Below are 70,193 nucleotides of genomic sequence, written 5' to 3'. Positions count from 1 at the left end.
CATTCTTGTAAGTTTGCAGGACCATAAAGCTCTCCACTTTTGGTAAGTCATCATTTTGTTGTGTGCCTTCAAGTCACTTCCAACTTGTGGCACCCCTAAGGCCATATCATGGGTCTTCTTGGCAAGATTTGTTCAGAGGAGGTGCGCCATTAACTTCCCCTGGGGCTGAGATAATGTGGCTTGCCCAAGGTCACAGGAGCCTGACTCCCAAAGCCAGGGATGGTGGGACTGCCGGCTCTCCAGACCTTTTGGATTTCAGTTCCCAGAAGCTTCCCATCAGCATGGGCAATGGGTTTGTGGGAGTCCTAGTTGAAAACATCTCAAAGGGCATGCCAGCCAACATCTGGCCAGAGTAGAGCACTTAGAAGTTATTCTATAGAGTGCATGTCCCAGAATCTCCCAGCCACTATGGAAATGCTAGTGGTGGACGCTGGAAGTTAGCAGTCCAGTAAAGTAACTCTTCCAAACTGCAAGAAGTCACTGGAATCAGAATGACTGTACCTTGGATGTTGCTGTTTGGTTTATTCAATAGATTTTGCACCTGTTTTGACACACCAAGACAGGCACACAAGCAACAACTGAAGCAGGCTGAATAAAAAACAGACACAAAAAAACAGGTATTGACCTCAGTGCTATCCGACCCTTTGTTTCCCCATACCATTTCAACTTCTCTCAGCCAGCGTGATCAATAATAAGAGATCACAGGGTCATAAGGGACCTCAAAGACCATCTATTCCAACCCTTTGTCATCCAGGAATACACAGTGAATCACTGCTAAGAGAGGTCCACTCAACCTGGTTGCTGCTGTGTACCTTCAGAACGTTTCCGACTTATGGCAATCCTATCCCATGGTTTTTTCTGTGGCTGAGAGCATATGGTATGCTGTAAATTTGTTGTGTATCTTCAAGTCATTTCTACCGTATGGTGACCCTATATGGTGAAACTATCTTGGAGTTTGTTCAGAGGGGGGTTGCCCAGTGGGTTTCCATGGCCGAGCTGAGAATCGAACCCTGGTCTCCATAGTAGTCCAATGCTCAAACCACGTTTCAGACCATGGTTTCAGATGTGGTATCTGAGGATGCAGTGTGAAATGTGGTTTTCCCCACTTGTTTTGTCCTCACTTTTAATCCCAACCTGGCCAAGTAAGTCTCTACCTGTAGATGGTTGTGGAGGCCATCTTAGAGTGAGATGCCACAAGGGCGCCACAGGGCACAATCACTTTACTTTCTACTTCAACTAGAGCCAGCATGTCCAGTGTCCAGTAAAAGAACAGGCACAGCAACCCAATTTCCAAAGTTGTGGTGTTTCTCAACTTTCCTGCAAAGATCAAGTGTCGTGACGTAATCGATTCCAGCGTAACACTAAAAAGGGCAATTCGTGGCACCTTGAAGATCAAGATTTATTTTAGCATGAGGTTTCATCGATTGTTCTTCATGCAGCTGAAGAAATCGGTCATATTCCACAAAAGTTCATGCTGAAATAATGTTATTAAGCCCTAATGGTACCACAGAATTCCTTCTTTGTTTTAATCGTTGCCACCAAGTTTCCAATGTATAGGCCTAGACAAAAGAAGGAACTAGAGTGGTACCCTGTTCGCTTGGTAAGGTGGCACCAAAAATGGGTGAGCAGCTCTGCGCACCAGAAAGGACAAATGCACACAGGTGTGAAAATTTACCTGTTTCAGGATGCTATCCATTTTGTTGTTGTTGTTTGCCTTCGAGTTGTTTCCAACTTCTAAGGCGAACCTATCAGATTTATTCAGAAAAGGTTTGCCATTGCCTTCCCCTGAGGATGAGAGAATGTGATTTACCCAAGGTCACCCAGCGGGTTTCATGGCCAAGCAGGAATCGAACCCTAGTGAAGAAGAATGTGAAGACTTCAAAGCAAAACCATCATACATGTTGCTTTCTCTTCTTTCTTTTTAATATCATATTCTACTGATACTCAGCCTCAGTTCCCCATCTGCAAAATGAGCACAATAGCAATCACATTAACAGCAGTCTTCCAACTTCCGGAAGCTTCAAGGACAAACTGCTTTTAAAAAGTAGAATAGTACTCTACTGCTTTGCTTTCAAGTCTGGCAGCAGCTGCTAGTTTCATCTTCCCTTGACTTCTTATTAGGCTAGCATTTTACTGTATCTATTATTGCAGTCTAGTATTCAATTCATTGCTGCTTGCCAACTTGAGTATGTTAGCATGGACAAGCACAATATAGACTTTTATAATAAATATAATAAATAAAATGTAAGTGAAAAATAGTTGTCAGGCCAGAGTAGGGCTTGAGATGTAGCGCTGCTTTTGCAGGGCATAGAAATGTTGAGTTTTTTTTTAATAGTCCCTCCCAGAGTCCCCTGCTGCCCAGATTCTTTGAGAGTTTCCTGCCCACTTTTCCCCACTCCAATGGCTTGAGAAGCAGAACAAAATGGCCTACACAGTTATGTTTCTTTGTGTTTGCACAGCCGTCCCACAATCACCTTGCAAAGTAGGTTAGTTATTCCCATTTTACAGATGGGCAAGTTTGACTTGCCCAGAGCTGCAGATTGGTCCACCCTGGACTGCCAAACCCAGTGCCCACTTTTTTTTACCCACTGTGAACGCTGCAGGCTCTGACCCCTATAGTTCTTCTTGGTTAGCAGTATGAGATTTTACCTACATCATTTTGCATAGATATCAAGGCTATCCTGCTAAAACCAAAGATATTCTAAAAGGGACCTTTTTAGACCACAACTCCCAGAATTTGCTAGTGGCCTGCTGGCTGAAAGATTCTGGGAGTTGTAATTCAAAACAAGTTCAAGTGTTTTGTTTTAAAATGAGGATGAGGATGAGATTCCATCTCATCTCGAGTGAGGAAGGTCTCACTTTGAAGAGGCTCCAAGTATAATTTCTATGGAGCAATTTCTATGGAGCAATTTATGTCAACATTTGATTAAAAACTTAAAAACAAAAGCGGTCAACTCTTATCATTCCCACTTCTTCCTTTTTGTCCCTCGGTGCACCAGTTTTGTGTCAAGGGTCCGTGAGGTGGCATCCGAGGTAGACGGTGTGGGGGAATCTGGAGTTGTGTCCTCCCGAGGGCCATTTGTTGGGGATGATGGTTCAGGGATAGGATCACAGATGTCACCAGGGGTGGCCAGAGGTGGCACCGGACATGGTATTACAGGCCCAGCCATGGGCTCTGAAGGCATACCAGGCACATGACTGGGTGGTAGCGAGGCTCTGGATACTGGCAGGCCCCAGTGTGGGTTATTGTGACCCTGATGAGAACCGTGGCTAAGGTTCGGTCCTTGTGAAGGAGCCCTCTGACCAGTAAATACGGCTGCTATGGCTGCCATGGTGGTGGTCTGTCTCCCCAAGAACTCTCCTAGGTCATTGTGGGAGCGTTCAATGGCGTTAACCATCAGCTGGGACATGGCTCGGTCTTGGCGCCTTTCCTGTTTGCGGTGTTGCCTTTCCTCCTGCCTGGCCCGGTCAAAGGCCTTCAGGTCCTGGCGGTGCAACCCTCGCATGGCGTCCAAAAGCATCGAGGGAGCCCTCGAAGCCGACTCAACGAGCTGCATGCTGGTCTCCAGGCGCTGCTTTCGATTCCGCATCCTTCGGTTCCGCATCCGCTCAGCATTCGTGAGGGGTCTCCGGAATTCCTGGATAGGTCCTGAAAAAGGGTGAAAAAGTTAGACTCATTCAACTTCCTACTTATAAAACAAGTTTTGTTGTTATTGGTGCCTTCAAGTCATTTTTTACTTATGGAGACCCTAAGGGGTTTTCTTGGCAAGATTTGTCCAAAGGAGGTTTGTTATTGCCTTCCCCTGAGGCTGAGAGCATGCGACTTGATCAGGCACATTCAGTGAGTGTCATGGCTGAGCAAAAAATTGAACCCTAGTCTCTAATGTCATGGTCCAACATTTAAACCACTATGCCACACTTTTTGTTGTTGCTGCTGTGTACCTTCATGTTTCAGCTTATGGAGACCCTAAGGCAACCCTACCATGGGTTTTTTTGGGCAAGAGTTGTTCAGAAGGGTTTGCCATTGCCTTCACCTGAGGCTGAGAGTGTGTAACTTGCCCAAGGTCACCCACTAGGTTTCATGGCTAAGCAAGAAACCAAATCTTGGACTTCAAAGTTGTAGTCCAACAATCAAACCACTATGTTACACTTTACAGCAACAGTACACCCCCAAAAATGTACCATTGACTGTACAGTACACCCCCAAAAATGTACCATTGACTGTACAGTACACCCCCAAAAATGTACCATTCTCTCACAATGAATACAATATAGGCCTTTCCAGTCCAAAGGCAGTAATGTAGGCTCCAAAGTTTTGGATTTCAGCTCCCAGCAGTCCTTCAGGGGAAGTTTGCCATGGCCTTCCCCTGAGGCTGAGAGTATGTGACTGGTCCAAAGTCACCCAGTGAGTTTCATGGCTGGGCAGAGAAATAAAGTCTGGTCTCCAAAGTCATAGTCCAACATATAAACTACTATGCCATGTTGGCTCTCACTTGGAACTGTAAAGGTCATTAATTGCTTTTTAAAAGTAACTTCCCAAGCTTTCCTAGCTTCCCCAGAATGTCTGAAACTCAAAGATCAGTGAGATACCTTACCATACGGCCTAAGGTTCCTTCCCCCTTCCGGCATGGGCTCCTGGCAGATCAGTGTTCTCCCAGCAAGCAACGGCATTCTCTCTGACATGATGGGGTTAGGCACCTGGTGTCCAATGGTGGGATACTGGGTCTGTTGGGTCATGGGTGGGTACTGCATCGGCAATGCCATGGTGGGGTAATGGACCTGCTGCGCCACACCCGGATACGGCAACGGCTGTGGCAGGGGTGTGTTCCTCACCACATCCTCAAATGTCCACAGCGCCTGGGGAAAAAAATGAAGAAGGGTGTCAGTCCAGGGAGGATAGGTGACAGTATTGTGAGAAATAGTATGTTTTCACTTGACTGTCTCTTCACTTGCTGCACCTTGAAGGCACACGACAACACCAACAAAATTGCAGTCCTCCACAGATGTTGCTAGACTACAGATTCTAGCATTCTTTGCTATTACCTGTATGGCTAGGGATTATGGATACGGCAGTCTGACATTCGAGAGACTGCAGGATTAGTAAAAGCATAAGGAACATTTCTCTGGGCAGAGAAATAAAAAATGTCTAGTCTTCCTCACTGGGTGCTGTAAAAAAAGCAGAAAGCAGGTCCCAGGCAAGGGATTATTCTGCAAAGAGTTGCCACTACTGAAAAGGCCCCGTCTGTTGTAGCCACACCTCACCTGTCGATAGCCATTAACCAGAATAACCCATAGGCTGGAAAAAAGGATCCAAAGGGCATTTTATTACCTGCTGCTCCTTCCTCTGGGCCTCCCGCTGCCGCATAAGGAAATCCTCCGACAAGGCCACCGCTTGTGCACAGCTCTCCGGCCCACGGCCCCTGACCCAGTTCTGGATCTCCTGAGGCAGGACGGTCAGGAACTGCTCCAGGATCAGGACCTCCAGGATCTGCTCTTTGGTGCGTCGCTCCGGCCTCAGCCACAAATGGCAGAGCTCTTGGAGCTGCCGGCAGATCTCTCGGGGCCCCTCAGCCTCTTGGTAGCGGTGGTGCCGGAAGCGCTGCCGCCGGATCTCCAAGCTTATGGCCTCTTCATTGGGAACCTCATCTTTCATGTTCCCATAACTCCTTCGCTCTCTGTGCTCGCTATAGACAGTCGGAGGGTCTTGGCTGAAATCTGTAAGGCTCGGAGTTACCCAGCCTCCTCCAGAAGGCCACTGGGTAGCGTTTGGAGGAGCCTCAAAAGAAGCCGGAAAGGAATTGGTCTCCCACGGCAGGGCTTTGTGCATCGGGGGATTTCTCCATCCAGATTGGGGGTACTGCACAGTCTTGGGAAACTCCTGCCTTTGGGATTCCCAGTGCTGCTGTTGCTGCTGTTGTGCTGGTTGTGGTTGTTGTCGTTGCTGATGTTGCTGTTGAAGCCCCTCGTCGGGTTCCTGCTTCACTTGCTGGGGAGCTTCCCTGGCCAAAAACTCCCGCATGGACCCAACCGGGAGGAAACGTGGCACCCTTCCGCCCCCAAGTTCATGCCCAGAGGGTTCCTGCTCCTCCACCTTAAGAGGTGTCTGCAACCTTCGCTCTGAAGTGCCCGGGAACTGAAGGTGAAGGGAAGCCGGTTCCCCTCGCCCCAGCGCCATCTTGGATCCCACCTGAGTGACCAGGGAGGAAGCTGTATCTAAACCAACCAGGGGGTGAAGGATGGCCCTTCCGGATGGCCAAAGAAGAGTGGGCCAGAGTTGAGCGGAGAGGAAAGGGGTAAGCAGGTTGTTCCCTGAAGGGGTATAGTCTTGGCCCACCCACTCCTACTGACTTCTCAAAATGGCTTTCTAGGAAAAGGAGAGGGCATCTGGAACCCAAAGTCTTGGCCTTCAGCCCTTTGGCAGGAAAATCATCCGCAGTCGGCAGCACTGTCTCCTACCAGTCTAACAGAAGAGATGCCATATTCCAAGCAAGAATCGCTGCATCTTTCATGAAAGAAAGTGGGACCTGGCCATGTTTCAGAGTTCCTTTAAGCCTGGGAACAGAAAAATAAAAATTATTCAGAGCTTGGAAAGAGCTCCTATCCTATCCTGAGGCTAACCTGGCCCCGATGCTCACCCGGGTTAGTCTCTGGGTCATCATAGGGATGGGCAGGTGTGTTCACAAACCCGTCCTTGCACCAATCCAGGGCTAGCGTACCACTCCTTACCGTTCCGGTGGGCGATCCATTTGAGAAGTCTCCCCTCCCCCGGTGTGTTTTAATGGATGTGTTTTTAAGCAATGGTGTGTATTTGTTAAGTGCTGTTTATCCCTGCCTCAGTTCATGGGGAGAAGCAGGCCAGCCCTTCCTCCCAACTTCTGTTTTACCCCTGCTAGGCTTGGCTTTTAACTTGGATCAAAAGTTTGCACCCAGCAATGTTGGCAACGCAGGCACCCCAAGTAATCCTAGGGTTTATTCCATTTCTCACTTCCAATGAGTCTCAAAGGGGTTGCAAGATCCCTTTGTACACTGATGTTATCATTCATTATCATTTATTTATATGATACTTTATATGATAAATGATAATATCAACGTACATGGCGCTTTATAACAGGATAAAATATGTATTTTCCAGACTAGCATGGCTAGGTCTTTTAATAATAATAATAATAATAATGCATATCAATGCTATTGTTTTTGTTTTGTTGTTGTTACTGTTGTTGTTATTAGTATTAGTATTATTAATTTCTTCCCTTCCATCACATCATCACCATCATTATAATTATTATTAATAATAATGTTCTCTCCTTCCAACACATCGTCGTCATCATTGTTAGTAGTATTATTAGTATTTTCTCCCCTTCCACCATATCACTATTATTATTATTGTTTCTCCTTTTCCACCACATCACCATCATCATTACTACTACTACTACTATTAGTAGTAGTAGTAGTATTTCCTCCTCTTCCACCAAACCATTATTATTATTATTATTCTCTCCTTTCCCCACATCATCACCATCATAATTATTATTATTAGTAGTAGTAGTAGTATTTTATCCCACCATATTATCATCATTACTATTTCTCCCTTTCCACCACATCATCACCATCATCATCATTAGTAGTAGTATTTTCTCCCTTTCCAACACACCATCACCATTATTGTTATTATTAATTTTCTTTCCTTCCACATCATCACCTTCACCATCACCACTATTATTATTATTATTATTAGTTTCCTTGCCTCTTGAGGAATGCATGCCTCCCTGTTCCTTCCTTTGCCCCCTTTATTTTCTCTCTTTCCATATCCCTCCCCACTCTCTGCCCCTTTCTTTCCTTCCTTCCCCATCTGCAATGTTCCAACTCACCACTTGCCAATTGCAAGCTCTGCAAAGCTGTAACCTTCCCTAGAGAGCCAACTTTAAGCAATGCAAAATGCAATGCTTAAATGCTTTCCTCTTTGCTGGCTGGGTGCTGTTTCCTCCCAGACAAACCGAGAGGACAGGAAAAGGAAACACACCAAAGGCACCCATATCCGGCCATGTCTAGCCACCAAAAAGCCTAGCAGTGTTTTTAACCCTCTCCAGTGAGAAGGGAAGGGAAGGGAAGAGCAAGGTTTTATTTCTTTTGCAGAGAGCATTAAGTGCATGCATCTGCACTGCAGAATTAATGCAGTTTGACACCATTTTAGCTGCCCTGGGCCCATCTTAGGGTTTGTAGTTAGTTCTCTCTCTGGCAGCCAAAGAAAAAAAGAAAGTTCTCAGAATAAGACGCTCAATGCTATGGAATTATGGGATGCCTATATTTGAGGAGATGTGTAGCCTTCTCTGTCAGAGAGCTCTGGTTCCCCCCAGCAAACTACAGATCCCATTTTTTCCATAGCACCACTTTGTGGGCTGTCTTAGGTTGATGGGAGTTGCACTCCAACATGTAGAAAAGGCCATATGTGGCCCAGGAGAGGAAGCAAAAACAGAGGCTACATGTTGTAATACTGGGAGTTGTAGTGCAAGGACATCTGCTGGGCCACATGATTCCTATCCCTGTTTTATGGGCATTGTTCAGTTTTATTCCGGGAGCATCCACACTGCAGAAATAATCTGGTTTGACACTTGCATTAACTGCTGCAGCTCAATGCTATGGGATTTGTAGTTTGTCTTGGGCACCAGAGCTGTCTTAACAAAGAAGGCTAAATAACTCACAAGACCACAGATCCCAAGACTACAGAATAAAAATGGAAAGTAATCAGTAACATGAAGATTGTGGTATTGTGACAGGGGGGGAAATGTACTACTAAAACTAAAATTAAATTGATAAGGTATTTTATACGTAGTAGATTTTAACCAGATTTGCTGAGTGGTAAAAGCAAAATATCTGCCAAAGAAAACACATCTTACTTTTAAGTTATCAAGTTCTAAGTTTTGCTAACGAGAGAAACAACTTAACAAAATGTTTGGTTAAAACAGGTTTAACTTTGTTAAAACAAACAATTGTAACAATTATTGATTAATTGTTCTTACAGTTGAACTTCTTATTGATGTCTTTGTAGTTTTCAATCTGTATAGTTTGTAATAAATTGTAAGACCCCTTGAGTCCCATTATTGGAAAAAGGCAGCATACAAATAGTAATAGTATATTGAGAGCCGGCATGGCGTAACGGTTTGAGCGCCGGACTTTGGAGACTAGGGTTCAAATCCCGGCTCAGTGGCCTTGGGCAAGTCACACTCTCTCAGCCTCAGAGGAAGGCAATGGCAAACCTCCTCTGAACAAATCTTGCAAGAAAATCCCTTGATAGGTTCGTTTACCTTAGGGTTACTATAAGTTGGAAAAAACTTGAAGGCGCACAATAACAACATATTCAGATGGAGCTTGATTGTTTTCTGCTGCTCCAGAGAATAGGACCTGGAACAATGGGTTCAAACTACGGGAAACACCATTCCACCTCAACATTAGGGGGAACTTTCTGATGATAAGAGCTGTTTGACAGTGGAATAAGCTTTCTCAGAGTGTGGTGAAGCCTCCTACTTTGGGGTTTTCTTTTACTACATATATATATATATATATATATATATATATAATTAAAAATAACGCATGCACTCACAAAACAGCAATGCATTCCCATTTGCTTCCCTTTTTAAAATGACTTCCCTCTTTTCCCAGACTTTGATCTAATTATCCTAATCTTTCCTCCTCTTCTTACCAATATCTATAACTTATTATAATCTAATTTTTATACCATTCATATAAATTTCTTTCCTACACATAAAAAGCCTGTTACATCCTGTATGTCAAACCCTATAATACTGATATCCCCTTCTGTGCTGTTATGTGGTCTGTAAAAGGTTTCCATGTTTTTATGAACGCCTCTATTGAGTTACTGCTTACTAAGTTAGACAGATGGGTTTTCGAGTCCTTGTCAACATCAGGACCAGATGTTAATAGCTGTCCAGTAGCATGAAGGAGTCATTTTGTATTAGTGACTTTGGAGTTTATCACACAAAGGAGATTGGGAGTTTATCCCATGAATATCCTGGAAAAAAATCACGTAATTACGCTAAATGGTTTTACACGACGTTGAACAAGACCTGCCATTAAAGTGGTCACAAAAAAGCATTAACACGCATCTTTTTACTTTTATTTGTGCAATTGTGTGTGATAACCATTCACACAGTTACTTGGCATTTTTTCACTTTATTTGCGGGGTGCTTTAAATGTGCTTTAATCTCTCTTTAATGCCGAAATTAGCCCCAGTTTGATAAACCCCTGTGTCTGGTCCTTTTTTCCATAAGCTTGACTGAGAAAAGATATGAAGGATGAGAATGGAGAGTAAATCTTCATCCATTGCTAACCTGTTTTACAGTTCTCAGAGTCAATGGAGGGGGAGATGTGTCACACTTGCATACAGTCAGACTTCCATATCCACAGATTCAAGTTTCCACGGCTTGAAAATATTTAAAAAGCATAGAAATTCCAGCAAGCCTTGGTTTTGCCATTTTATACAAGGGACAACATTTTACTCTGCCATTGTGTTTAAAGCGACTTGAACATCAACACATTTCATTTTAGAATCCACAGGAGGTCCTGGAACCAAACCCCAGGCCACACTTACAAATAAATCGCTTTGCAATCCAAACTGATGGATTGGTTTGGCAGCGAAGCATGGTTCACATTACATTTGCCCCGATCAATTTTCTTGCTACAAAATAAAATAAAATAGCCTACCTGTGGTTCACACTGACAAATGAATCGATTAAATTTAAATTGTTTCCTGCAGGAGTCTCGATTCTTGAAATCCATTCCAATTCGCATCTGGTTCACACTTGCGTGGAATCGATTTATCCAAAAAGACGTGGAAAAAATCAGCATCAAAAAGATGCAGTTAAATAGGTCTAGCGCATGGCCCCCCTCCAAACCACTTCAGCAATTCGATTCGAGTGTGAACCAGGGTCATTTAAACCACTTCAAACCATGTCTCATGGACATTTCCTGAGCAGGACTGCTCCTCAGCCTAAGGGCTTCCCATATGTCTGTTACCCATGCTGCTCGATATAAATTTTGGAATCAATGATAACCCTTAATGACCCCTGGATGAACTCTAGCAGCCTGTCCTCCATTACTGGCAAAGCGAGAGGACATGTACACCTCCCCTAAGGGAGTTCCCATATTAACATCTCAGAGGGTCCGGGGAAGTCGCATGAAGGGATTATCTCAAGGCTGGGAAGAGTAAAAGGATTGCCTTCCCTGAAGCTATCAACCTCCTCCTCGAACCTATTGTCCGAGAGGCATAAGCCCTTTATACTATCTAAAGCAGACATCCAGGTGAAAAGAAAATCTTTAGAACACCTTTGTTTCGGCCAAGCCAGCCTCTTTGCCTCAGGCCAGATTTGGCCTATAAAAAGTCCCCACTTTGGCTGCTCAGCGCGCCATTTCCAAGGTCTACTTGCTCCACGTCAGTCAGACCTCTGTTTTGGTAGCTGGCATTTCTGCTCAAACCCAGGTTGCAGAGCAGACTTGTCTCACTGTCCATCACTCCATTCGCTTCCCGGAGGGAATCTACATTCTGGTAAGCATCTCCATTAGTAACGCCTGAAATCTGTTCCCATTTTCCAACCCTAATTTTCCTGAGTCCTGAGTGTGTGTATGAGTGTATGCGCAACGCATGTGTTTTTCCCCTATTTCAATAAATTAGACATCTAGTTATTAATATCCGTCTCAGCTTTATTTATGGGGGTCCCCTGGTCTACTCCGTATACATATCGGGAGGGCGATTTCGGTGGGCTCTCGTAGCCAGCCCCTCTTGCAATATTTGAGCTAATAACAACATAATAAAATTCCCCTATGGACCCTTGGCTACATGTCCAGCAATGGAGATATGAAATTGATTGCTGGCCGAGAAGTAACTATGTCTAGAACTTTTCTGGGGACCCAGTTTTCATACTGGCTGCGATGGCATGCTGGACCCTATCAGTGAAAAGGCTGGAATTCTTCACTGCTGTATACCATCTGTTGTATCGTCTATCCTCAGTAAACCCTGTGATATAAAACTGACATGTGTCACCATTTGACACCAAAATAATTCTTGGAAATGCCAGGAACTACACCCAGTTTCAAAGCAAAAGAAAGAGGATGAAGATAGGTATCAATCCTAATTCGGTGAGAAACAGTGTGGTGTATTGGTTTGAGTGTTGGACTACAACTCTGGAGACCAGGGCTCGATTCTCCGCTTGGCAATGAAACCCACTGGTTGGCCTTGAGCACGTCACACTCTCTCAGCCTCAGTGGCAAGCCTCCTCTGAACAAATCTTGCCGAGAAAACCCTGTAATAAGTTCGCTTACGTTGGTAACATCGGAAACCACTTGAAGACACACAACAAACCTAATTCAGTATCATGGCTGGATACTCAAAGGCTGGAAAAGTTACAAGTCCCAGAATACTCACTATCTAAGGGTTAATGAGAGTCATAGATCGAAAAAAGTAATTTCCCCCAGCTCTTGAATAGAGATCAAAAGGCTAGGTTTGTTGCTAGTGAAATATTTGAAAGCCAACACCTGTTTGGGTGAATCTGTCCATTTCACTTTCTTCCATATTCAAAACGTTTCCATTTCTGGTGGTTTCAATCAAACTTTATGGTGAAATTTGAGCATTTTTAAAAGTTTAAACAAAATTCACACCCCAAATTCTCTCACAGAATGGACTGCTTAAGCTTGACATTTTCACATTCCCCTGCAGTACTCCAGTCAAATTGCCCCATGGTTTGGGAACTTAACTTTTTCTTATTTACATGGTGCTTTACAAAGGAAGACAATGTGTTCAAAAAAGGTCCCTCCTCCTAGGGACTAACAATTTAAACTTTGAAAATGAGGGGGGCTGCATTGTAGAGGCATATGATTTTTAAAAAAATTCTATAGACTTGTGACCTGCAGTAAAATGTCGTGGTGTATCCCTCTCTTTTGCTGTAAGTGGAGTGGAACAACCAACCTGGAAGAGGAACATAAGCCTCTCAGAGGGATGGGTGGAGATTGAGACTGCTGCCACACTGCAGAATTAATGCAGTTTCACACTGCTTTAACTGTAATGGCTTCCTCCTATGGAATCCTGGGGTTTGTAGTTTGTGGTGGCACCAGAGCTTTCTGACAGAGGACTTTATCACACAGAGAAAATCAGGTGTTTAAACGGTTACTTTCCTGGGAAAGTCATGCAATCACGGTGAAGATTTTAAGCCACGATGTTGCAAGTAAAGAGGACTTAGCCCATGAATAACCAGGGAATAACCAGCAACAAATCATTCATGGGGAAATCCCGTGAATGAATTGTTGCTGGTTATTCTCTGGTTATTCCCAGGATAAGTCCTCTCTAATCGGGATGTCATGTGAAAAGCTTCACTACGATCTCACGGCTTTCCCAGGAAAATGAGTTTAAACCCCTGATTTTCCTCACATGTGATAAACTCCAGAGAAAGCTCAATAGCTTACAAAATGAAAAATCCCAGAATTCCTTAGCACTGAGCCATGGCAGTTAAAGCACTATCAAACTGCATTAATTCTGTAGTGTAGATGCAGCCCAAGAGACAGATGGAAGCAGTGGGAGTTATGCAGACATATAACACATCATTTCACAGTTTCTTTCCAGTGTCAATTTTCATCGCGCGTGTCACAAAGGGAAGAGAGATACAGAAGAAGGCAAGCAAAACAGTAACATTTCCCACCATGCCAAGATGGTGAGTTTTTATAACTTTTTTCCTCCTGCGTGCGTTCTCTCATGTATCACAAACAAGAGTCTCTGGCTGAAGCTCTGACCACAATGTGCACAATGGTAGGATTTATCTCCCATGTGGACCCGTTCGTGCCGTAAAAGGTTACACCGGATGCTGAAGCTTTTCCCACAGGTGGAGCAGTTGTATGGCTTCTCTCCTGTGTGGGTCCGTTTGTGCCGGACAAGGGTCGACTTCCGACTGAAGCTTTTCCCACAAGTCAAGCAGGTGTAAGGCTTCTCCCCCGTGTGGATTCTCTCATGTACAACAATGTTGGCGCGGATGTTGGACGAGGCCCCACAATAAGAGCACTTGAACTTCTGCATCGGCTTTTTCTCGTTCTTGAGAAGGTCGAAGCTCTGAAGACTTTTCCCAAAATCTGTCCCCCTGGTGCTGTTGTTGGTCGTGGGCCTCTGGGATTTCTCCTTCCTATCTGGAACTGTGTTTTTATAGTCCTTGCTTTCGCAAAGAAAAACCTGCTCTGTGATCTTCCACAGATAGCTCTCTTGGGGAATTTGTGATCCTTGTGGGCTTCCACGGTTCTCTTCCAACTCAAAACCTGGGAAAAATTTCTCCTGGGGTTCTTCCACTTCACTGACTCCCACTTGTTCTGGCTCAGGTCCTTCCAGCTGAAAGGGCTCTGCTTTGCTCTCCAAGACTGGATCGTTGATTCCTAAAAACAAACAGTGAACTGTTATCAGCGTCAAAAAGACAGTGCTTGTGTCAAAAGAATAAAAAATCATAACGCATACTGAAGTATAGGGATCAGACAAAATGAATAAAAGGAGATAAAATGCAAGGAAAAAGTCGCAAAAAGTGGTAAATACAAGGAAGAACAAGATTAAAGATTGTAGACTATTCCTAAGCAATTAGAATACATAGCAGAATACATAGAAATTTAGCACTACATTGTATTAATGGAGAATAGATTTGCACAAAGCAGTAAATGGAGCAGAAGAAGGTATAACTACGGTCCAAAACACACTGTAGAACTAATCCAGTTTGAGACCACTTTAACTGCCCTGATTTAGTGCTAGGGAATCCTGGGGATCTGTAGTTTATTGTGGCACGCAAAGCTTAAAGAGACAAAGCCTTATCTGACAAAGAAAGCTAAATGTCTCACAAAATTATATGTAAAAAGATCTTGTAACACCTTTGTGACTAACTGAAAGAAAGAAGTTGGCAGCATCAGCTTTCCTATACATACTTTAGTCTGCATCCTCAGATGCATCTGTTTCAGATTTTTGTCTGGAGGAGCTATGCAAGGTGCTGCATCTTATTCCCAAAACAGGTAACAGTGCCCTGTTAAAATTTGAACTAAATTCCAGAGAGGCTTCACCACTCCACTGCCAGGGAGTTTGGGGATTTCAGGATCTTGGCTAGTGATAGAATCACAGAGTTGGAAGGGACCCCATTGAATGAGCCAGCAGGTCAGACCCTCTGCTCAATGCAGGATATCCAGCTAGTGTATTCCCAACAGGTAGCTGTCCAGCCTCTTTTTCAAAACATCCAGAGAAGGAGACCCCATCATCTCCCTAGGCAATTGGTTCCATTACTGAACCACTCTTATTGTCAAGACATTCCTCCTAATGTTCATTCAAAATCTACCCTCCTGTAACTTCAAACCATTCGAGCTGGTCCTACCCTCTGGGGCAGCAAAGAATAGGCCTTACCCCTCCTCTCTGTAGCAGCCCTGGAGGTATTTGAAGAGGGCAATCATGGCACCCTTCAGTCTTCTCTTCACCAGGCTGAACAAGTCCAGCTCCTTCAAACTTCCATCACAGATTTTGTTCTCCATATCTCTCATCATCCTTGTTGCCCTTCTCTGAACCTGCTCCAACGCATCTACCTGCTTCTTAAAATGAGGCACCCAGGACTGGACACAGATGATGCCTAACCAGTGCAGAATATTGTGGGATTATTACTTCCCTCAACTTTGGCATTTCTATGAATGCAGGCTAAAATAGCAATTTGCCTTCTTTGCTGCAGCATCACATTGCTGGCTTGTGTGCAACTAAGGATCAATGGTAATCCCCAAAACGTTTTTGCACGTACAGTCAGTCTTTATCCATGGATTCAACTATCCACAGCTTGAAAATATTCTAAAAATATATAAAAGCCAAAAAGCAAACCTTGACTTTTATATATTTTATATAAGGGGAACCATTTTACTATGTCATTCGGTTTAATGAGACTTCAGCATCTATGGATTTTGGTATCCATGGGGGATCCTGGAACCATATCCAGCAGATGCCAAGGGGCCACTGTAGTATGGCTCAGCCATACATATGTCCTATCCTATACCAGTGCCCATTTGGTTTTTGTGGGCTAAATGTAGAATTTTGCATTTGTCCCTACTGAATTTCATTTTATTAATTTTTGACCAATGTTCTAGTTAATCGGGTTAGTTTGGGCACACAAAGGCAGTGGTGGTGGTTGGGATCCCACCAGCACCCCTTGCGTTCCCTGTCCAAAAATAAATAAATGATGAAAATAACAATTAGCATTCCATGACACCCAAAATCCACTGCTTGAGGCATATGTCTTTCTCTAAAGGCAGGGCTGGCCATACTTCCTAGTGATATCAAGGCTGGAAGTAAGTGTTGGGGGTGGTGATGAGAATATCTGACATGTTCTCTAATAACAAAGACAGACAAGCAGCCATTGCAAGAAAAGATCCTGAAGTCTCCTTAATCAAGTAAGATAGATGAAGCCTTACCTAGGAAGGTGGCTTCCAGAGAGAGCTGCCTGTTTGCAGAATCTGACTCATCTTGCTCTGCCTTGGGGATGTTCATAAAAGGCTCTTCCAAGGGCCCTGGATCCTGGGAGGGAAAATAGACAAAAAATGAAAATCGTATTTCCCAGGCTACTGGGAAACTCAAAAGTATTTGTGTTGGTACATATTTTTGTCCTTTTACCCATTCTGAGTACCAAGTCCACTAATTTGGTTTACTCATTCCACATCTAGCTTGTCCTTTCTCCAACGAATACAAGGTGGTGTATATGGCTTCTGTGTTGTTGAAACATATTCAGGTGTAGCTGTGTTGCCAAATACAGTAACATCCAAAATCCACAAAGCAGTGAAATCTTTAACTGGCCAACCAAAATACATGATGCAAGCTTTTGAAGCTCCACAGGCTTTTGCATCAGGTAAAGGTGTTAGGAATCATACAGGAGGAGAAAAAAATAAAATAAAATGAGGTTTGCATTTTATCAGGTGTTTTTTTTGGTGTTCCTTGGATGTATATCTATGCAAGTTGGTACCTCCTCTTTCTGGCCATGTGGCCCTAGAAATGAAGTCTTCCGAAGTCCATGAGAGAAAATTTAAATTCCGTCAGCAATGCAAAATGGTTGTGTGCTTTCAAGTGGTTTCCAACTTATGGCTCCCCTAACGCTGTAAAGTACAAGTCTCAGGATCCCCTAGCACTGAGCCAGGGCAGCTAAAGCAGTCTCAAACTGGATTATTTCTGCAGTGTGGATTGGGCCTATGTATATTTAAAGTGGTGATTTACAATTTATTGGTTATAATTATATAAACTACAGTTTAATCTAATTATAGTTTATTCCTTTTTTCTACTCTGATAACTGCAATAATGAGATTATTAAAAGTAAGACTGTAAAAATGGAACTACAGTTATCCCTCTAGATTTGCAGCTTTGACTTTTGCAGATTTGGTTATTCACGGATCAGATTAATATGTTCTCTCTAGGAATCTCTAGGTCTTCCAGCACAACTGTGGCAAAGTCCATCAGATGTTGCATTGGAGGACCTTGAGATTCCTAGAGAGAACACTTTTCCAGGCATTTCTAGGTCCTCCAGCAGAAGTCTATGCTCAACGTCCAGCAGATGTTGACCAGACTTGTGCTGGAGGACCCAGAGATTCCTAGAGTGATGTTCTCGCTAGTGAAAAAAAGCCAGTATTTTTTTATTGCGATTTTCCCACTTTCACGGGCATCCTTCACACCTAACCCCATCTAATGTGGAGGGCCCACTTTATAGAAATGTGAGCAAAATATGAATAAATATACCCACAAAATTCATGGGGCTGCCCTAAGTCAACATCTGGCTTGAAAGCGTATACATATATACATGCACACACATACAAAAGCAACAGAACTTCTGAAAAACATGGTGTTGATGTGACTCTAGTCTCTTGCTAGCGCAATACCTTTCCTTCCTGCCTCTTAGGTCCTTGAAGCATCAGGAGGAAATCTTCTGCCAGAACCACAGCCTCGGCACAAGTCTCTGGCCCTCGCTCCCTGACCCAGCTCTGCATTTCTCGGGGAAGGATGGTCAGGAACTGCTCCAGGATCAATAATTCCAGCATCTGCTCTTTGGTGTGTCTCTCTGGCACCAACCACTGGTGGCAGAGCTCTTGGAGCCTCTGGCAAATCTCTCGGGGTCCCTCAGCCTCCTGGTAGGAGAGCTGCCGAAAATGCTGGCGCCGGACCTCCAGGCTGACCGTGTTGTTTTCATCCAGGACCTCAACCTTCACAGTCGGACATGAGTCCAGGTCTCTACAGGCCAGCTGAGCCTCTCCAAGGAGATCCGGCAAGGCCTGAGTCAACCATTCACCTCTCTGCCAGTGGCCGATTTCAGTAACTCCCTTTAAGGAAGCCTGCTGAGCCGACTTCAAATTCCCCTCTGAGATGGGGCTTGGAAGCCTGAGGTGCTGCCATTCTGAATGTGGGGACTTGACCGTCTTCAAGAACTCCAGCCACTGGGTATCCCAACGCTGTGCCAGCCCATCGTCTGGTTCTTCTTTGATTTGTTGGGGAGCCGCTCCGGTCAAGAATTCCTGCATTGTCTCTATATGAGGATCATTTCCTCTACTTTCTGATTTCTCCCCAAACTGAGGTTTCTTTGGTGGATTCCACTCCTCCATTTTTATCTCCAGCATTACCTCTGGGATTAGGAAAGAAAGAAAAAGAAAAGTCAAATCAGAACAATTGATTAAAAGTGCTAAAGGGCAGTGGTGGCGAACCTATGGTACGCGTGCCAGAGATGGCACTCAGAGCAGAACCCTTTCTGTGGGCGCATGTGCCGTCGCCCCAGCACAGAGTTTGTCAGAGTTCATTATTAGAAAGCCAGAGGGACATGGCACTTTGTGATAAATAAGTAGGTTTTGGGTTGCAGTTTAGGCACTCAGTCTCTAAAAGGTTCGCCATCACTGTGCTAAGGCAATAAATAATTAGGTGGGCAAGCCTAATAATAATAATAATAATAATAATAATAATAATAATAATTGGTAGAATTATTATTCTTCACTACAAAATAACCCGTTTTGGAAACCAGGTTATTGCCCTGTAGTTCAGACAGTTCTACTTGATGCAGTTTGCAAGGTGGAGGGATGGGATGGGACCAAAAAGCAAATTTAAATGGTGCATTTGACACCAAATCCTGTGCAGTTTTTTTTTTAGAACCTCAATGATCCGCATCTCCAATAGTGTGAATAAGCTATCAGATTGATTCGGACTGCACAGCTATAGTTCAGGAAATGGAGACGCTTCCATTTTGATCCAGAACAGTGGCGAATGGGAACTTCAGACAAGACTTAAATGCCATGGAGAGGTTCGCTGCCTTAAAACGTAGTGAGAACAGTGAATCAATTTTGAATTGATTCCCAGATGTGAATCTCTCAGTGCAAAAAAATGTGACTGGCCCCTAAGTGTGTATTATTAGGCCCTTCCCAAATGCTTGCATCAAAACAAAAACAGCTCACAAAATCATTTTGCTTATTATTGTTGTTGTTACTGTTATTTCTTACCTGCCTCTACCCATGGATTGAGGCAGGGGAAAAAACAATTAACAGATAAACAACATTAGTTAAAACGCAACAGTTAAAATAAGATATACACATATCAAAACAATCATCATCTAAAATTCACAGTTTAAAAATCATCTGGCTAAGCCTGCTGGAAGAGATTTGTCATCAGTGCTATTTTGAATTATGTTTATTTATGAAAGCAAAAGTTTTAATAATATAGGCACAACTCCCCCCCTCCCCAGGCCCAGCAATCTATCAATCCATGCACACAAGACGAAAAGCAATCGATCGATCAGTCAGTGATTTTATTTTTCGTTTCGTTGTGTGCTTTCAAATCGTTTCTGACTTGTGACAACTCTTATCACAAAGTTTTCTTTGGCAAGTTTCTTCAGAGGGGATTTTACTTACATCTCACCTTTCTCCAAAAAGAGGGACTTTACAGACTAAAAAGAACTATAGGCCTGGTACAGACCGCCCCAAAAGGGCAGTCTTCCAGTGCCTAGTTTTCCGCCGGGAGGAAAACGCAGCAGACAAACCGCACGCTTTCCCGCCAGCAGAAAAAGAACCCGCAAAAATCCAGATTTAATTGGAATAAGCAGCAGGAAAACAATTGGTGTTTGATTGAAAGGTGTCAATCATATCTCAAAGCCTAATTCACTTGACCTGAGAGAGCATTAAAAACATGACTGATCAAGCTTTCCAATACATAAAATGATGTTTCACAGCATTACTCTAATTGTATTTTTTCCATGCAAACATTAATGCAAAACAAACAATGGTTTATATAAACAAACCTGGCTGACACATCGGTTTTGGAATTTGTATGTTTTTTCAACATCATCATCATCATTAGTAAGCCCATTCTCTGTTTATCTGTCTTTTATCCCTTTCAGCCAAGACCAAGACCAAATTCCTGGCTAGCAACCCACCAACTCCTGGTCTGTTCTGCATTGCATTTTTAAAGATATTTCAATTGCAGCCCAGATGGAGAAAGTGTGCAAGCAGCAACAGTAACAAAAAGTTTTCTTACCAGGAAGGAAATCTTAGGCAGGACAGGAAGGGTTTTTTTGTTTGTTTGCTTTTTGCATGCAGCTGAGCAGAAAAAGAAGCTGCACATTTTCCAAAAAAAAATCCCTTTCTGTGTCTTAGCTGGTTCTGTCTAGGCAATGGGGACTCTGTGCATTTAACCCCCCAAATGCTGCTCTGGCAAAAAAAGGATGAGCTCTGAAAAGCACCTGATGTGATATATAGGGAAACAAGGCAAGGGCTAGCCTGGCTGGCAACTTCTTAGTTGTAGGAATGATGCAGTTTGTCATCATGGCTTTAAGTGCGGTAGTTCCATCCCACAGGACCCTGGGATTTGTAGTTCTTGCACAACTGCAAATCCCAGGGCTGTCTAGGAGGGGGCTGCAGCAGTGAAAGGATCCTGAGGTGTATAGTTTTTTGGTGAGGCATCAGCAGAGAAGACTCAAGGTCTTGCAAAACTACAAATCCCATGATCTGAGGGAAATGTGGGTGTGAAGTATGGTGAGCCATCACCAGATAAGGGTAAAGGCCTTTCAGAACTACAAATCCCAGGAAGCTATATGAGGGAAATACAGCAGTGTTGGGTGAGGCATCACCAGATAAGGTTAAAGGTCTTGCAGAACTACAAATCCCAGGATGCTACAGAAAGGAGCTGCAGCAGTTAAAGACTCTTGGGGTGTGTAGTTTGGTGAGGCAAACAAAGTCACACTGTCTCAGCCTTAGAGGATGGCAATGGTAAGGCCGCTCCAAAAAAAACTTCCCAAGAAAACTGTGAATCAGAAATGACTTTAAGGCACACGACGACAATTAATGTTTATTGTAAGCCACCTGGAGTCCTATATTGGGAAAAAGGTGGGCTACAAATCCAATCAATAAACAAATGAAATGGCTACAGTACAAAGTCACACTGTCTCAACCTCAGAGGATGGTAATGGCAAAACCCCTCTGAAGAAACTTGCCAAGAAAATTGTAAATCAGAAATAACTTGAAGGCACAAGACGACCATTAATGTTTGCTCTGTCTCCTTTTTTAAATTATTGCAAGCCGCCTGGAGCCCCATATTAGGACAGAAGCTTGAAATGCAGGGCATGCCCTGGTAAAGGAGGTCACCTGGTCACCCTGCAATAACAACAGCAACGACAACCACAGCAACCACAGTCCATGCATGGATGGAAAACAGCCCAGGCTTAGCCCTCTTAGGGTTAAGTCCACAGATCTCCATTTGCTAGAGAGGAAGAAGAGAGAGGGATGGCAAGGGAAAAGAAGGAGGGATCTTGCTCTCTGTTGGAGTGCACCTCCCTTGCCACCTCTTCTGCAGATTGCCCAGCTGGTTTGGGTTGTGTCTCCTTTGAAACACACTTGGCACCCCACAGTGTGCTGCTGCCTCTGCAATAAGTGCCCAGAACAAGCAATCCCTTGCAAGTAAGTGTGCCTCTGGAGACTGGAGCTTTCCTTGCCATTGGGAGAAAGACTAGGGGAGGCCTGGCCTGGGCTTTTGGGGTAAATGTCAAAAGCAGATATTTTTTGGAGAGGGGAATGTTTCTTATTTATTTTTCCCCCTTGTCCCCTTAATCCCTTTCCCTTGCTATCTCAGACCAGAATTCAGATGGGTTTGCTCTTGCTCACCTTGGAGCTGAATGCAATGGCAATAGCTGTGGCATAAAGGAGTAGCAAAATTCAAAGTATAAAGGTAAGGTATGTAAAGGCATACAGCAACAACAAGAAACCTTCGTTACAGTTAACATACCATAAGGCAAAACAATGGCAACACAAAAGGCATACAGTATAAAGAATAAAGGCGAGGAATAAAGGTTTATATATATATCCATATATATGTGTATATAGGGGTGTGTGTGTGTGTGTGTGTGTAGTATATACTCATGTATAAGTCTAGAAATTTAGGTCAAAAAATTGACCCAAAAAAATCTGAGTCAAGCTATCCACGGGTCAATGTAAGTAGTGTATCTTAATTATTATTTAAAAGAAAAAACTATCCCCTTGTAAAAGGCAAGAGTATAATCTGTCCTGAAAACAACAATCCCCTCTACTCTCTCATCCATCCAGCCTTAAGAGTAAGCACAAAGAGATATGTCTGCTGGGATTTTGTAAGTTCTTTGACATTATTTTGCTTTGCTTCATCCTTTAGATCCTTTGCTATATGCCCCTAAATTTTACCCTCAACCTATCCATGGGTCATATCAAAATCCATAATTTCAGCCCCCAAATTTGCCCTCGATTTATACATGAGGTCGACTTATAGTCGAGTATACGGTATATATGTATGTATATATAATACGTTGTATTCTTTGAGTTTTGCTAATTGTTTATGCTACAACTATTGCGGTTGGATTCAGTTCAGTTATATTTTATATTTTATTTATTTATTTAGAGTACTGATACCCATATTCAGCTACAAAGGCTCTCAGATTACAGATTGTTAATGTGTCGATTCCCTACCCTCCGGCTTGCAATTTAAAAAGAAAAGACACAAGGAGAAGAGAATGGCATTCAAGTCATTTCTGACTTATGGTGACTCTTAAGGCAAACCTATCATAGGTTTGTTTGTTTCTTTGTTTGGCAAATTTGTTCAGAAGGGTTTTGCCATTGCTATCCTCTGAAGCTGAGAGAGTGTGACTTGCCCAGGGTCATCTAGTGGATTTCCAGGGTTGAGCTGGGATTTGAACCCTGGCCTCCAGAGCTGAAACCACTACAGAATGCTGGCTCAATACACACACACACACACACACACACTATATATATATATATATATATATATATATATATATATATATAAAAATTCAAAGTACTGTATACAGATTCAAAGACTGCAGTATCATAAGCACAGCCTAAATGTACTGAAACCCACTGGGTGGCCTTGGACAAGTCACACCCTCCCAGCCTCAAGGGAAGGCAATGGCAAACCCTCTCTGAAGAAACTTGCCAAGAAAACCCCATGATGGGGTCGTCTTAGGGTCTCCATAAGTTGGAAGTGACTTGAAGGCAGACAAAAACAAGGACAATGTGGGATGGATGTGGTGGGGAGCTGCATCTGCTCTCCCTGTGATGTTAATCATTATTTATGTATATTTTCTTCAGGGAAACAACCATAAGGCCAGGGCCATCAGTGTCTAAACAAGCTTTGATTTTGCCCAGGTTCCTGGAGGTACATTACATCATGGAGAAAATGCTGTGGCACCCCTCTGTTGTCTTGCCGTGATGGCCAGAACAAAAACCAGGAGCTTTCCTCTATCATATGTAGAGTTACTACGTCTGCACAGAAAAGCGATGGAGGGAAAGAGCTGAGTTAGGCTGAGAAGAGAAAATGGCTACTGAGAAAGGAACCGAATTCTCAACTTTGGGTCTTTGCAGCGTCATCATTGAGCCGGATGGAAGGCCTCAAATCAAAATGGAAGTCCAAGAACTGGAATCAGTGAGAGAACTGGAGAGCACTGGGGAAGACTGCCTGGCCGCCGTCCCTGCAGAGGTGGCTCCTCAAAGACTAACGGCAGCCCCAAAGCAATGCATTAAACAGGAATTATTGGCCCAGGGGCCACTGTCACAGCAGTGGGAGGTGCAATGGCCAGAGCTCCTGCATGCACCGCTGTCCCCAACACCTGAACAGAGTGGTCCATGGTTGCCACAGAATAGGCTGGGGGATGATGCTAAGATTTCTCAACCATGTTTTGAAGGAGTGGTGGCCACCAGCCACTGGGCTAGAAATGAAAACGTATCCAGGCTGAGGCCAAGACTCAGTAATAGAACAACCAGGGAAACCCAAAACCTAAACTATGCAAGTGGAAGGGATGAAGAGGAGCAACCAAGAAGAGATGCCATCGCCGATCCCCTCAGTTCAGAACACCAGCGCCAGCGTTTCCGCCAGTTTGACTACAAAGAAGCTGAGGGTCCATGGGAGGCTTACTGTCAGCTCCGGAAATTTTGCCACCAGTGGCTGATGCCGGAGGCACACACCAAAGAGGAGATCATGGAGCTGGTGATCCTGGAGCAGTTCTTGACCATCCTGCCCCAAGAAATGCTGAACTGGATCAAGGAACGAGATTCGGAGAGCTGTTTTCATGCAGTGGCTCTCGCTGAGCATTTTCTCCGGAGGCAGCGCCAGGAGGAGAGCCAAGATCAGCCACAGCCACAGGTGAGCCTCTATTTTGGGTGGCCACTAGCCCCACATTTGAGAGAGACTTAAGCCAGGGATGGGGAAAAATGTGGTCCACAAGCTTAAATTGTTTCTGATTTTTTTTTGCCCCAGAACAATATTATTATTATTATTATTATTATTATTATTATTATTATTATTATTATAGTTGACTCTCCATATTTGCAGCTTTGACTTTTGTGGATTTGATTATTTGTGGTTTTGATTAATATATTATCTCTAAGGACTTTATCATATGGGGACGGACATCTTTATCCTGTCTAGAAAGTGCAATTTAATGTGATTGTGCAAAAGACTGTCTCACAACATTGCGCTGATCTCATCAATGTCCTGTCAATGAGGTGGAATTGTATTACCAGGATCTTCCGATAATACAAAATTAGGGGAAATGAGGGGACAATTCCACTTCATTCATGGGACATTCACAGGATCAGCATGATTTCAAGCCTTTTATGCAGTCACATTCAATCGCACTTTCTGGACAGGACAATATCCTGATAAGCGCAATTTTTTGTGAAACTCCTTCCTGCTATCACATGATAGGGACGGGACAGGACAGGACAATAACATCCCATCCCCTGTGTAATAATGTCCTAGGAATCTCTTAGTCCTCCAGCACAACTCTGCCAGAAGTTGAGCATAGAATTGCGCTGAAGAACCTAGAAGTTCCTAGAGAAAACACTTCTCTAGGCATTTGTAGATCCTCCGGCATGATTCTGTGATCAACTTCTGGCAGATGTTTAACACAGTGTTGCACTGGAGGATCTAGTGATTCCTAGAGAGATGTTCTCTCAGGTAAAAATAATAGTGTTGTTTTTTATTTGCAGTTTTTCCACATTCATGGGGGTCCTTCACTCTTAATCCCAGTGAATGTGGGGGGACCATTGTATTATTATTTAGAGTGGGCCCTTGGTATCCACTGGGATTTGGTTCCAGGACCTCCGTGGGTACTAAAATCCATAGGTGTTCAAGTCCCATTAAATACAGTGTCGTAGTGAAATGGTGTCTCTTATATCAAATGGCAAAAGTTTGCTTTTTGGAATGTGTACCTTTTAAAATATTTTTCAAGCCGTGGCTGGTTAAATTTGTGGATAAAAAAATCTGTGGATATGAAGGGCTGACAGTACTTCTTCCCTGCCTCTCTCCGAGGCTTAAGGCAGGGTAAAACACCTATAACTATTTAAAAACATTAAGTGAAAAGGTATAAAACACAGAACACATTAAAATCATCCAACATAAAATTTAAAATATACCAATTTAAAATTCATACTTAACAACTAGGCAGGCCTGCCAATAGAAATAGTTCTTTAATGCTGTTTTCAGATAGCATGTTTAGTTGTCGAATCTCTCCCGGCAGGTCATTCCACAGTCTAGGGGTGGCAGATGAAAATGTCCGCTGAGTGACAGTTTCTTTCTTTCTTTTTAAAAATTTTATTTAAGGGATTTATATCCTGCTTTTTCCCCCAAATGGGATTCAGTTGTCAGTCTAGTTCTGGCCACTTGACGTAAATGTCACCCAGAGGACCTCAGTGTCCAGGGCAGATCATAGAGGAGGAGGCAAGCCTGTAGATAACATAGACCCAAACGCTGTGGGACTTTTAATGTAAAAACCAACACTTTGTACTTTGGCCAGAAGCTAACTGGCAGCCAGAGGAGTGATTTAAATATTGGTGTGATATGCTTACTCCTAGATTTACCACCGATCAATCTGGCTGCGCTGTTTTGAACTACAGTCAGCCTTCCATATCTACAGATTTCTTTAATCCACTCATTCAACCATCTATGGCATGAAAATATTTTTCAAAATATATAAATTTCAAAAAGCAAGCCTTGATTTTGCCATTTGACATAAAGGATACCATTAGCATGGCGTAGTGGCTTAAGTGTTGGACTACAACTCTAGAGACTCTATGATTCCCTGCTCAGCCATGAATCCCTCTGGGTGACCTTGGGCAAGTCACACACTCTCAGTTTCAGGGGAAGGCAATGACAAACCTACTCTGAACAAATCTTGCCAAGAAAACCCCGTGATAGCTTCGCCTTAGGGCCTCCGTAAGTCGGAAACAACTTGAAGACAGACAACACACACAAACGCACCATTTTACTATGTAATTTAATGGGATGTGAGTATCCATGGATGTTGGCATCCATTTGGTCCTGGAACCAAACCCCAGCAGATACCAAGGACCTACTATAATTAAAATTTCTAAAATTGGTGCAAACATAACCCACTGTAAAGCACATTGCAGAAGTTCAGCCTTGAGGATCCTAGTGCATATGCAACCATCTTTAGGTCTTCCAATTCTAGGAAGCGGCACTGCTGGCATATCAGCTGGAGCACCCAAAGCCCCTAAACACTCTCTAGCAAGTGTTCCTCCACAAGTTTGCACTCCTGTGGACCATTTTAGGCCATTTTTCCTGCCAGAAAGTGAGTCAGATGTTAAGTTTTCGATAACTTCATTCTGGATAATTTGAAAAAAGCCTCTCTTCACCTTAAAATGGCCCAGCCAGAATGGAAAAAATGGAGAAATGAACTTCCACAACCTCTAGGGCAGTGTTTCTCAAACTTTGATATTCCAAGCATTTTTGGGTTTCAGTTCCCAGAATTCCTGGTCATTGATGAAACTGGCTGGGGCTTCTGGGAGTTGAAGTAAAAAACACTTGGAGACTCATTCTTTGTGAATTGCTGCCCTGGAGGTGTTGAGTAGCATTCGTCTGTAGTTCTTGTTGTTGTGTGCCTTCAAGTCATTTCCAACTTATGGCGACCCTAAGGTGACCCTATAATGGGGCTTTCTTGGCCAGTTTCTTCAGAGAGGGTTTGCCACTGCCATCCTCTGAGGCTGAGAGAGTGTGACTTACCCATGTTCACCCAGTCGGTTTGCATGGCCAAGCTGGGATTTGAACCCTAATGAATTACCTAGTCCAGTGCACCAACCACTATACCATACTGTCTGTTAATGATATGAAAAAATGGAGAGAGAAAAATCAGTGTGTAATTAGTTGCATTTTATAACCTGCCTTTCCTTCAATGAGCTCAAGGTGTTGTACATGGGTCACCATCCCATCCTATCCCCACAACAGCCCTGGGAGGTAGGTCAGATTGAATCAGATCTACAGGCCCCATAGCCTAGAAACTGGATCTCCCTGGTCTATTAGAGGGAAGGCTGAATGTAAATCAAAGTTTGGTCATTAACTCCTTATATTGTTGTTGTTGTTGTTGTTGTTGTTGTTATGCTTTATTTATAGAGCACTGTAAATTTAACCAGTGCTGTACATACATTCAGTTAAAAATAGAATAGAATAAAATAAAATAAGCCTGCCCATGGTGTACATTCTATAAAATAATGTAACATAATACACATTAATACATATTAACATTCAATAATAAAAAATAGCAGGTCACAAATTAATTTTAAAAAAACCTTGGGCAAGTCACATGTTCTCAGCCTCCAGGGAAGGCACTATAAGCTATCTTGGCTGGGGCTGCTAGGAGATGCAATCTGACAATATCCGGAGGGTCACATGATTCTCACTTATAGTTTAAAAAGTAGTTTGTTCTATCGTTGGTTTGTTGTTTGTGTTGTTAAAGTACTGCCATGAATTTAAATTCATGTTATTATTTGGGGGGGGGGCTAAAAATTGATAAGAACATGGCATCAAAACTGATAATAACCTGACATCAAACCTGAAAAATTATTGTCAGAAGGTCTCTTGAAACAGCCTAAAATGCCCTTTAAAATACATTACAGTCAGCCATCTATATCAATGGAATTTTTATCCACGGGTTCAAGAATCCACAGCCTGACGATACTTATAAATATACATAAATTCCAAAAATCTAGCCCTAATTTTGCCATTTTATATAAGGGACACCATTTTACTATGCCACTGTATTTAATGGAACTTGAGCATCCGTGGATTATAGTATCCATGGGGGGTCCTGGAACCAAGCGGCAGTGGATACCGAGGACTCACTGTACTTACTGGTCCTTACAATTGTGATAGAAACGTAACAAAGAAACAGACAAATAAATAAAATGTTCTCCCTTGTTACAGATGCCAGGGATGATGCAGGAGGAGACTTTGGATTTTTCAGCCGAAGAAGATGCTTCACTGAATGTGAACCTCCAGCAGCTCTACAGGGAAGTCAAGCAAGAGCAGGAAGAGGATGCCAGCGTCGTAGGTATGGATTGATTGTAGCTGAACCTGTTGTTGTGTGCTTTCAAGTTGTTTCTGACTTACGGCAACCCTGTTTCTTGGGAAGATGTGTTCAGAGGAGGTTTGACATTGCATTCGCCTGAGGCTGAGAGTGTGTGACTTGCCCAAGGTCACGTTGTCGGTTTTACAGCCAATCGGAGAATTGAACCCTAGTCTCCAGAGTCATAGTCTAATACTTAAACCATTACGCCACCCTGGCTCTCAGCCAAACCTGTGCACTCTTTTTATTTTTAACTGTGGGGATAAGCAATGGCACAGGGGACTAGGGCCCGATTTTTCGAGAGGCCATTCCCCATCCCCGGTTTTCCAAAATATATATTGTCTCCCTAAGTTTTTCCTCCAAAATGGTGGCCAGAAATAACAACACATCACTTCTTGCTGCAATTTTGGGGATGAAAGAGAGGGAAGTTGACTTATTTGAGTTGACCTATTTGAGGGACCTATTTTACTGTGGGTAACTGAGTAACCTTGGGCAAGTCACACACTCTCAGCCTCAGGGGAAGGCAATGGCAAACCTCTTCTGAACAAATCTTGCCAAGAAAACCCCATGACAGTTTCGCTTTAGGGTCTCCATAAGTCAGAAACTATTTAATTTGAAGGCACACAACAGCACTGGAATTAAAAATAAAACCAGGAGACTCAGGGGAGGCTTTGGGGGGAGTGCCAGGAGACTTCAAAGGGCCTGCAAAAGTGAGGCCCAGGAACTGCTTGTGGTTTCCTTTTCAACCTTTCTGTTACTTGTGTCTTTACTTGCTTGGGAAGGGACCATCACTCAATCACCAGAGTTTGTATGGTTTGCATGCTGGAGGTTCCAGGTTTGATTCCTGCCTGGTGGTGTCAGGTATCTCTTATGATAAGGGATGTCCCTTATTTGAGGTCCAGTTAACTTGCTGCTTTGTAGGGCTGGCAGGTGTCCCTTTTTTAGGGCTGGCAGGGATGACACGCTTGGCTTCCTGGGTGCCTGCTCGCTGTCCTCGGCCTTGGCTCTCTCCCCCCGCCGGCTTGTGCTCCATTGCCGGCTTCACCCATCCCCAGCTTAAAGCAGCGCAAATGGGGATGAAAAAAAGAAAACCAATTCAAGTGGCAAAAAAAGATCAACTTTTATAGTGAGAACGAGGGATCTTTCGAAAATCAGTTACAAACACGGAGTGGATCTGAATCACAACCCATGTTATTCTGCCAGTGGGAATGAGCACTAAGATACTATGATTAAGCTAGCAGGATTGTGGCAGGACAGCAGGCTGGTATGATAATGTCCTTAGTGTCAGACATATTAGATTGTGAACCTGTGGGCAGGGGCTATCCCATCTCTGGTTGTCTGGATAACAACTAGGATAAAAATGTGGTTGATAATATAAACAGTGGAAAATAACTCTTCCAGATAGCTGGGACAGATTTTATAAAACTTACCCTTTTCAACTATTGTTCTCAGAATCTCCCAGCCAACAAAGGCTAGTTCTAGGATTCTGGGAGCTGTAGTTCAAAAAAAGCCAGTGGCAATCAGATTAAATAATATTGGCAAAATGGACAAATTGGGGGACCTGGCATGAGACTACTTCCTTATGATCTTATTGAAAGATATATTGCTATGATTACATGAATATAAAGTACTTTCAACAGAATGTTGCAGTGTGGGATATCGCAGGCTTTCAGAATTTCAAGCCAACCCATTCTTTGTTGTTGTTGTGTGCCGTCAAGTCATTTTCAACTTACAGCAACCTTAAGGCGACCCTACCATGGGATTTTCTTAGTAGGATTTGTTCAGAGGAGGTTTACCATTGCCATCCTCTGAGGCTGAGAGAGTGTGATTTGTCCAAGGTCACCTAGTGGGCTTTTACATGGCCAAATTCAGATTCTAATACTGGTCTCCAGAGTCAAAGTCCAACACTCAAGCTACTACATCACGCTGGTACCATTCTATTCTGTGCCATTCCATTTCCACCCATTTCCCCATTTTGCCCATCTAATCTCTAGTCAGTCAGTATTCTGTGGTCACACAGAATCTGCATGGGTTTTATTGTTCTGTTTCAAGGGTGTCCCCCCACTTCTTCAATGTATTTATTCATATCATTTATATGACACCTTTCCACACTCAAAGCAGCAGATCCCTCAAACCTTCTGATATTTCCTTTCTTAGTGCATGGATGGTGCTCTTTTGGATATAAGGAATGGCATGTGGCCTGAAGATCAGAAAATGAGGGGAATGATAGTAATCCTTTTGTCCATATTTCAGCAGCTGTTGAAAGTGGGAACGAGAATGAGGAGATGCTGCAGGAAAGGGAAGATCCTCCAGACTTGGAAGAAACCATTTCAAATCAAGCCGAGCCCAGGAAACCACAGGAGCAAGACACAGAAATCCTTAAGAATGAATCCATCACCTCTGAAGTGGAGGCCCTCAGCGAAACAACAGTCCAGCCTGCAATATCCAAAGGAAAGCGACCAAGTGACAGGCTGTTCCACAGCCTCAATAAGCTTCAGAGAAGCCAGACTGGGGAGGAACTCTACGAATGCTCTGACTGCGGGAAAAACTTTATCTCCAGAGCTGGCTTCATCATGCACATAAGAATCCATGGTAGAGAAAAACCATATGAATGTTCGGACTGTGGTAAACACTTCCGGCGGAGCTCGCACCTCAACAGCCATAGCAAGATCCATGCGGGAGTGAAGCCATTTAAATGTACAGACTGTGGGAAGGGTTTCAGCCGAAGCTCCAACCTTATTTCACATCAGAGGATGCACACGGGGGAGAAACCCTACACCTGCTCCTCGTGCAGCAAACAGTTCTGTGACAAATCAAGTCTGGTCCGGCATGAGCGGCTTCATACTGGGGATAAACCATATAAGTGCACTGAATGTGGGAAAAGCTTTAGCCAAAGCCACCACCTCATCACGCACCAGAGAAGTCACACAGGGGAAAAACCGTACAAGTGTTTGCTCTGCAATAAAAGCTTTTGCGACAGATCGACTTACATTAGACACCAGAAAAACCACAACGGGGAGAAGACATTTAAATGCCTGGACTGTGGGGAATGCTTCAGTCGAAACAAACACCTTGTTAGGCATAGGAGTATCCACACGGCACGGGAATTGTATACGTGCTCGGATTGCGGGGAAAGCTTTTGCCGTCGGTCGGGCCTTAAGATGCACCAGAAGATTCACACTGGGGAAAAGCCGTTCGAATGCACAGACTGTGGGAAGAAGTTCAACCGCAGTACGAACCTTATTAGCCACCAGAGAATCCACACTGGAGAGAGACCCTATGGGTGTCCCGAGTGTGGGAAGAGATTCAATCGGAGGACCCACCTTGTTAGCCATCAGAAAATCCACGGGCCGAGGAAAGAAGCGACAGGAATGCTTGGAGCAGGGGGAGAGCTTCCATCTGCAGAACTCAAGGGAGGATATGTCCCCCCATCTTATATCATCACAACAATTGTGTGAGGTAGGCTAAGAGAGAAAGCAATCGGTCCAAAGTCACTTGAGGGGACTTCATGTTTCACGTGGGACTGAATCTTGGTCTGATTCCAGCACACTAGTCTAGGAGCAAGAAAGGATGGCTTCAGATGGTGTTTGTCAATTACAACTCCCATCATCTTTCAGTGTGGTAGCTGGGGGCTAATGGGAGCAAGGATGCCATATCTGGTGGGCACTATGTTCTTATTGTACTCACTGCTGTATCACACTTTCTCACCAACAAAACCTTACCTATTAGGCTGCATCCACACTGCAGAAATAATCCAGTTTGACCCCACTTTAAATGCCATGGCTCAATGCTATGGGATTCTGGAATTTTTAGTTTTGTGAGACATTTGTTAGAGAGTTCTGATGCCACAACAAACTGGAATTCCCAGAATTTCTTAGCACTGAGTCATGCCAGTTAGTGTCAAACTGAATTATTTCTCATGCATTCATCTCATCATTGCTTGAATCTTCTTCCTGCTATCAGCTAGAGGAGACCCACTGAGTCAGTTATTGAATGGTGAATCAAGACTTATTTAAAGGCCATTGATTCAGTGGGTTTACTCCAGCTGGGACCATTCGTAGATTCAAGTACATCTTTTCTGGGAAACAGTACAATACTGTACAATTTTTGGTCTATTTTTTCCTTGTGGTTCATATGTCCTGGGAAAAGAGTGGGATACAAATAAATAAATACCTTATCTGGCTTTTTCATTTTTCCCCACTTTATTTTTGTTCTCTGGTTCTTTTGCTCGCAGTTCCTGTCTACCAGTGCATCTGATCCAGAGGTGGGGAAAGTTACTTTTTTATTGCAGCTCTCACAAATCCCATCCAGTATGGCCAGTGGTTGTACTGGGAGTTGTAATTTGGAGGGGGGAAGCAACATTGGCAAAGCCTTGAGACCTCCAAGGTGCATCCCAGTTTCAACTCACTCCTAATAAAAAGCATAAAAGTCCCCCCCCTCACTTCTCTCAAATGCCAGACTGCAAAACCTAGCTCCTAATACCGTTGGACTACAAGTCCCATCACTCCTGGTCTTTGTCTGTGTTGGCTGGGGAATGCTGGAAGTTGTAGTTCAACATCTGTGGAGCCATGATTGGGAAAAACTGAGTCAGAGTGTCTCTTTCCTAAAATCCTGATGGGCATTACACCCCAAAGGCAAGGAAAAGAGATTTTCAAGAGACAATAGCATTTTTTTTAACCCAGAGTCTCAGGCAAAGTCACTTTTGGGGTAAAGGCAGCCAAGCTGCACATTCTTGAGTGCAACATATAGGAAACCTTTTGAAACAGTGTGAATACTTTTATAGATCAATGGCCTAGAGCTGGGCTGGGCTGGATGTGGTTGTGGAGAATGTGTTTGTTCCTATAAAATGCTCTTGGTTCTGTGTGGTCTCCTTTTTGCTATGACTTGTAATACAATTTCATTTCTATGTGACTACTTTATATTTCTGTATAAAACTGATCTTGTATTTCCCCCCTCCCTTTCTCCTGAACTCCAAAAGTCCTATTTGGGTGTCTATATTGTATGAAGGGAAGAAGCAAACCATGCCCCTGGTCTCACTATTAATCCCTGCCCCCCATTTTGGGTTGGAATATCACAGTTGTGGAGTAAACCTGATCTGGTTGGGTTCTAATTCACAGAGTGCCAGTTACTCTTTATAAATACTCCCCATACCCTTGGAAACTTTCCCCCTCTTTTGTGCATAGATGACTTTGACAAAATCAACAAGTCCTCCTCACCTTCCTGGGGCTGCATCTGCACAGCAGAATTAATGCAGTTTGACACCGCTTTATCTGCCATAGCTCAATGCTATAAAATCATGGCAGTTGCAGTTTGCTGTGGCACCAGAGCGCTCTGACAGAGAAGGCTCAATATCTCACAAAACTATAATTCCCAGAATCCCCTAGCATGGAGCCAGGGCAGTTAAAGTGGTGTCAAAGTGGATTATTTCTGCAGTGTGTATGCAGCCTCAGTTATATGTTTTCTGCATGAATAGGAACACACAAGTAGGGTTACGTTCTGCCCCACAGGCGAGGGGGAAATGCACCAAATTTCCACACAAAGGGCTTCCGTGGACTAGCTGAGTTGTGAGAGTGCCAACTCAGCCACTGTTTATGTCTAGAAATTTAGGTCAAAAAATTGACCTAAAAAACCTGAGTCGACTTATCCACAGGTCAATGTAAGTACTATATCTTTACTCTTATTTAAAAGAAGGAACCATCCCCTGGTGAAAGGCAAAGAGTATAATCTGTCCTGAAAAGCACTGACCCCTCTACTCTCTCATTCATCAAGCCTTAAGAGTGAGCACAAAGAGCTATGTCTGCTGGAATTTGTACGTTCTTTGACATTATTTTGCTTTGCTTCATCCTTTAGATGCTTTGCTATATGCCCCTAAATTTTACCCTTGACTTATCCATGGGTCATATCAAAATCCATAATTCTAGCCCCAAAACTTGCCCTCGATTTATACATGAGGTCAACTTATAGTTGACTATATATGGTAGGTCTAATCTGCAGCATCTCTGTGGTTGAAAAAGAACTAGATATCACAGGCCAATAGGATAAATTGGACCCTGGAGAGCAAGTGCTGGTCATAGTAAAGAATAGAGAATACGGGGCTAAATGGGCAAATTGTCTGACTAGGTGAAGGGAGCTTCTCTTTAAGAAAAGAAATGTGGGTGGGTGTTTAGGAGTGGACAAGAAAAACCTTAGGCATATGCTTGAAAGGAAGATTTTGGGAACAGTCTTCATGCAGGCTGGACTTAAAAGGCAAAAGCTAGGTCTGCAAAGACTGAAGAGTGTGGACATACAAAAGATGCTGTCATGAAACAGAATTGGTGCCTGCTTGCCTTCTAGCAAATGGAGCGGAATTAGCATATGGATAATTTGCTGGTGTACCAGTTCTGCCAATTGGATGTCTTTCTCTGTTCTTACTACTACTTTCCTTCTCCCCACACCTTGTGTTTATATATACATAAATATATCCTCCCCCTAACCTTTTCATCACAGCCTTCTTTTCTACTTTCTGTACATATGTTCTCATCATCCAACTTTTTTTAAAAAATGCATCCATTCTGCCCATTGTGGTGGTGATGTAAAATAAGAAAAATGTAGAGTTGAAGATGAATAAATTAGACTTATAAACAACTTGGCTGCATAGTTGCTAATTAATGGTTATGTCTTTTGGTAAAAGAGTGGATTTTATCATTGCTTTGCTTTTTGGTGTTCTTTTTGTAGGCGAATTCAAAAAATATCAAGGGGGAAAGCTATCTTTGAAAAGCTAGATCAAGAGCAGTGGCACTGGAGGGTGTTAAAAGGAACATAAGATCACAGGACCCTATCAAGTGTGGAAGCCTTGTGGCCCTCCAGTTGTTGTTGGACTAACCCCCAGCATTCTACACCAATGGCTTTGCAGGTTGGGTCACATAGAAGTCACAGTCTATCACATCTGGTGGAGGCTGTATGATTCCTAGCCCAGCTGGAATTTACAAAAGCAGCAATATTTAGACTAAACCACCCAGAATTTCTCAGTCAGGTTAGCCAGTGATGAGGGATTCTGGGAGTTGTAGTCCTTGATCTGGTCCAGTACAGTCAGCCATCCACATTTAAGGCTTTGATTATTTGCAGATTTGATTATACATGGATTTGATTAATACATTCTAAGTCCTCCAGTGAAACTGCCAGAAGTTGACCATACACTCACCCTGGAGGACCTAGAAATTCCTAGAGAAAACACTTCTCTGTGCGTTTATAGGTCCTCCAGCACAATCCTATGATCAGCTTTTGGTGGATGCTGAACATAGAGTTGCATTCGATGACTTAGAGATCCCAGAGAGGTGTTCTCTCAGGTAAAAAAAGTTATGTTTTTTTTAAATTCAGTTTTTCCATGTTCACAGTGATCCTGTGTCCCTGACCCCAGTGAATGTGGAGGGACCACTGTAGTCTGTTTACACTGTAGCTAACTAGGTGCCTCTGGGGAACCCACATGTCCTGCCTTTATACACTCTCACACTTGCATTTCAAGCTTGCAACCAGTATTGAGAAGCATACTGTCATGATGATCCTGCTCACCATGAGTAGTGACAATTGATAGATTGTGACTGAGATTCTACATCCAGCAAATGTAGTGTAACACTCTGCTTGTATGGTCCCACTGGGCTAATGCTTCCACACATGCCATAAGGGGTGACATGATAGGCATGTTTAAATATTTGAATGGATGTCATACTGAGGCAAAAGCAAGCTTTTTTTCTGCTGTTTCAGAGAACAGGACATGGAGCAATGGATGCAAACTACAGGAAAAGAGGTACCACCTAAACATTAGGAATAACTTCCTGACAGTAAGAGCTGTCCAACAGTGGAATATGTTCCCTCGGAGAGTGGTGGAGTCTTCTTCTTTGGAAGTTTTTAAACACAAGCTAGGTGGCTATCTGTTGAGGATGTTTTGATTGTGTGTTTCTGCATAACAGGGTTGGACTGGATGGCTTTTGGCGTCTCCTCCAACTCTGATTCTTATCCATTTTATCCAGGGAAGTCTAGAATTGTGTTGTCACCACTCACTCTAGGACCTTATTTAGAAAGGAGAGATTAGAGACTGAAAGATTAGTTATCTACGGAGGTGGAATCCAGTGAATTTTTTTCCAGCAAAGGTCTTACAATTGCTCCTTTTAGCAAGTGTTGGAACATAAGCCCTCTTTCAAATAAACATTTACAACCTCCACCACCCAACTGATCAGTCCTCCTCCGGCAGCATTAATTAACCAGCGTGCACATGGATCTAACAGAGAAGTGACTGGCTTCAATCCTCCACCAAATTTGTCCACGTCGTCATGTTGAACAACCTGAAATTCATCCATCAAAACTAGTGCTAAGGTTATGTAAGCATATGTCACCCATAAAATTCCAGACTCAGTGTACTTGTGGAGGATGGATTCCCAATTGGCATTATTTCTTTGAGATTATTGGGGTGTTTTAGGCTCAGAGGATTTTTAGTTTAACGATTAAAGGCATTTGTATATGTTTGTCAGCTTTTGGGGGCTAAAACCAGGCAATGTCATTATATTAAAATTAAAGGCTATAATTGCTACTAATCTAGTTGCCATTTTCTTTGCTTTGACTTTTCATCCTTTTTTGATTTATGCGTATTGTCTTTTTTAACCAAAATAAAGTGATCCAGAAGTTGACTTCCAGATCACTTTTTGTTAGGGAATGTCCCCTCCTGGACCACAAAATACAGTGGACCCTCCATATTCTCTGGGGTTAGGAATGAAGGGCGCCTGTGTATGTAGAAAAAGTGGAAATAAAAAAAAACTTTTCTTTTTACCTAAGAGAACACCTCTCTAGGAATCTCCATGTCCTCCAGTGCAACTCTATGGTCAACATCTGGCAGAAATTGACCATAGAATCATGCTGGAGGACCTACAAATGCCTAGAGAAGTGTTTTCTCTAGGAACTTCTAGGAGGTTCTCCAGCACAACTCTATGGTCAACTTCTAGTAGACTTGTGCTGAAGGACCTAGATATTCCTAGAGAGAACATAGTAATCAAATCTGCAAATAATCAAATTCGCACAAAAGTCAAAGTCACAAATGTGGAGAGCCAACTGTACTTTAATTGCCTTCCACACCCCTAAGGAGGCATTTGGGCAAAATTAAAAAATAAGATAAACATCCAGCCTTGAAAATGAGCAGAAACATAATAATAATAATAATAATAATAATAATAATAATAATAATAATAATAATAATAGAATCGTAGAGTTGAAGAGACGACAAGGGCCATCGTAATATCCCTTCTCCATAATTTTGATACTTCTTTCCATTTCTCCTCATACTGTTGGATTGTCTTTCCATCGATATTCATGGATGTGGCGTGCTGTTTTAATGTTTAATGATCTTTACTGTTTTAAACGATGCTGTTTTTTTATTTATATTTTAATATTAGTTGTATTTAGTTTGTTTTTTAAACGTTTGTAACCAATGTTTTTAGCTTTGTCTTTTTAATACGTTGTAACCTGTAAATCCAGCAAATAAATTATTATTATTATTATTATTATTGTGTTACATTGAACTGAAGGGATGGGGACAAAAATATAATTCAGGGTTTTTTTTAATTGCCATGATTGAGGGATGCCCAGGAGACAAATCCTGGGTTTGTCTGCACTGCATAATTAATGCAGTTTGAAATCGCTTTAACTTTTCTGGCTCCATCCTATGGAATCCGGGGATTTGTAGTTTTGTGATGTGTTTCAGCCTTCTCTGTGAGAAAGCTCTGGTGCCTCAACAAACTACAAGTCCCAGGATTCCATAGGATGGAGCCATGGCAGTTAAATTGGTGTCAAACTGGATTAATACTGCATTCTCTCTTCAGGAGCATTTCAGTGCCTCAGGGCACTGCCCTAAATGGCGCCTTGTTTTTGGTCAGGAAAACTGTAAACACAGCCTCCCTCTGAGTCCCTCAGTCAGCTCCTCAGGGCTGCTTCTATTTCCTGCCCAGCAACTATTGACGAAGACGGCAAACTGTTTTTCTAATTGGTCACTGGTTCCAGGTAGCTATTTTTGAATTGGCTGCACAGCAACGTTTTGTTCCTCTGAGGTAAAACACCAACCCGCTCCTTGCGCCTCTTGATTTGCTTTCCATTGTCTGCCTAGAAACTATTGACGACGGCTGAAAAGCTTCTTTTTCTGATTGGTCACTGGTTTCCGCTCGCTATTTTTTAATTGACTGCAGAGCAGTGCTTTGTTCCTCTAAGGTAAAACAGCAACCTTATCGCTTCTCTGGGGTTTCGATTGCCTACCTAGTACCTAATGACGATCGCAGCAAACTGTTGTTCTGATTGGCCATTGACTCCTATTTTTAATTGGCTGCACATCAGCGCTTTGTTCCTCTAGTAAAACACCAACCTCCTCCTCGCTCTTCTTTGGTTCGCTTTCTATATCCTGCCCAGCAACTGGTGACGAAGGCGACAACCCCTTTTCTCCATTTTCTGCCTAGCAACTATTGACGTAGGCGACAAATCCTTTTTTCTGATTGGTCATTATTTGTTCCCGCTCTTTTTTTGAATTTTGAAATTCAATAGGCTGGGAGGGAGGGTTTTTTTGTGGTGGTCTTCCTTTTGGGAAGCACTTCCTTTTGGGTTGGGTCTCCTTCAACTGGTTTGTGGAGAAGGCTCTGGTGATGAATAACCCCTGAATCTAAAGCCATCCGTTTTTCCATTTTAGAAGGTACAGAATTCGCACTCAGGACCCATTGCCCAGATGTGGAGGAGAATTTCCTCTGGGGGCAATGCATGCTTTCAAGGATGGCGGTTGTTGTGGGTCTAGGGAGAGGAGGGGGAAACAGATGTTTTAATTCCTTTCCATAAAGTCAGCTGAAGTCTTGAGGTTTGGGGGGGGGGCTGCAATGTGGAGGGCTATGGTTAAGTAGGGTGACCACACACGTCCTCCTTTTCCAGGACACGCCTTCCATTTCAAACTCATGCACAGGAGGAATTCCAAAATGTCCTCCATTTTGAGCAGGTCTAAGAAGCATAAACTTATATTAATAGTTGTGTTTTTAGCTATTATTCTCTATCCAGGAGGCGTTCCAATGTGTCCTCCATTTTGAGCATGACTGAGGAGCATGAATGTACATTTATAGTAGTCCTTTTAGCTTTTATTTTTCTCTCCAGGAGGAATTCCACAATGTTCTCTATTTTGAGCATGGCTAAGGAGCATGGCTTTACATTTATAAGTTTTCAGCTTTTATTTTCTGTCCAGGAGAAATCCTGCAATGTCCTCCATTTTGAGCATTACAAAAGAAGTATGATTTACATTTATGGTAGTGTTCTAAGCTTTTGTTTTCTGTCCAGGAGGATTTCCAAAGTGCCCTCCCTTTCGAGGATGACTTAGAAGCATGAATGTCCATTTATATCTGTGTTTTTAGCTTATATTTCGTAATGCCTTACATTGTTTTCTCAAATGTCCTATACTGTATTTAGCAGTGCCTTATCCTCCTTTGTCATATCTGGTCACCCTGATAGTGAGTAATAAGGCAGGTACCAATGGCAGCATGGCATAGTGGTTTGACTGTTGGACTATGACTCTGGAGACCATGGTTCAAATTCCTGCACACTGTGAAACCCACTTGGTGACTTTGGGCAAGTCACATGTTCTCAGCCTCAGAGGAAAGCAATGGCAAACCTCCTCAGAACAACTCTTGCTAAGAAAACCCCTTAGGGGTCGACTTATGGAAACAACTTAAAGGCACACAACAACAAGCCAATGGCATACAAGGAAATGGGGCAGGTGGCCTTTGTGGGGACCATGGGCAAATTGCTCAAGTTGCCATGACTCAGGAAGCACCCCTCATGTTTCTTTGTTAACTGAGTTGGGCCCATGGCAACCCTGGGGATGAGACATCTCCAAGACCCTTGTCCTCCATCTGCTCTTCTTGTTGTTGTTGTTGTTGTTGTGTGACTTGAATTCGTTCCTGACTTATGATGACCATAAGGTGAGCCTACCATGAGGTTTTCTTGGGAATGGGGGAATTCTGGGAGTTGTAGTTTTGTGAAACATTTAGCCTTCTCTATCAAGAGAACTCTGGTGCCATAATAAACTACAGCTCCCAGGATTTCCTAGCACTGAGCAAGGGCAAATTAAAGCAGTGTCAAACTGGATTATTTCTGCAGTGTGGATTGGACTTTATATGCAGCTTGGGATGAACCTGAGTTAGAGGAGATTACAGTATGGCACCAGCCTTAATCCTTTGTCCCAGTGCAGAAGTTTTTAAGGTAGGGAAATAAACCTTCCTTTTCTGCAAGTCATGAGTTTCTTTCCAGTTTACAAATTAGAGGTCCCGTTCCCTACAAAACCTTCAGGGGATGTTTGAAGTGGTGCTTCTGTTTCACACAAAAATATTATAGGGCTGCAAACTGTTAATTTCATTGCATATCAATCCTCAGCTAGGGTCTGGGGGCATCCTTTGAAAAAAATTATATTAAATCAGGAAGATTTGTTTTTGGTTCCATGAAGTTTGTGAGTTCTACTTTCTTCCATTCAGCTGTAAGTGTTCTGTTATATCTAAACTAAGGATTTGTTTATCCTGGATCATAACAACTTGTTAATTTTGCAGGATTCAGCTGCACATACTTGAGTAGTCTTGTGCCTTGGGAAAGAAAATGGCAACAAAGCGGAATCTTCACTCAGCCCTGTTTGTGCCTTCTCTTGGGAAGAAAGTGAAGATGGAAGAGCATGTTTCAGCTAGCTCTGAGGCAGCAAGAGGCCATGAGGTTGGGAGCAGTGAGCAAATCTGGGAAAATGCAGTCCAGGCAATCTTTGGTTCCCAGGCAAAAGGCTTCTGTCTGGCTCAGGCAGAAGACATAAAACAGGAAATGGATGAGGAGGTGAGAGAACACTTCAATCTGAAAAGAAATGCTTTTCTGGATTTCATCAAGTGATGTCCTAAACCCTCTTCCACCCAATAGGAAAGATATTGGTGCTAGGGTTTCAGAAAGCTCTAGGGGGCAAAGATCTAAATCTAATCCATTTACATAAGTGCCACTGGTTGAAGCAGGGAGGCCTGCTTCAACCAGTGGCATTTGTGTAAATTGATTAGATTTAGAAGGCTCCCAAATAATCTGTGCTAGAAATGGAAACTGCAGGTGGGAGCTTCTCCTTTCCTCTATTGGGGTTTAGGAGATCGTCTGAAATTCCTTGCTCTAGTCCTCTTGTAATGGCAGGCTTAAACTGTGCATTCCAATTGATAAATTCTTATTTTTACAGTTGGCCAGAAACTCGTCCAATTCTCAGTGAAACTGTATTAGGGCTTGGAAGGCAGAGTAAGGGTATGTCTACATCAGCAACCCTGGGATCAATCTGGAGCAATATATCCTGGACCAACCACAATGGCCACCACATTCACTGTGCTTAAATTGGTGTGATACTGCGTTGTGCATACAGGCTAGCCAGGCCACTGCCCAGCATGGGGAAGGAGTATGGCATGGCTTTTGGTGTGTGGCCAGTGGATCAGGCCGAACCAGACCCTGTCTAGCTGTCCATGCAACAAAAGAACTCGAGGTCACTCCAGGGTTTCTGGGAAACACCAGGCTTTCCCCTGACTGCTTAGTTCAGAGCAAAGTTGGGTTAAGGGCCAAAATCCACAGAGTCTCCCCAGAAGTGGCTAGATGTCGCGAGGAATGCCAACACTGGCTAAAGTGAGTTCAGCGTTTTTCTCTGGTATAATCAAGCCCTGCGTTTAGGAGGAGGTATTGCTTGAGGCTTAGAAGCACAGCCCTGGATTTTATCTCCTCTAATCCTTTGCTTTCCTAATAATACATCTTTGCTCTTCTTTCCCTGTGTTCCTCACTCCATTTCCAGGAGCAGAAGATGCTGGCCAAAGAAATCACTGATTCTTCTGAGAGCAGTCAGTCAGGTGCCACAAAGAGGCAGCAGTTCAGGCAAATCAACCAGGAGGGTCATGGAGCTGCTAGCACAATAGGTGAGTCCTGTTTCAGTACAGTCTTCCCACCCTCAAACACTCTGCAGTCCGTGTGCTGACTTTTGTGATCTCCCTGATCCTATGTATAGCAGAAGAAAAATAAGAGGAAGATACTTTTTGTCAGGTTCAGAGTTTGGAATTAAATTTTACTTATCATAATTTATATGTAATTCTTATGTCACCACAGAAGCAAGTTGTAGAGAGAGGATAGGAAAAAAACCTATCCATTTCCCCCACAATCTGCATAATTCTCTTGTGACAAGGCCTACCTCAATGATTCCAGAGAGGTCCTTGTTGAGCTGGGCTCCTCTGGGGGCCGGCACCAGGCTGCTCCTCCACTCTACATGTGGTTGCATGGAGGGATTTGCAGGTCTTGCAATTTCTGCTGAAATTGATTGACTTGGGAGGTGATTTGGGGGGGGGGGGGGGGTTGCGAGATTGGAGTTCTTGTAAGGATTGGAGTTCTCCCCAAGAATTGGGGGGGGGGGGGGCGGCCATGTGGCTCTGGCAGCATGGAGAACCACATTGAGCAGGTCTAGGTAGCCATGGCCACCAGGCTCTGGCAAAGAGGTGAGCCCGGGGATGGCAACTGACAATGTGGACAGCTTTTAGGGTACATAGCCACTCCAAGCAGGCCGTAGTCCAGAATTTGGGGGGAGGGGAGAAATGGTAATGCAGGGTGGGGTTTGGGCCACAGGGCCAGCATTTGTCAGCTTGTTTGGCCCGTCATGTCTTGTGTGGGGAACTCTTCCTGTTTTCTCTTCTTCTGTTGCTTCTTCTCATCCACTCTCAACTGAGTTAATTCTATACACATGCACAAATAATTTATACAGTCGGCCCTCCATATTCACGAGTTTAATACACGCAGATTTGATTATTTATGAGTTTGACTATGCTCTCCCCCCACATGGCCTGGGTGCCAACTGCAGCTGCAGGGGGACATATGAGTTCACATCCAGGGTCCACCAGTTCACAACAGGTTCACCAGGAAGTGCATCAGGACTCATGCAGTGGAGCATCATCGTCAGGTACATTGGGGTTCCTGTTTCCTCAGTCTTAGCCAGCTATTGCGTGGGTGCGCTAGCCAGTAAATACTGGGGTGATCCAATCATTGGGGTTAGGAGGACTGAAGTCTTCCCTCCTCTTTGGGAGGAGATTGAGAGCCACCCAGTCAAGGGATGAGGCCAACGGATGGAGTGGGCCCCTCAAAGGCACTGCCTGTGATGCAGGCCTCTCCAGGCTCAGCAGTGTCCTGTGGGCATGAAATGCCTTAGGGTTGAGGGCAGCCACCCACAGCCCTTTCCCATGGGGCTGGCTCAGGGAATGGTTGGGGGAGAGGGATCATTCTCTATTCAACTGTGCTTCCTTTTCCAATGCCAGTGGTGGATCACGCATCCAAGTGTCAACCGTGCGTGGACATCCCAGCATCCCTTGGGGAGCACCTCCTCCCAGCTACAAAGGAACGTATTTTGAAAGGGGAGTATGTTGATTTTTTTTCTTTGTTGTTTCGTGAGCCAGAGCCCAGGGCACCTGTCAAAGATGGGGTTCTCCTTAACCTTCCAATGGAATTAGAGCACGTTAAGCAGCCAAAAATAGAGAGGAATTTTCTCAATTGGCTAGCAGGATTTAACATTTATGTAGATGTGCTTTTGGAGGCACACTGTTGTCCTCATCGTGCATTGTTCAGGTATCAAGACATTATACTTAGATGTCATAACATAGGGAGAGGGACTGAGTGGCTCCAATATGATCAACAGTTCCGCATGTCGGCCGCAGGGAATCCGGCCCTCCCATGGGATCGTATTCATTCCGAATTGTGGTCTGATGTTTTGGTATCCAATTGGGCTTACCCAGACTACTGTGGTGACAACGGCTTTGTGCTGGCAGGCAGCTGGTCAAAAGGGACATATGCAAGGCCTGTCATGGACAGGAAGAACTTGTCCGTCTGCTGGGACTACAATGCAGGTAAGTGCAAAAGGCAGACCTGTAAATATGATCATAGATGTGCCACCTGTGCTGGAAATCATTCCAACATCTCCTGCTTCAAGGGTAAGCGAGGGGGGCGCAGGGGTAATGACTCTGGCGGTATCCAGGGAGGACAACAGGGACCCAAAGGTGCCAATTCCCATTAACATAGCAACACTCACCGCCTGGCAAGCCATGTACCCTAGGCAGGATAGTGCAGACTATATTCTACATGGCTTCATAGAGGGATTTCATATATCATATACTGTACTGCAAAGTAGGAGTTTCACTTTGTACCCAATTAAAAATCAGTCGTTAACTTATGGGAAATGGTGAGGGACAAACTTCCCATGGAAAGGCTTGCTGGGAGAATATTAGGTCTGCACACAGAGTTGCCTTTGCCTCTCATTGCTAGGCATGGTGCCCAAAAAGGTGCAGGGTGAGTACCAGTTAATTCATAACCTCTTTTTTCCTTACGGTGACTCAGTGAATGATTCCATTTGCTCAATAAAGTATGCATCCTTTTATGCAGCAGTTATGATGATTCAAGATCTCTGGAAAGAGGTTCTCTTGGCTAAGTGCAACAAGTCATCTTTTCCGGCTTCTGGTGCACCCTGAGGACATTCATTTCCTGGGTTTCTTTGAAGGAGTGTACTACTATGACAAGGCAATGTCAATGTCATGTTTTGTATTTGAGCAGTTCAGCACATTCTTTGAGTGGTGCACTGACAAAACCAGGCAATCATGCAATTAATATTACTTGGATGATTTCCTATTTGCAGACCACCCTGTTTCCTTAGACTGCAGAGATACCTTGCAGGCTTTTCATGTCTTGGCAGCTGAACTGGATGTTCCCCTGGCACATGAGAAGACTGGAGGGCTGGCCGATAAGCTTACTTTCCTGATCATAGAGTTAGATAATATCTGGGGTTTTCCTGCCTTTCTGTTGACAAGTTGCAGGAGGTCACAAACATGAGAGGTAGACAGAAGGGCACTTTGCATGAGTTCCAAGTATTGGCTGGCCTTTTGAATTTTTCCTGCAGGGTAGTGGTGACTGGCTATGTGTTCGGTGTACAACTATGAGGCCACACAGGGAGTTTCGATCCCCCACCATCACATTAGGCCAACCAGAGAAATTAAGGACGATTTGAGTGTGGCTCAAATTGCTCCAGAACTATAATGAGATGTCCTTTTGGAGAAGCGACTTGCTGAAAGTGGATCTACAGGTACATTCAGATGTGTCAAGGGCACATGATTTCGGCATATACTGGCATGGGCAGTGGTGTGCAGAACATTGGCAGTCAGATGGGATAAGTAGGATTTTACCTTTAATTGCTTCCTATTGTATTAATGGTCCCTATATGGGCCAACAGATTTTCTGACAAATCTGTCCTTTTTTGGTGTGACAATCAGGCGGTTGTCCATGTTGTCAATTCACAAAGTTCAAAGAGACTAGGAATATTCTCTTTCATTCCATACATGTCTAAGGGACCTTGAATCCTGTTGCAGATGCTCTCCTGTTTTCAGTTCAAAAAGTTTAAGGTGCTCATCCCGCAGGCCTCCCTCCATACCTTTGGAACCATGGCAGGTAGCAGTCCATCCTCCTTTAATTGGCCCTGTTGACCAGTAAAACGTAGCACAGTCCAAGTACCTTCTGGAATTTTCTGTGTGCAGTGGGGGAGAAGGAAGCCTGGCTGCTGCAGGCTGATTCTTCAATTTGCTGTCTATCTGAAAGAGTAGTTTTTCCTTGTGCGCGATTAAGGGTTGCTTGTCCGCCCTGGTGTTCTATTCCAAAGCCAGCAGCTTCTTGGATCCCACAACTAATTTCTGTGTGCACAGGGTGCTCGAGGGTTGGTCATGGGAAGCCCCTGCTCCTGACTCATGCCTTCCCGTGTCTGAGGTAGTCCTGCTGCATATCCTCGAAGCAATGATGATATAGGTTTCTTCCTCAGAGACAATTTTGTTCTATACTGCCTTCATATTGGCCTTTTTTGGAGCCATCTTCATCAGCAAGCTTTTTCCAAGGTCCCAGTCAGATAGGTCTGGATGGGCTGTGTTTGCACTCTACTTAGGGTGCTCTGTCCAGCGTGGTACCTGAAATCATGCCTCAAGGTTTCAGGCCATCTTATCCTATATGCATCTGGCCTACTGATGCAGTTTCAATTCTGGGTTGTGTTCAGGAAGGCTATTGCTGAGGTTGGACTCCCCCCAGACCAATACTCGACTCACTCATTGTACATTGCTGCAGCCAATGCTGCAGCAGCCCACAGCCTATCACCAACAGTGATAGGCAATGTAGGCTGCTGGCTCTCCAAAGCTTACTATCTAGATATGCAAGCAGACTGGCGGGCTCCTGGCTGCATGTCTTGAGGGAGGGCCTCCAGGCTCCCCCACTGTCTAATTCTTTCTGTTTTCTTGAGCAGCCTTACCCCCATACAGTCTGCATTATTGGATACAGCCTCATATTCTAGGCTGAATGATATGTGATTTACCTGTGCAGAGGATGAGACATCAGCCTTTCATAAGTGGCACAAGTTCAGTGATGGGGGCACTGATGGATGCTCTGGATAGCACTACTAGCTTGCATCGTGGAACTGGCTGTGGTATACAAGCTTCCTGAAGTTCTGATACACCTGGGTGGAAATGACCTCGTGAAGATGCCCAGTCTTCAGCTGGTGGGAAGGATCACAATGGACCTTCACAAAATCCAACACTTCCTCCCTAACACTTGCATCCTGTGGACTAAATTGCTTCTGAGGAGAGTGTGACGAGGGATCATGAGCAAGTCAGCAATCAACATGGCCCATATGCATTTCAACAGGGACATATTGTGAAGTTGGTTTGAGTGGGCGGTACAGCAATGTATTACCGGAAGATCTGTGTTGAGTGCCTGCATTTATACAAAGGTGATGGGTTACACCTTTCACTGGCAGGATGCGAGAAGTACTTGGATTCCATCACCTGATATGCCCTTGAATCCATTTGGTGGTGGTGAGGGGTGTCGAACTTGGTTGGCTCCCTCCAGTGGCAGTATAGAAGCCCCCTCCAACTGAATATTCAAGATGGCAATGGTTATTAAACAAGCTAGTTAGATGGGTTGATTTATGAGGGTTTCTATGATTGATTTATGACCTAATTGGAATGATTTAATGATCGAGATATGATTGATTTATGATCCTCGTGATTGATTTATGACCACTGTTACAAATATCATATTTGCTATTGGATTGATTGATCATTGTATTTGATTTATCACCCTGTAAACATATCCAAGTTGTGGCCACCTGTATAACCCACAAAATCAGTGTCCGGTCCCCAATTGTCCCAGTACAAGGCCTATCCTGACAATTCTAGAGGGGTTCTCCTTGCACTGGGCTCCTCCGGGGGCTAGCACTAGACTTCTCCTCCACCCTCTGTGCAGCTGTATGGAGAGATTTGTGATATCTGCTGACATTGTGAAACTTGGAATGTGATTTGGGTTGCGAAATCTCACAAGATTGGAGTGCTTCTCAGATTGTGTCCAGGAACTGAGGAGGCCATAGAAAGGCCTTCCTCATGTGGCTCTGGCAGTGAGGGGGCCAGGAGCCGATGAACCTGTCTTTCCCATCCTTTATTAATTGTGCACCACATCCTCAGGCTGCGGCTGGTTGCCTAATGGGGCCGGGAGGGAATTTTCCCATGTTATTGGAGTATGGGTTTTTCGCCCTCCCTGAGGGTGTTGGGTTTAGAGTAGTTCAATTTATGATGATTATGTGAGATGTAGTAGTTATGTAGTGTTACCTTGTAGCCTCGGACATGTTGCTGCTATTCTCCTTGCTCTTTGCTGGATGGCAGTAATTTCCAAGAATTGGGGTTCTTTTAGACATGTTTCTGCTGCTTTAGCACAACTTTCTTCACTGAAGGTATAGTTAAGGAATTAAACAAGCTGGTTTGGCATAGATTGATTTATGAGGGGTGTATATGATTGATTTATGATCTAATTTGAAATCTTTAGGACCAAATTATGATTGCTTTATAAGCACATCTATGATTGCTTTATTATTGGATTATGATTGATTTATGATCACTGTTACAAATGTCGTATTTACTACTGGATTGACTGATGATGGTATTTGATTTATCACCTCTGTAAAAATATTAAAGTTGTGGCCGTTTGTATAACCCATGGAATCGGTGTCTGGCCTCCATTTGTCCCAACACAATGATTTCCACAGTTTAAATATGTCATGTTATCAATACTGAAGCGCCCGCTATTGGGCTTCAATTGCAGGGACTCCAAATAGTGGTAATATGAGGAAGAATCATAAGCAATGCATGGGTGTAAAATATTACCTCCATAGAATGCTTAGTTATATTTTCATAGTTGGAAAAAGGAATTTATAAATAACAAGGTATTTTTAACAGGTTTATTAATTATATATATATTATTTTCTTCCTTTATAAGCTGCCTTTCTCCCAAGATGGGAACCAAAAACAATTAAAATCTGCATATTAAACACCATAAAATTATTTCTGCCTGTGAAGACATGATAGGGAAAAAAATCTTCACCACATAGGTCCTACTTGAGTGGAGCTTAATGTGAAATAGTGCCTAGAATTGTAACTCCAGCCTTCTTCTGAGAACTTTACCAATAGTATTTCTTAGCATTCCTGATATGTATCTGTCATCTTCTTACCCTCTGCAATTGTGTAATTGCAAAAATGCAGCATTTCCAGGCTCTGGTGCAGAAGCAAGGCAAGCTTACATCCTGACTTCTTTTCTTGTAGGTATTGCTACCCCTGAAACAGGCACCAGCCAGTTGCAAGCCGTAACACACGACACTGACAATGCATCAATAGCTGCTGAGATGCAACTGCTTCAGGAGTATTTTCTGCACGAGGAGGACATGTTACATGAATCAACTGCTTTAGCCAGAGAACAACAAGTGCCATGGTTTGGCTTTGAGAATGCTGTTACGTTTGTGTGTCAAAAAGAGAAGAATCTGATAGTACGATGCAATTTCTGCCTGCCAGTGGTCAAAAATATCAGTTCACCCATTAGCTCCTCCTCCAATGTGAAACTACATTTCCAGGTGAGCACTCATTAAGCTGGTCTTTAAGCCATGCTAGAGAATGTACTGCAAGATTGTTGTCCATGGAATGCATGATGGTAGAAGGAATGAATAGTGTGTGGTTGTTACTTAGCATCATTGTCAATTGCAGTTGAGATGGTCTGGTTTAACTATTGCTACATTCTGTGTTCTAAATTCTGCAGCATCTTTTTCATACCCGCTCACCCCAGATTAATGCTTTTCTTCTTCTTTTCCCATTTCAAGAAGGCACATCCTGAGCAGCTAAGAGCAATTCTAAGTGCAGTGGAGGCAAGGAGATCAGAAACATTGCATGGCCTCCCTCCTATCAAATTGCCAAAACATCAAAAACCAAAGCAGGCGACCCTCGAGAGATGGGGATTTGGCAAGGACACTGTCACCCAGAACATGCTTGACAGGAACATTATGGATTTGATTGTGGGGGAGGCGTTGCCACTTCAGATTGTGGAAAAACCATTATTTGTTCGCCTGGTTCTTCTTGGTCTTCCAAAAGGTCTCACTGTCATGTGTGCCCAAACTCTAAGAGAGAGAATTGAGAGGAGAGCAGCCAACATGCGGGAAACCCTTGCAATTCAGATGGGAGCTGTGGCCCAGGTAGCAACAACTGCAGATTGCTGGACTGATGGAAAGAAGAGGTACTTAGGGGTAATAGCCTATTGGATCAGCCCAGTTACTCTGAACTATGAATTTGGGGCTTTGGCTTGCAAGCGTCTGAAAGGGCACCTCACATACAATGTCCTTACAAAAGCATTGCATGAAGTGTATGTGCAGTATGGAATTCAGAACAAAATTGTATGCACTACCACAGATAACAGTTGCAACTTTGTCAAAGCATTCTGCTTTTTGAAGGCCAAGGAACTAGTCGATGCTACAAATACTAGTCCTGATAATGATGTTGAAGATGATGATGTCCAAGAGGAGGCTGAGATGGAATTCCTACCTATCTCTGAGAACCTAGACACAGTTAAGAAAGAAGATGAAGAAGCAGCAGACTTAGAAGACTTCAGTTTGCCGCCACACCACAGATGTGTCAGCCACACCCTCACCCTGGTTGTGACACAAGACATAGAAGCCATGATTTCAAACGCCTCCAAAAGCAGTTCTCTCTTTTTTTTCAGGAAACACTTTTCTTCCCTGATGGAGAAGTGCAGCAAACTGTGGTCCAAGCAAAAGCAATCGAAGCAGTTAGCAGAGTACATCTATAAACAGTGTGGTGTGTATCTGAAAGTACCAAGCAAGAACCAGTGGAACTCCACCTTTGATGCACTTAAGCAGCTAAATGAACTACTCTCCACTCTGCCACTAAAAGTGGATGCCATAATGGACTGGTGCTCCTTGGCCAGGTTCACACCTGAGGAGAATCTTGTGGTGCAGGAGTACACAGAGATCATGTGGCCTCTAGTCCTGTCCCTTAATATCCTGCAAGGGAAGAATGGCATGTTCATGGGGTACCTACTCCCAACTCTGTACAATTTGGACCATAAACTAGACGTGCTGGAAAACAAACCTGTCAAGTACACATACTGTCTTCAGTTGTTGAGGAGTGTGCGCACAGCCCTAAGAGAGCGATTTGCACCTTTTTGGGATGACAAAAAGCTATTTCTAGCAGCTTGCCTGCATCCTCACTTCAAACTGGACTGGCTGGGATCAGCCCAGATTGCCCAGATAAATAGGTAAGAAAGTAAGGGCATGTCTACATGGGCAATTTAAACTGCTTGCCCTTGCATTGCCTTGTCTTCATGATGCAGCGCCAAGGACTTGATTTGACTGCGAACTGTCTTCACATGGGAAAAGCAGTTCTCTGAATCTGGGCCATTCCCCTCTTAGAAGGAATTTTTAAAATTCACAATTTGCTCCAGAACTTTCAAGAAAATCTGGAGTGGCGCCAGGCGGCTGTTTATGCCATGTCCCACTGTGCTGCATGGTACCACTGGTTCTGGCCATTTGTTCTGGGGTCACAATGAGGTACACAGCTATGTGATCGGCACTGGGTGCCTCATTTCTGACCTCAGAGGGAGCAACTTGCAGCAGCAGCACCAAGTAGCACAGTGGGAGGTGTGTGTGTACCTAACTGTCCAGCGTCACTCCAAGAGTGCCCAGGTAATGTGGAATTCAGGGCAGCTTTGGGGCCAGAATACTCCAGGAGTAGCCCATGTAGACTTGTCCTCAAAGGAGTTCTTCAGGTGGATCAGACCAGGGTGGGCGTAGGTGCAATTCATCATTCTGCTTCCCAATAATCCATTCAAATGTCCTCTGAGGGATGGACTGTTCCTTCAAGACAGTCGTCTGATCTTTTTCTGCAAATTGTGTAAGTTGTTGATTTTCACTAGAAGTCAGCCAAGGAGCTGGGGAAGTACAGTTGGCCCTCCTTATCCATGGATTCAAACATCCACAGTTTGAAAATATTTTTTAAAAGTATACATTCCAAAAAAAAAAGCAACTTTGATTTTCTCTTTTATATAAGGGACACTATTTTGCTAAAGCCATTGTATATAATGATACTTGCGCATCCATGGCTTTTTCAGCAGGGGTCCTGGAACCAAACCCCAGCCTGTTATATCTCCTAATGCATGTTATCTCATTCCCTCTCTCATAGGGATGCGATGGAGGCCTTGTTGAAGACTGAGATACAGAATACTAAGGTGTACAGGGATGGGTTTTCAGAGAACAACCAGGAAGGAGACAGTTTAGAAAGTGGCTTCTTCAACTTCAAATCCCGGGGCAAGAAGCCAGCAGTGGAGACTGCTGATGAAGAGGTTTTGAGATACCTGATGTGTCCCAGTAGGGAAATGTCGTCGCTACATGCCTTTCCTCGTGTTATGAAGAGTTTTCTACAGTACAACACAGGCATACCTTCCAGTGCTGCAACAGAACACCTCTTCAGTACAGATGAAAACAACACGATTCTGAACAGATACCACTTTTCTGATGACCTCTTTGAGCAGCTGGTTCTTCTCAGGCAGAACAGGGCTGTGTGTTAAAAGGAGGATGTTTAAGTGTAATTTTTTTGAGTGTCAAAAAAAATTCTGTTCCTTGTTTTTGGCAACTGTTGTTGAGCAGTGAGTCTGGCTATATTGTTATGATATTTCCTTATTCTGTGGATAAATTTTGTTGTGAACTCAACCCTCCGTTGTGTGTTTGTTTTTAGTATCTTAAGCTGCTTAGGTGCATTTTATAGCATAACATAGTAGGTTGTACCCAAAAGTTGTGTAAGGTTTTTAAAGCAACTGAAATAGCTATACTAGTTAAATTTGAGAAAAAGAAATTCAACGAGTTACTTTATTTCTTCTCATGGACCCTAGGGCTAACTGATGTTTGAAAGCAACTTTGCCTCTGAGGAAGCAGACTCAAGTCTATGAAAGATTATGTTACAACTTCTTTCACACAGTTAATAATAAAAATAATTATTTATTTATATTTTCCCACCTCTCCCTGCGGATTGAGGCGGTATTACAACCTGATAAAATGCATCCAATGATACAATTAAAAATAAAGTACTATCTACAGCAGATAATACAATCTACAACAATAATATCAGATAAAAACCAATTAACCTTATCACTTATAGTAATTATTAGCCCCAAAGGTGCTACAATATCCCTTTGCAGGCAGATATTCCAGACTAACATAGCTATGACTTTTAATTTCCAAACTCTGTTTTACACCCAGAAATGTAAACCAGTAATCTAAATGTAAAGAATCTGCTTCCTATATATTGGGGCACCTGCAAATAAGTAAATAAGTACCCAAGTTGAATCATCATGGGATAGCGGTTTGAGTGTTGGGCTATGGCTCTGGAGACCAGGGTTCGATTCTCTGCTTGATCATGAAACCCACTGGGAGACCTTGGGCCAGTCACATCCTCTCAGCCTCAGGGGAAGGCAATGGCAAATGTCCTGTGAAGAAATCTTGCCAAGAAAACCCCAGGATAGGTTTGCTTTAGGGTTGCCTTAAGTCAGAAATGACTTGAAGGCATGCAGCAACAACAACATGTAAACCCATTGGATGACCTTGGGAAGGTCACACTCTCTCAGCCTCAGAGAGGCAAACCTCCTCTGAACAAATCCTTGCCAAAAAACCCCAGAATAGGGTTGCCATAAGTTGGAAACAACTTGAAGGCACATGGCAGCAAGAGAGCCAATAGCATCACAAAAGCTCCCAACAGGGATCCCTTTATGGGGCCAACCAAAATGCACAAAATACATGTTACAAGCTTCCCAAGCTCCACTCACGTCTTCATCAAGCAAAGGGTGTTTTTATTTTATTTATTTTATTTTAAATAAACTTTATTAACAAATTAGTTTACAAAAAAGTCAAACAAAACACTTATAAAATAGACAAAATGAATCTGACTGCAAAAGAGGAACAAATTAAAGAATGCGTGGTGAAATGGGCAAGAAATGTGGGACATGATATTCACCTGGACCAATGGGAGAAGGTGTGGCTTAACATTTACTTGCTGTAATGATCAGAAGGCAAATTATTTCAAAATGATGTATTGGCAATATATATATAAAATATATAAAAAATATATAAAATATATAAAATATTATATATTAAAAATATTGGTGATGGAAGGACAGCCTGAGTATTGAGAAACGGATAGAAAAATGATGGGACCTGGCTGCATCGGACAAGTGGATCGACTGATCTGTCGAAAGGATACCCAATACAGACTTATTTGAAAACCACGACGACTTTTTTTGTTTTAGTCATATGGAAAAAAAGAAGCGGAAATAACGTGATGGTAGTTTTTGATGATTAGATAACCACACATTTATTTTATCTATTTCAATTGACTATATGTACAGCGCTGTGTAAATTTACAGCACTATATAAATAAAGCTTAATAATTATAATTATTGTCAATTTGAATTATGTTACCAAAAAATGCAACGAAGCTGGTTTTGTTAAGCCGGGCGGCATCTATTTAAAAACCATCCGGTTTATCCCGGCAATAAACCTTGGAATCGTTTTATCTTTTCAAAATGTGTTTTATCCTTTTAAGAACTCTCTGTTTTAATACTGTAAGAATTTAATTTCATTTTAATGTACTTTTGTCTGTGTTTTTAATTGCACTGTTTGTTGTTGTTGTTTTTTAATGTAGTGAAGCTGCTCTGAGTCCCAGTTCTGGGAAAAGCGCAGGATACAAATCAATATAATAATAATAATAATAATAATAATAATAATAATTTGTATCATACTTTTCCAGAAGATCGAAGTGGCTAACACTAAAACATCCCTAAAGTACAATAATTGCTTGCTAGTACTGTATCCCAAACCCTCCCATCCACAGTTAATAATAACAGAGGCATAAATGGGTGTTACAGTTCAGGCCAAGGGTGTTAAAAACCATGCCAAGGTTCATTGCCAGGATAAACTGGATGGTTTTTAAATAGATGCCAGTCAGCCTCCTGGTGCTCAAGTGGTTAATGCACAGAGCTCAGAGTCTCAGAGAGGCAGGAAATCTGAACAATGGAAAGAGGGGGGTGGATTCCTGCCCCACAACTGAGCCTAGGGAGAAAGGGAACCTTGGCCTGCAGCTGGGGTGAGTTTCCTCTTTGCAAAGGCAAGGGGCTTTGCAAAGTGCCAGGGGACCAGGGCACAAGGGCACCAGGGGGGCATGGGAAGAGGTGGACCAAGCAGGCAGGCAGGAGCTGGAAGGAGAGAGATGCTTTGCAGGGCAGGATCCCATCCCCAAAGCCATGATCTGGGTGACCAGATAGGTCCTCCTCCCTGCAAAGGAGGACCAGTCACTGCCAAAGAAGCAGGGCATTCAGGGGAGAAAAAAAATGCAAGACACTGCAAAGCACTCATCAATAGAAATGTCAATGCCCTGCTTCTTAGCCCTGTTCAAAAGGGAGGGCATTTTGGGAATTCCTTCTGGGCAGAAGAAGAACATCAAAGCTGAAAGCACTACTATAAATGGCAGTTCAGTGGAGTGGAGGACATTTTGGCATTCCTCCTGGGCAGAAAAATAAAAACACATTACTATTTAAGTGCATGCTTCTTAGGCATGCTCAGAATGGGGGACATTTGAGGATTCCTCCTGGGCAGAAAATAAAAGCTAAAAACACTACTATAAATGTAAGTTCATGTTTTTTAGCCCTGCTCAAAATGGAGGGCACTTTGGAATTTCTCCTGAACAGAATATAAAAATTAAAAACACTGCTATAAATGTAAGTGCATGCTTCTTGGTCCTGCTCAAAATGGAGGACATTTGGGGATTCCTCCTGGACAGAAAATAAAAGCACTAAATTTAAGTGCATAGTCTTAGTCCTGCTCAGAATGGTGGACATTTGAGGATTCCTCCTGGGCAGAATATAAAAGCTTAAAACACTACTATTAATGCTTCTTATTCCTGCTCAAAATGGAGGGCATTTTGGAATTTCTCCTGGACAGAAAATAAAAGGTTAAAACACTGCTATAAATGGACATTTAGTGGAGGGCATTTTGGAATTCTTCTTGGACAGAAAATAAAAGCTAAAAACGCAACTATAAATGTAAGTGCATGCTTCTCAGTCCTGCTCAAAATGGAGAACATTTGAATATTCCTCCTGGACAGAATATAAAAACTAAAAACTACTATTAATGCTTCTTAGGGACATTTGAGGATTCCTCCTGGGCAGAATATAAAAGCTAAAAACTACTATTAATGCTTCTTAGTCCTGCTGAGAATGGAGGGCATTTCGGAATTCCTCCTGGACAGAACATAACAGCTGAAAGCACTACTATAAATGTAAGTGCATGCTTCTTAGTCCTGCTCAGGTGGTACCATTGTGATATGCTTGTGGATATTGGAAATAGAAGAGTTTACTTTAAAAAGAACAACAACCTAGCAGTGTGGTCTATCAGTAAAGATACCAAAGAACCAGTGTTGTGTACTGGTTGGAGCAAGACTCTGGAAGACCAGAGTTCAAAACCCCGAACAGCTCTACAAACCAAGCGGCTTTGGGTAAGTTAAGCTCTCTCAGCTTGGTGTCTGTGCCTTCAAGTCTCCTGTCGACTTATGGTGACCCCATGAATTTTATAGGATTTTCTTGGACAAGAAATCCTCAGAGGTGGATTGGCCAGTTTTTTCTCTGAAATAGAGCCAGCAGCAGCTCATTTTTGTTGGTGGTCTCCCTTTCAAGTCCTAACCAGCACTGATTCTGCTTAGTTTCCAAGATCAGACAGGATCTGGTGTCTTCAGGGTATTTCGGTCTTAGAGGAAGGCAGGGGCAAACCTCCTTGGAATAAATCTTGCTAAGAGAACCCTAGGATAGGGTCACCATAAGTTGAAGTTGACTTGAAGGCATGCAACAACATGAGTAAAAGAAAAAAATTAGAGTAGCAGAATACCTTTATTAGGCCATTAAAATGTTGTTCAAAGGCAAGCTTTCTCATCCATCAGACTGCTTTAGTATATTGGGCATTACAAAACATGGGAACAAGAGAGGACTGAGAAACAGAAAAGTCCAAAGATTACCTTGGCAAGGTGTTGAGACCCCTGAGATATAGAATTATACTGACATTCCAAAATGGAGACAGCAAGACTTGTGGAGTTTGCTCGAGATGCATTGGTTATCAGTAATCCCCTCAGTAGATGTAGGATCAATTGCTTTTCTCTAGGGGGTGATGATGATGAAGATCATATTTTTAACTGTCAGTTGAAAAAAAATTGAAAAAAGAATTACAGTCGGCACCCCGTATCCAGGGATTCTTTACCCACAAAGTCAACCATCAATGACTTGAAAATATATATTTTAAAAAATATGAATTCCAAAAAGTAAACCTTGATTTTGCCATTTTATATAAGGGACACCATTTTACTATGCCATTGTATTTAATTGGACTTGAGCATCTATGGATTTTGATATCCCCAGGGGTCCTGGAACTAAATCCCAGCTGATACCAAGGGTCCACTGCATGTGTGTGCGCGGTGTGTGTGTATGTTTCGATATTGTAATGATGTTCTTCTTTCTGCTAATAAGTGTCCACCTTTCTACCAGCAGAGAGGAACAAAAATGGAGAAGCAGGGAGAAACCCGACCTGCTGAGATGGAGAGATCAGTAGCAGGTGGAAAAAGCTCCAACGCAGTCCAAGTCACGACCATTCAAGAGTTTCTGAGAGGCTCAGATTCCCGTCAAATTAAGCAGGAGCCAGAGGAGGGCCTGCCACAGGGCTGGGATGCCCAATGGCAAGACTTTCTAAAGACCATGCAGCCACCTCATCCGCGATGGAAAAACCCACCTCTCCCCAGTCCTCCCCAATCAAGGGATGGAGCCAAAGAACCTCAGGCCTCTTTGAAGAGAGCCACTATTGCCAACCAGTGGCCGAGAAGAGAGCGGGTGGACCAAACCCTCGGTGAGAGTTGTGAAGAGCCCATTTCTTCGGTAAAAGTGAAGGAGGAGATTCTGGATGAAGAAGGTGCAGTCAGTGTGGAAGTGCACCGTCAGCATTTCAGGCAGTTCTCATACCAAGAGGCCGAGGGACCCCGAGAAGTCTTCCTCCAGCTTGAAACCCTTTGCCATCGGTGGCTGAAGCCAGAAAGACGCTCCAAGGAGGAGATCTTGGACCTCCTGATCCTGGAGCAGTTCCTAATCATCCTGCCAGAGGAAATGCAGAGTTGGGTCAAGGACTGCGGTCCGGAGACTTGCACCCAAGCGGTGGCCCTGGCGGAGGATTTCTTGCTGCGCCTGCAAGAGGCTGAAGGGTTGCAAGGAAAGGTAAAGCAAGGTTGATTCTCATCCTCTGAAAGAGAGATGGTGATAGAAATGGAGATGGGCAGCATGGCTGTGTGGGCAGGGGCTGAAGGAGACCACTGGCTCTATCTATTTGCAAAAGTGTTGAGAATGGTGCAGCCAATAAAGTTTATGTACAGCAATAACATACATCATTGAAAGAATTCTTGGGAAGGTTTGGTTCTACATCCAGTTCCACCACACAAGATCCACTCTGCCAGATTATACCTTATGTTATTTGGGGCCCCTCTCCAGTCTGAAATAGTAGGAGAATAAAAAGACTCCATTCTCCACTGGAAGTACAGGTTGAGTCTCCTTTATCTGAAATGTTCAGGAACAGAATTGTTTTGGATTTGGGATTTTTTTAAATTTTGGAATATTTGAGCTATCTTGGAGATGGAACCCAAGTCGAAACATGAAATTCATTTATGTTTCATATACACCCTATATACACGTAGCCTGAAGGTCATTTTATACATAATGTTTTCATTATTCCTTTTAAGGTTTTAAAGATCCAAATACTAGAGAATTCCTAAACTGACCATTTTTTCCCATTGATAATAGTACTGCAGCCACAAGCAACCTGCTAGTGACATATGTAGGGGTAAGTCTACATTACCCCTGCATGTTTCTTTCCTTAATTGTTGCAGAGGTTGCTGCTCTTTTCCAGTCTCTGCAACATCCAGTATGTCCTGGATTGACTATTTAGCTGCTGCAGTACACGATCCATGTGGCTGCTGGAGAACAGTGGGATGAGACTGGAGAAGCGTCTGGCTATGTTCCGTAGTCAGATGCAGAATGTTTACATCATCTGCTGAGCCTCTGGAGGACCCTGCCTCTGGCTACAGGGACATAGCCAGATGCTTTGTCCAATACCCCCCTGCTCTCTGCCAGCTACTGAATAGCCATGGGAGAGCGCTGTAGCAGCTAAACAATTAGTCCGGGACCAATTTTAAAGAAAAGATATAACATAGTTCCACCTGCAGAACCATTAGGCTATGCTATGCCATACTGGCTCTAGACCACTATATGCTCCTTCTGTTTTTTAACTCAGCATTTCTACTATTCAGTCTCTCAGGCTTGTCTTTGTGTTCTGCTTTCCATCCATATTTCTCTATCAGGTTTTGTGGCCTATGGAAGACGTGGCTGTGAATTCCCCCAAATCGGAGCAGGATCCATCAGAGGAAATGAACATCCAGATATCAGCAGATGCTGAGGAAGAGAGTGATGGGGAGACCAGTTTTCTGGGTAAGGGACAAGTGGATGGATTCGTTTCTGGGAGGGTTGGGGATGGTAAATAATCTTTTTCCTTTTCTTTTTTCTTCTTCTCCTGCCTGAAATTTTTGCCCTGACAATGGGACTCCTGGAAGAACTGTAGCTCAGGGATAGAGGGGAAGCTTTGCATTCAGGAGGTCCCAAGCCCAACTCCCAGCATCTTTAAGTAGGGCTGGGATAGCAAAAATAGGGACTAGTTAAAAATCAAACAATTCTTGTCTGAGTTGGAAATTTTCTAACAAACAGGGTCGATTTAATTAAATCTATTTTTTAATATGAGTCCGTCTTTCCTAGAAAGGCTAGTTTGGAGCTCTTTTGCCAAGAGATAGCCATCCAACTTCTGTTTAAATATCTCCAAAAAAGGAGAATCCGTCACCTTCTCAGGCAGTCTTTTCCACTGTGGAATAACTCTTACTGTCAGGAAATTCCTCCTAATGTTTAGAGAGCATCTCCTTTCTTGCAGTTTGAATCCTAGACTCCGTAACACCTGAAAACAAGATTGTTCTATCTTCAATATGGCATGACTTCAAATATTTATTAACCTTTCATCTTTTAAAATGATTCTTGTTGTTTCAAACTGATCAGGTTGATTTTACTGTATACCACCATGAAATCTGTGGGTATAAAACAGGATATAAATAATTTAGATATAGATATTTTGTTTGTTTGTTTATGGGATTTGTAAAAACACTTTTAAAACATTAAATAGATAGCTTTCAAAATTATATACATAAACAAATTCTCCATTTCTTCCAGCAGGCAACTGCCGAGGGTACGAGAACGGGGAAGAGAGCTTCCCATTCGAAAGACATGCTGATGTTGGCATCAGTGGACTGTCATTGGCGAGACTTAACGGGAAGTTTTTCCAAGTTTGTGGGTTGGGAGAGACTCCAGGAAGTGAACAGAGCCAAGAAATCCGTCGGGAGAACCAGACAGAGATCCAAGCTTTTATTCACCAGAAACGTTTGGAAGGGAGTCCCTTTTCAGAGGGAAGCCACAAGGCGAAACGGAAAAGGACCAGCTCCAACTGGGGGACAGTCCTGCGTCCTAGCTTTGACTTCCCTCGGAACCAGAAGATGCAAAAACTGTACACATGCACCTATTGTGGGAAGATCTCCAACAACAGCGCACACATGATTATCCACGAGAGGACCCACACTGGCGAGAAACCATACAAGTGCTCAGAGTGTGGGAAGTGCTTCAGCACCAACTGCAACCTCATGAAGCACACAAGAGTCCACACGGGAGAGAAGCCTTACAAATGCTCTGACTGTGGCCGGAGCTTCAGTGACAAAGCTTCCCTTATTGTCCATGAGAGGACCCACACAGGAGAGAAACCTTACGAATGCCCAATGTGTGGAAAGAGCTTCACCTCCAGCTCCAATCTCATCACTCATAAGCGGGTCCATACGGGAGAGAAGCCGTACAAGTGCACCGAGTGCGGACAGAGCTTTGTTCACAGGCCGCAACTTGTCATACACATCCGGACACACACAGGAGAAAAACCTTATGAGTGCCTGGAGTGTGGCAAGAGCTTCAACCAGAAAGCAGACTTGATCATCCACGGGCGTACCCATACTGGGGAGAAGCCATACGAATGCACCGAGTGTGGCAAAAGCTTCATTTCCAGTTCTTACCTCCGGAAACATGAGAGGTTGCACACAGGGAAGAAAGCCCAAGCCGGGGAAGAAAGTCACAAATGCACCTATTGCCGGAAGAGCTTTATCAGTCGGTCCAAACTTCTCATTCATGAGAGAACCCACACAGGAGAGAAGCCCTTTGAATGCACTGAGTGCGGGAAAGGTTTCAGCACGAGCTCTAACCTGGTCAACCACAAGAGGGTCCACACAGGAGAGAAGCCCTATGAGTGCTCAGATTGTGGACAGAAGTTCAGTACAAATTCCAACCTTGTCAATCACCGGAGGGTGCACACAGGGGAGAAGCCATATGAATGCTCGGATTGTGGGCAGAGCTTTGGTCACAAAGCATCCCTGAGGAGACACAAGAGAATCCATTCTCGAGAGACAACCACATGAGTGCTTGAAATGCAGACCCAAAAATGTAGATACTAGCGCTCAGCATAGGAACGTAGGAAGCTGTCATACACAGAGTTAGATTACGGGTCCATACACTATCTGTTAGGGGCTCTCCAGAACCTCAGATAGATCATTTCCCAGCCTAATCTTGAGCTTCTTGGAATTGATCCTCTGCAGTCAAAGCATAGCCTGTACCTCTGCACTGTGGCTCAGCAACCAAGGTGGCTACCTTTATGCCTATGAGAAGCCCACAAGGTGGATATGAAGGCAAGAATGTCTGGAATCCAATGGCTGCAGTTCCATTGCAGTTATATGGCATCGAGTCCCACTGAATGCAGTGCTGCCCTAGTGCATAAGACCAAGGATTTTCTAGCCCAGTTTTTCTTTTAATTTGTTTTGTTATTTCAAGAATCTAAGAAACCAGAAGGTGCTACCTAGGTTGGGCAACAAACTGTTTGCTCTGTTCTGGGTACTTGTGGTGAAGTCTCCTTCTTTTGGAGGTTTTTAAGTAGAGGCTGGATGGCCATCTGTCAAGAGTGCTTTGATTGTGTATTCCTACATGGAAAGGAGATGGCTTGGATGGCCCTTGGTGTCTTTTCCAAATCTATAGACCCTCTTCGGTTTCTTACCTTAAACCAGAGGTGAACCAAATGCATGCAGCCCACCCTAGGGCCCAAGCAAAGTGTGTTAAATATAAATATATATTGCCCCCAAAGGCTCTCTAGGAGACATGGGGGGCATTTTAGCTCCATTTTAGTACCATCTCCGGGCCATTTTAGGACCAGCAGAGAACTTACTTAATATTAAACAAGCAAGTGAATAGGAAGTGTCTTATGGTAACTTCCTCTTTAAAAAAGGATCCTCCTAGGCCTAAAATGAATGAGACCCAGTGTGGTGAAGTGTTTTGAGTGTAGGACTAGGACTGTGGAGATTGGAGTTCGAGTCCCTGCTTGGCCATGGAAATCTACTGAGTGACCTTGGGCAAGTCACACCCTCTCAGCCCTAGAAAAGCCTGTGATAGGGTCGCCATAAGTCAGAAACGACTTGAAGGCACACTACAACAACAACAGCAACAGGCTTAAAATGACCTGGAGAGCCCAAAGCCTTAGGAGAAATGCCCCTCACAGCCCCTAGGTATTCGAGGGAAGTCTGGGTCAATTTTTAATTTTTTTAAGGGGGAGTATGAGGAGGTGGTGGCCCCATGGGGAGGTGTGGGGTTGGCAGTGCCCTATGGCCACCCACACTTGCCCATCCCTGCCCTTAACCAAACATGGACAAAGTGTGTCCTTCTGGATGTTATTGTTCTGCAACTCGCAGCAGTCATGCCCAGTATCGCCAGTGTTGAGCAATGCTTGGTGTTGCAGACCAAGAAGTTCTGGAGGGCCATATGATTCCCACCCCATACCTTAAATATGTTGCACTGGCCATGCTTGCACTTTGTGGTAAGCTGTGGTCTGTTGCTTTCACCTTGATTTGCACACAGAGGAACAAACAAGTCGTACTCTGTTTTCCCCATTTTTGGTTGTTTCAAAATTTCCTGCCTACCCACCCTTTTTGTCAGCTCCTGTTTCAGGGTGGGCAGTTATGGGAACAAGACTTTGTTCTCTAGGATAACAACAAGCTACAGTTCAAACAAACCCGAGTTAATTATCTAGCAAAAAGTTATAGCCTCCCAATTGTGGTTTGTGGTAGCTGATCATAACCGGTGTGGTGTAATGCTTTGAAAGCTGATCTGTAACTCTGGAGAGGGTTCGAATCCTTGCTTGGCCCTGGAAATATTACACCTGAAAACTGATCAGATCAATCCATAACTGGCTAAAAAAATGGGTCAATATATATTTTTTAAAAACCAAAAAACACTGGAAAAAGAGGGAAAAAATCAGCCAAAATGGCAGCCAAAAGTAACATAGTGTCACTTCCAGGCCCATCAGGGATGGGACGAGTATATATGTTTATGTATGTGCCTTCAAATCCTCTGTCAACTTATGGCGACCCCATGAATTTCATAAGGTTTTCTTAGGCAAGGAATCGTCAGAGGTGGTTTTGCCAATTCCTTCTGCAGAAATATAGCCCACAACTCTTAGGGGAGATTCAGACGTCGTTTTTTTAGTGTGACTATGCAAATTTACGCAGCCATGCATTCCAGTTTTGTTGTTCACACTATTATTATTTTTTGGTCGGGCCACATCTCTGCACATCTGTGCATATTCTGTTGCTCACACGTGTCAGCACTGCGAATAAAGATGGAATTGATGATGCGGTTACGTTTGAAATACATTCTAGCATGCAGAGTTTTATCCAAGTTTATCCCGTGTCTATTTGCATCAGTTATTCACACTGCTGACAATGTGAATCTTTTTTAAAAATGAGGGGGGGGGGGGGGGAGTGAGATAGAATATCCCAGGTTAAAGTGGGTTTTTTGGCAGCCTACCCCACAAAAAAAACTTTATTGGATGCATTCGAAATGCATGTGAACAACAGAGATTTATCCCATGTTCAACCTGGATTATTTTCACAGTCTGAATAACCCCCTATTGCTATCAGCCCTCCACATGTGCGGCTTTGACTTTTGTGGGTTTGGTTATTCATGGATTTGATTAATATGCTTTCTCTAGAAATCTCTAGGTCCTCCAGCATGACTCTATGGCTGAATTCCACCAAAAGTTGCGCTAGAGGATCTAGAGATTCTTATAGAGAATGCTTATCTAGGCATTCATATGTCCTCCGGTGCAATTTCATGGTCAGCTTCTGTCAGATGTTGACCATAGAGTTGCGCTGGGAGATGTAGAAATTTCTTGAGAGTACACTTCTCTAGGCATTTGTAAGTCCTCCAGTGCAACTTCATGGTCAACTAGAGTTGCACTGGGGGACCTAGAAATTCCTAGAGAGTTGTTCTCACATTAAGAAGGTGTTTTTTTCTATTTGAGGTTTCACACAGGTCCTGTGCCCCTAAACCTCAACGAATGTGCAGGGTCCACTGTATTCATTGGCAGTTTCTTATCCAAGTACTAACCAGGGCTGCCCTGCTTAGCTTGCAAAATCAGACCGGTACTGGTGCCTTTCAGGTATTTAGGCCCTAGGTTCAAGTGTATAGTCCCAATTCCTTCTGCAGTTACCCACAGAGGCATCTAGCACTGGTGGGAGAATATAGCAGGTCTGGGCTGCTACTGATAGTTTACTCTTCCATGAATCTGTCTAACTTCCTATCCAAGCTTGCAGCTTGTGGACTTCTTGTGGCAGGGAATTCCACTGTTTAACAATGCAGTCTGCAAAGAAATACTTCCCTTTCATCTGTCCCGATCACCCACCATTCAACTCCCAATAAGTGTTCCTGGGTTTTAGTGTTACAAAGAAGGTTGAAAAGGAACAGGAATGGACCAGAGTTCAATGAACTGTATGTTGACTTACTGTTTATGTCTGAATCTGGACATAGTCTGATTGAGGATGAACATGGAGGAATTGGGGGTGTCCCTGATTCAGTCTAGAGCAGGAGTGGGCAAAGTATGGCCCTCCACATGTTGTTAGACTGCATATCCCAGCATCCCTCACCATAGGCTGTGCTTGGCTAAGATTGATGGAAGCTGGAATCCAACAACTCTGTGTTTGAGTCTTGAACCCTGAGTTGTGGCACACTACCAAGACACAAGGCCTTTTCTTTATAGTATGAGGAATTAGTTGGAATATTGGAAAGTAGAGGACTTGAAGAAATGATTTATTATAGAAATAAAAAAGTTGATTTAAAAGCAGCTTTGAAATAGACTTGATGCAATGTGATTAATTCTCAGAGGGGATATATGGGAAGGGGATCACCCAGCTTAGGGGGCATCTACACTGTAGAAATCATGCAGTTTAACACCTGCATGGAATTTGTAGATTCACAAGGGCTTTAGCCTTCTCTGCCAAAATGTGCTGGTGCCTCACAAAACTACAAGTCCAATGAGTCTGTACAATGGAAGCCATGGCAGTTAAAGTGGTGTCAAACTGCATTATTTCTACAGTGTAAATGCACCCTTAGATGTGTCGTTTGCTTGTGAAACTGATAGGTAAAGGAATTCAGTTCTATGTAAGAAAGATGAGGCATACTGCAGACATGGCAAGTATCCTTTTTGAAATGAGAGGTGGCTTATGCAAAATAATTAAACAAAAATAAATCCAGAAGACTTCCAATCATGTCCAGTTTTGACTTTTGGGATAATGTGGGTCACATATGTGCACAAGATACACAAAGGCAGCACTAAGGCTGCATCTGCACTGGATAAATAATCCAGTTTGACACCACTTTAACTGCCATGGCTTAGTGCTATGGAATTCTGAGAATTGCATTTTGTTGAGGCACCAGAGCTCTCCAACAGAGAATGCTAAATATCTCACAAAACTACAAATCCCAAAATTCTATAGCACTTAGGCATGGAAATTAAAGTGGTGTCAAACTGGATTATTTCTACAGGGTGGATGGAACCTAAATAGAAGTTAAAGGGGAAAGTTTAGATATGAATGGACTGCCTGGAGCAGGATGAATATTTTGCCTGGAGAACAGGAAGGGAGAGGGAGAGTTGGGAATTAAAAAAAAAAAAAAGAACTGGAATACAAACACTGGCCAAAATCTTGCATGGCACAACAAACTGTAATAGTTCCATGTGCAAAACTATGTTGAATGTGTCCATTCAACATCCTCCAGGCTCACTGCCCACTTGCAAAAAAACTGTCCCTGCACAGCCATGCTGTGGCTGAAGGAAAGCAGAGATCAGACAAGTGCCCAGCTATGCACTTGTAATAAAGTGTAAAATTATTACATTACCTGTTGAGATTTTCCAGGATCCTCCAGAGATCTCAGTGGATGATGGCTATGTCCGTACTGTCAGGAAAACCCAGCTTACCTTTGGGGCTTCCAGATCCATGCAGAGGATGATCTGTCTGCACAACCACAACAGACCAATATTAGCAGCACTGGCTACATACTGCCCTAGGTCAACGGCTTACCGAACCCAGGATGCTTCTTCCTACCCACACTCTTCTGTTGCCCCATCACTGGCATGCAGCCTACATTGTCTCTTGAGCAGTGGTTCCCAAAATTTGGTCTTCCAGATGTTTTGGACTTTAACTCCCAACATTCTTGATTATTGGCCAAACTGGCTAGGGCTTATGAGAACTGAAGTTTAAAATACCTGGAGGACCAAAGTTCCCAAGATCACTCTAGAACACGAATTGGACCTGCGTTTCACCTGTTTTAGTCCTATGCATCACCTAAACAGGTCAGTGCAGGAACAAGGTGGGAAAATTTCTTTTCCTCGGTGTGGACATGGCCAATGTAATCAGTTTGCGTCTGGCTAAAGAAACATAGCCAGATGCTTCTTTGACACACATACACACACATGCTTTCTACCAGAGATAGATGAATCAGAGGGGCTGGAGCAGTTAAATGATAAGCCACAGTGGTCATTGTGGAAGAGCATGCCAACATGCCAACTTCCATAACAACCGAAAAAAACACATACATAGAAGTAAGGTGGACTTAGATCTACATATGCCACTAAGAGGACCCCAGACTTTACTAGCTCCACAAAGGGGTGTGTATGGACCTCCCTAGGCCTCCCTAGGGAGTGGAGATGCTGCTGCTGTTCCAAGATGTGGGACAAGAGTGTGGCTAACTTGCAGCCCAGTGTAAGGACCTTAGCATAGTTTGAACCCACGATGGCTCCAGCCACAAGTGAACTGTAGGCTCCCACAAGTTTCAGCTAAGGTGGCTTTGGGCAAGTCACTCTCTCTCAGCCTTGGTAAGGCAATGGCAAAACCCCTCTGAACAAATCTTGCCAAGAAACCCCAATGATAAGTTTGTTTTAGGGTCGCCATAAGTTGGAAACGGATTGAAGGCACGCAACAACAACAATATGGACTTCAAGAAGAAAATGGATTTTAATCCATAGAACGGGAGGCAGTCAGACCGGTTTCTTCATGACTCCCCCCACCCCAGGTTTGGACAGCCCAATTATCCCTGGTGGAACATCTTGACTTCTTCCTTTGGATGGTCTGAAAGGTTGAGGCTAACCTAGACTGGAGAGCAACTGTCCTCTCTTCTGACTGGCTGGGATGGGTGCAGGTTGCTTTGCTGAGTCTTCTTAGCTCTTTTTGGACCTGAACTAAGCTGAATTTTAAAATAATGAAAATGGAGCTGCAGAAGGAGACGGGGCAAAGTTATCCCAATGGTGCTCCTGGATGATTGAGTAGAGTTGTCCCACTTTGAAAAGCTCACGAGGAAGCATTTATTTCCCCTAGATAGATAGTTTGCCCACCATAGTAGAGGAGAGGAAACTTTGTGGGATGCCCATGGTATTCTGCAGACATAATTTCATGGCCTCCAATCCTCTATTTATTTTCATCTATATATTTAATTATGGGATTTATATCCTGCCTTTCTCCCAAAATGGCAGTCAAGACAGCTCAATGAGACTTCGGTGATGTCTCTAACCCTTGTGTGTATGTGTATTGTGTGCCTTCAAGTCATTTCTAACTCATAGCAACCCTAAAACAAACTATCATGGGGGTTTCTTGGCATGTTTTGTTCAGGGGAGAATTGCCATCACCTTCCTCTGAAGCTGAGAGTGTGTGACTTGTTCAAGGTCACCCCATGGGTTTCATGGCTGAGCTGGGTGATTTGTTTAATACAGGGGTTGGCAGACCTGAAATTTGTTGAAGCTACTTTCTTTCTTCCTCTATGTTTCTACTGGAACGCCAAGATTAATTTGTCACATAGGACTTTATCACACAGGAGAAATCGGGGGTTTAAACATTGATTTCCCCGTGAAAATTGCACAATCACTAGCATTTTCACACAACGTCATGATTAAGTTGCCAATATCCTAGGAATAAATAGGCAATAAACAGCAACAAATAATTCATGAGGAAATCCCGTGAATGATTTGTTGCTGTTTTATTTCCTATTTATTCCCAGAATAATGGCAATTTAACTGCGACGTCATGTGAAAATGTTAATTGTGATTGTGCAATTTTCCCAGGATAACTGATGTTTAAATCCTCTTATTTTTCCCATGTGATAAAATCCCTAGAGACAAACAGAACAAGAACAAAGTTGGAGCCCATAAATATGCTTTGCACTACGACTATGGAGTCTTCAGTCCTTCCAAACAGAAAATTCACTTCTGGTTACTTCAAGTTTTCTTCTTTTCTGCAATAGAATTCAGAGCTCTTGGGCCTCCTCTGGCAGCCTCTGAACAGAGGACTGTCAGGGACATAGCCAGGATTTTGGGAAGGGGGGGGGGGGTCCAGACTAAGTGCCACCATTTTTTGTAAGCCGCCTTGATCACATCTGTGGAAAGGCGGGGTAGAAATAAAAATTATTATTATTATTATTATTATTATTATTATTATGGGGCTTGGGTGTGGCGGCACGGCAGCACACACCATTCATTTTATCTAACAGAAGGGGGGGTCTGGACCCCAAGAACCCTCCCCTTGGCTACGTCCCTGGGACTGTCCTCTATGAAAGAGGATCCAGGCCACCCTATTGCTGTCCCTTCTGGAGACAAGGGTTTGAATCCTCATTCAGCATAGAAACCACTGGGTGACCATGGTCAAGTCACACTCTCTCAGCTTCAGTAGAAGTCAATGGCAAATCCCCTCTGAACTAATCTGGCCAATAAAGCCCCATGATGAGTCACCACAAGCTGGAAATGACATGATGACACAAAGCAACAACAACAACAATTTCCTTTCAGAATTGGGGGACATATGTGCCTCCTGATATTCACGGACTGCAAACCTCACCAACTCTAGCCAGCTTAGCCAATGGTCATGGGAGCTACAGTTCAACAATATCTGGACAGCCACAGAGGTCAATATTTGGTCAAAGAGGGAAGGTAGCTTCTGGTAAATTCTTCTCCCATGCTAGGAGGAGTTTGCCATTACCATGGCTGAGTTGGGATTCAAACTTTATGTGCTGTTGCTCCATCCTATGAAATCCTGGGATTTGTAGTTTCACAAGATCTTCAGCCTTCGCTGCCTTCACATCTCAGGGAGCCAACATCAGTCTTCTGGCTGTAATGAACCAGTGCATCAGGTTGCTTCATAAGTTGATCAGAAGGATTCACATTTCAATGACAGAACATGGAAACATCAAAAGCAGCCTAGCATGGTCTGTCTAGGCTAATATGGTCTATTCTGACTGATATGTATTAGCGATTTAGCTACAGGATGGGCAACAGGAAGGCATTGCTCATCCAAGTCAGAA

General features: G+C 43.4%; 4 protein-coding genes and 1 pseudogene across 7 annotated transcripts; 3 read left to right on the top strand and 2 right to left on the bottom strand.

The window, feature by feature from the left end:
- Nucleotides 1–502: 502 nt before the first annotated feature.
- LOC149320813 (uncharacterized) lies at nt 503–7,974 on the bottom strand. 2 transcript variants are annotated; one of them, XM_089504860.1, is made up of 4 exons: nt 7,869–7,974; nt 5,330–6,552; nt 4,596–4,857; nt 503–3,649 (listed from the first exon to the last, which is right to left on the bottom strand). In XM_089504860.1, the coding sequence occupies exons 2-4, from the start codon at nt 6,173–6,175 to the stop codon at nt 2,961–2,963; spliced, it is 1,797 nt and encodes a 598-aa protein (XP_089360986.1). In that variant the 5' UTR covers nt 6,176–6,552; nt 7,869–7,974; the 3' UTR covers nt 503–2,960. The 2 variants fall into 2 exon arrangements, with proteins under 2 accessions (XP_089360986.1, XP_089360988.1); XM_089504862.1 differs by lacking the exon at nt 7,869–7,974 and adding an exon at nt 6,636–6,679.
- A 5,348-nt stretch (nt 7,975–13,322) lies between these two features.
- On the bottom strand, nt 13,323–18,648 carry LOC149320812 (uncharacterized). The gene is made up of 3 exons (XM_089505317.1): nt 17,917–18,648; nt 16,468–16,570; nt 13,323–14,421 (listed from the first exon to the last, which is right to left on the bottom strand). The coding sequence occupies exons 1-3, from the start codon at nt 18,646–18,648 to the stop codon at nt 13,724–13,726; spliced, it is 1,533 nt and encodes a 510-aa protein (XP_089361443.1). The 3' UTR covers nt 13,323–13,723.
- Nucleotides 18,649–21,809: 3,161 nt separating this feature from the next.
- LOC149320811 (uncharacterized) lies at nt 21,810–36,732 on the top strand. Of its 2 annotated transcripts, XM_089503928.1 has the most exons (5): nt 21,810–21,963; nt 23,695–24,688; nt 28,766–28,892; nt 31,161–32,366; nt 36,648–36,732. In XM_089503928.1, the coding sequence occupies exons 2-4, from the start codon at nt 23,864–23,866 to the stop codon at nt 32,363–32,365; spliced, it is 2,157 nt and encodes a 718-aa protein (XP_089360054.1). In that variant the 5' UTR covers nt 21,810–21,963; nt 23,695–23,863; the 3' UTR covers nt 32,366; nt 36,648–36,732. The 2 variants fall into 2 exon arrangements, with proteins under 2 accessions (XP_089360054.1, XP_089360059.1); XM_089503933.1 differs by lacking the exon at nt 36,648–36,732 and having other exon boundaries at nt 31,164–36,210.
- A 4,871-nt stretch (nt 36,733–41,603) lies between these two features.
- Nucleotides 41,604–53,037, top strand: LOC149320810 (uncharacterized). Its single transcript, XM_089503435.1, has 5 exons — nt 41,604–41,765; nt 42,739–42,859; nt 49,592–49,896; nt 50,140–51,587; nt 52,511–53,037. The coding sequence occupies exons 1-5, from the start codon at nt 41,604–41,606 to the stop codon at nt 52,893–52,895; spliced, it is 2,421 nt and encodes an 806-aa protein (XP_089359561.1). The 3' UTR covers nt 52,896–53,037.
- Nucleotides 53,038–56,806: 3,769 nt separating this feature from the next.
- On the top strand, nt 56,807–64,307 carry LOC149320809 (uncharacterized; annotated as a pseudogene). Its single transcript, XR_016279356.1, has 4 exons — nt 56,807–56,869; nt 57,909–58,622; nt 59,759–59,885; nt 60,669–64,307. The product of XR_016279356.1 is annotated as an uncharacterized LOC149320809 (transcript).
- Nucleotides 64,308–70,193: the final 5,886 nt, after the last annotated feature.

Source organism: Sceloporus occidentalis, unplaced genomic scaffold, assembly GCF_023333645.1.
Source record: "Sceloporus occidentalis isolate IW3139 unplaced genomic scaffold, rSceOcc1.0.p SCAF_1, whole genome shotgun sequence".
Taxonomy (NCBI): domain Eukaryota; kingdom Metazoa; phylum Chordata; class Lepidosauria; order Squamata; family Phrynosomatidae; genus Sceloporus; species Sceloporus occidentalis.
The sequence above is the reverse complement of the archived record's forward strand: the minus strand, read 5'-3'. Positions and strand labels throughout refer to the sequence as shown.

Bases quoted from the DNA above. Each gene is read 5' to 3' on its own strand.
- LOC149320813 (XM_089504860.1), bottom strand. From the start codon at position 6,175: ATGGCGCTGGGGCGAGGGGAACCGGCTTCCCTTCACCTTCAGTTCCCG. The intron at 4,858-5,329 runs GTAATAAAATGC...TTTTTTCCCCAG, and splicing joins CCCAGAGGAAGGAGCAGCAG to GCGCTGTGGACATTTGAGGA. The intron at 3,650-4,595 runs GTAAGGTATCTC...ACCCTTTTTCAG, and splicing joins AAGGAACCTTAGGCCGTATG to GACCTATCCAGGAATTCCGG.
- LOC149320812 (XM_089505317.1), bottom strand. From the start codon at position 18,648: ATGCTGGAGATAAAAATGGAGGAGTGGAATCCACCAAAGAAACCTCAG. The intron at 16,571-17,916 runs GTATTGCGCTAG...TTTCCCTCCCAG, and splicing joins CTAAGAGGCAGGAAGGAAAG to GATCCAGGGCCCTTGGAAGA. The intron at 14,422-16,467 runs GTAAGGCTTCAT...GTTTGTTTTTAG, and splicing joins TCTGGAAGCCACCTTCCTAG to GAATCAACGATCCAGTCTTG.
- LOC149320811 (XM_089503928.1), top strand. From the start codon at position 23,864: ATGGCTACTGAGAAAGGAACCGAATTCTCAACTTTGGGTCTTTGCAGC. The intron at 24,689-28,765 runs GTGAGCCTCTAT...CCCTTGTTACAG, and splicing joins AAGATCAGCCACAGCCACAG to ATGCCAGGGATGATGCAGGA. The intron at 28,893-31,160 runs GTATGGATTGAT...TCCATATTTCAG, and splicing joins AGAGGATGCCAGCGTCGTAG to CAGCTGTTGAAAGTGGGAAC.
- LOC149320810 (XM_089503435.1), top strand. From the start codon at position 41,604: ATGGAAGAGCATGTTTCAGCTAGCTCTGAGGCAGCAAGAGGCCATGAG. The intron at 41,766-42,738 runs GTGAGAGAACAC...CTCCATTTCCAG, and splicing joins AACAGGAAATGGATGAGGAG to GAGCAGAAGATGCTGGCCAA. The intron at 51,588-52,510 runs GTAAGAAAGTAA...CCTCTCTCATAG, and splicing joins CAGATTGCCCAGATAAATAG to GGATGCGATGGAGGCCTTGT.